This window comes from Oncorhynchus gorbuscha, linkage group LG01 (assembly GCF_021184085.1).
Source record: "Oncorhynchus gorbuscha isolate QuinsamMale2020 ecotype Even-year linkage group LG01, OgorEven_v1.0, whole genome shotgun sequence".
Taxonomy (NCBI): domain Eukaryota; kingdom Metazoa; phylum Chordata; class Actinopteri; order Salmoniformes; family Salmonidae; genus Oncorhynchus; species Oncorhynchus gorbuscha.
In genome coordinates, this window is record NC_060173.1 from 46,260,863 (window position 1) to 46,332,951 (window position 72,089).

Genomic DNA, 72,089 nt, shown 5'->3' on the forward strand with positions numbered 1-72,089 from the left:
GTTTTGCTTCACATTGGAAAGCAATGCTGGATAGAGGAGAAAACTGTAGAGATAGCAGAACCTTTCACGGGACAGCCTTTGGAATTTAGTAACGCAATATAAATGGGCCAAAACGGTCCATACAATTTAGTGTATTATATGTGCAACACAATGTTTGTGATTGGGTCAAATAGTGACTCTATCTACAAGTAAGAGGAAGTGGTCAAAAAGAATCATCAAAACCAAATAGGTCCAGGAGTTTTCCTGATTACGTAGTTGGGACCCAAGGTTTTGTGGTCAGGAAAAACTCCTGGCCCTACATATGATATGCACTGTAAATATGTAACTAACATCAATATCTAAATGTTCTTGACTGTCTGCAACTGTCATGACTGTCTTAATTAACTTTCACATGAACTACAGTCACACGAATATCACCACAGTTTCCCTTTTAAACCACTGGGTGCGTTGTGTTATGTGGCATATGACGTGGCTAGATTGATGAGTCCTCCCTGTCCCAAATGTTCTGTGTGTGTGTGTGTGTGTGTGTGTGTGTGTGTGTGTGTGTGTGTGTGTGTGTGTGTGTGTGTGTGTGTGTGTGTGTGTGTGTGTGTGTGTGTGTGTGTGTGTGTGTGTGTGTGTGTGTGTGTGTGTGTGTGTGTGCGTCTGCGTGTGCGTGCGTGCGTGCGTGCGTGCGTGCGTGCGTGCGTGCGTGCGTGCGTGCGTGTGTGTGTGTGTGTGTGTGTGTGTGTGTGTGTGTGTACGTGCGTGTGCGTGTGACATGTCTGCAATGACAGTCGCGGGTGACAAATTGTGTCCCTGCTGGTCTTTGATGATTGGGCTTAATAAAAATCGCTCCTTTGAACATTTTAATTAAACTAAACAGGACCATCCCCACCCAGCCTCTACCAAGAGTTACATTTGAAGAGAGAGAAATAAGTCCATCTTTTACAGGAATACATCAAATACGTGTCTTTTTTATGTCACCCTGGGTCTTTATGTTGACATTCATTATTTCAGAAATCCATCTGGAATTTGGATGGGCATGTTTTGAAGAAAATGGCCTGGAAACCACAAAGCAGGGATGTCTTGAAACAAAGGTTTCTGTGGTTCGTCTGTCTCTTGTGGTGAACAACAACTCTCAGAACCAAAGAGAAGGGTCTGATGTCTGTCATTTTAGTTTATGCTGTAATTATTATTCCAGTTTAGACGTTTTCATTGCGTATAGTTTTGTTCTAATATGGTATATGACTTATGGTTTATGTGTTGTTTTATCAAAGTGCGTTATATAATCAAAAATCATATATAGAATCTTGATTAAGGAATTATATTTATTTGCAAGACCATTCAAATGCAGCAATAAAACACAGAAATGAACAGGACCATATTTAAATACATTTGCATATAGCATATTTATGGTGATTTACACTTTCTAAAGATCACACAAGTGCACATCATGTTAAAATATAAGTGCAGGAACTTAGCCAAACTGTCTGCATACAAAAGCTCACTCACTCACATCATACAGGCCTCTATAGTCACACAGAAGACACCTCCCCCTACCAGTTCGACAGCAGTTGTCTACTGTAACCACCAGGGGGAGTATTGTACACCAAAAGGGCACCACAGAGCACAGACACTCAAGAAGCATCAAGATTGTGCGCATCCTGAAATGATGGTCCGTCCCCCTGTGCAAAGTCAACTGGCTATTTTTACATGTTGTTTTAAAACGCATTTGTCATAGTAGGCGATTCTGTCGCCTATTTGTTGAAAATGAGCCCCGTGATTTGATGTAATAAATAATAAGAAATGCATTTCCTTAATTTAATGATCTTTAAATATTGTCTATAGATTCATAACAGGTGGCAAACAAGTATAATTTATGATCGGTTAAGCTATACATATGAAATGCCACAGAATACTCTAGAATTCTACTCAAGGTTCATATTGTAAACTGGTGCATGGACTAGTCGCTAGAATTACTTGTCTACTTGATGAGAGTAGTCTAATATCTCCTGTTGTGCAATACCCAAGGTTGCAACCTCAAATAGCCTATATAAGGAAGTTTCGGTGAGTTTCGCTGTATGTTACTGTAGCTGTACAACAACTGCACGTGTTCAGCTCAACCCAGAAGCCCGTCCCAATCCTTGCATATCCATACCAGGTCAAAGGAGGAGGCGTGGATAGGGCTTTTGTTACCTGCATTAGAATACCTGCAGCTACATGGAAAGAATTTAAGATGTCGTCAAAGGAGAGGAACTGCAACCGATGTGTCACGGCCTCAATACAGACGAGGGGAGGAAAAGGAGGACATTGCACCGGGTGTAAATGTACCTGGCGCACGCAAGAACAAGTGAGAATACATAACTTGTCCTACTTTGATACAAAGGACGAAATATAAGAATGGTTCACCCGAGAACTCATCTTACTCCTCGACCCATCGCTCTCTCATAAGTGTTTTGTTGTCGAACTCTTTAACAACCACGTTTTGGATCACCATCACTCTCTTGTCTCACCTGTTACCCGTTGACTATGGATTTGAAACGGATAAAGATTTCAAAGGAGTTTAGATTTGATATTTTGGAAAAGAGAAGTTATATCTGCATCTGGAAAGGTTAGGATACTGTAGTGTTGCCAATGTGAACGCAATAATGACCACTTCATTCTAGTGAATGGCCCGTCCCAGAAGCGGTTATGATCATGCACAGACCCCTCCGAAGGTGGAATTTGTACTTCTTGTGCTTTGGCATCATCTACTTAAGGCTTGGGTAAGTGTAAATGTAATACTTATATCAACTGCTTATACGTTTATGTTACTTTCTTGTCAGTATTATTATTGTTGTTTGAAATATAACCTGCAACATGCTGAGCCCCATGGGTATTCTGAATGCCCAGCCACATGTATATTCTGAATGCCCATATAAATGCAGTGTTCTTCTGCGGGCTGCAGACGGAACTGCCCTTTTGACCTCACTAACTTTTACAAACAATTTCTGACTTTTACAAACAATCTGAAAAACTCAGTGTGATGGCAGCCTAATCCATCCATGTCTGTGTTGAAATGAACCTGACACCCATAGCCATCATGGGACAACGGCTGGATGTGCGTAAAAGCTATGCCCATGTTGTTGTTGTTGTTGTTGTTGCGCTTGGCCCAATATGAGATGAATTCAAATTCAGTCTCGGTTGTGGTTCATCTGATCAGAGTCTTGTTGGTTTTTGTCGCTCTATAGATCATTTGACCCCCTCAGCCGGGCTCGTGCTCGTGCTCACTGCGGCATACCTTCATTAATAGAGGCAGCCTGGCTGAGTTGTATTTCCACATTCCACAGCCCAGATGGAGTTTTTACTTGTTTTGCAATAGCTCATCTTGATGTATAAAAAACCCCAGAGGAATTATATATGCTGTGTGTGTGCAAAAAGAAAAACGGGTATTGTTGTTGCATATATAGAAATGATGTTTACACAAACGGCAAGACCATTTTGTTTACCTGTCTCTGTTGTAGGTCTGTGTTGTCTGCAAGGTAGTAGAGCCTGATGGTTTGGAGTGCATTGATAAGAGTACAAATATATACGAACAGTAAAAAAAATGTTTTATACACAAAGTATGTAACGTTAGGATATTTCAACAAGAGTCAACGCTTGGACAGCTCAAGGTCCTGTTTTCTTTACCCATACATTTTTTCTGGCTAGTGTTCCTCATCATCCATAGCCAGTCGTGGTTATCTAAACAAAAACAACAGGTGTCATCTCCCCGCGCGTTCCATTGGTGGGAGCTCACCTTTCCTTCTCCTACACAAGCCTTAAGTGAAATAGGCCTAACGGGTAACCTCCACAGGTATTCATATCTTAACAGTTCAAATAGGGAGAAAAAAAAACACTCCAAGTGAAGCGTGACGAGATATCTCAGGGTTTTATCAAGCCAAACCAGTTAGCTCATTCCCGCCGCGTTCTCCCCCCTTCTTTAGCCTGGGAAAATCTTTCATGATACCCTCTTCACACACAATGACTGGAGTCTACAGGTGACGAGTGACATCACTTTGTGCTGACGCGATGGTGCAGGCAGAGCCTTTCACTCACCGGGTCCAACACCGAGATCGCCCTGTAGATCCCGTGTTAAAACCGCAGGTTGATGTTTATTGTCATGAATCTTGTCCCAGAAGCAAGACTGAGCGATTTCTCCTTATATAGGCCAGCTGGAAAGTCAAAATTGTCGATATTGTAACTTAAATTAACCTTTTGGTCTTAATTTAATGATAGATTTAGACATTAGGTTTAGCAGTGTGGTTAAGGTTAGGGTTAGGTTTAAAAACGGATTGTAATGACTTTGTGGCTGTGCCAGCTAGTGACCACCCTGCAGTGCTGCCTCCAGGACAAGATGAAAAACGCGAACCTGCTTTAAAACCTGCAGTCGCCTGCTCATTTATTGACATGATAACATAATTAATAACACAACATACCAGGTGTTCATTTCTGTGTGGTTACGTATTAGGCTATCCACACCGTTTTTTATTTTTTAAGCATTGGATAAAATGTGTGCAAGACCAATTGCTTTATGCACCTTACGCACATACGTTTTTGTTGTTGTTGCCTGATGATGTGTTAGTGTGAAGCAGTAGGCCTGAAGATGAAACAGTCAGCGAGTGCGCCAGTGTTTGTTTACTTTTGGGCCTGATTTGATGAATGAAAGGCAGCCCTCTCCAGGGGAGCAGCGGATCACTGTCACCCCATTGTCCTGCTGTGGCGCAGAAGTGGGCGGATAGCAGTGTCTCTCTCTGCCCAATGGCAGCCACGACACTCATGAGTGTGGAGAAAAGCACTTTTCTGCCATCCAAAATCCCTAAAACCATCATCATTCCGTCTCGGGAACCACACTCTGTAACAGCCTCTACCGCTGAGAGATGACAGAGCCAATCTCCGCGCCCGCTGCACACTCACGGCCCTGGGACTGGGAGCTAGGAGCTGCATAGCACCGCCACTCAAGCGAGCACCGCAGACGCATCGCACCAACCCGGGTGTCAGCTCTTTGATTTTTGAGCAAAGGGGAACTAAAACGCGCGACATCAAGGATTTAAAGAGGACTCTATCCCACCATTTTTCTCACTCCACTAGAAAGCGGCCATTTGTTCAATGTCATCATGATCATCTTCTCCTCGCGCAGTGTACTACTGTCAGTCTACTATCCACAGATCTTCCTCATACTTACAAGTGGGAGCTACCTGTAAGTTGACTCAATCACCCGAACCCTTAGTTGCCTCACTGGTGTGATGTTGTGTTTGGAGACATACAAAGAATGAATTTCATTTTCGATTATATATACTCTGCTTTAGAATTGTTATTGTTGAATCTCTCTCCGAAATATTACCGCAGGTTGTTGGTTACGGTAGCCCATGTTTATGATGGATGTTTACTTCACACTGCACATAGTCTAATCCAAACTGTTTTAATATAAAATATAGCCCACAACATGCTTGACTAGAACTAGTCATTTAAGACAACTGGGCTTTAGCAAAATGGAGATATTAAACGATTTAGATCATTTATTTGTGTGCACTTGGGTGTGTATTTTAGGCACCGACTTTGATTTATTATTTTGTATTTCCCCACATTCGATGTTGTTCTAGACGTTACCGTTTAAAATGACTAAAGGATACTCGAAATACATTCATAATCAATGCGTATGCTTCAGGTAGGCAGGGCATCCCTCCGGTCCACGTGGGAAACAACGGATGAAGTCGATGTTAATTACCTGACGTCTTATTTTATAGGCCTGTAGTTCGATGTGACACACTACATTATTTTTTACATTTGAAGTTAGGATCCAAATCCTCTTTTACAACATTGTAATGACGGTTGGACACGGTTTCATTTGGCCACAGAGTGGCAGAGATGTTCAAGACAATTGAATGAAGAGTGAACGTTATTTCATTATTTCCCCTATATGAATAGCTTTTACGCATGCGGCGTATTACCTGTCACAATTTGTGAATAGGGATTATGCTTTATGCATTACATCACCATAGTATTATGCAGATTCACCAAGTTACAATTTAAAGCCACATCTGGAAAAGTAGCTGTAAAACACCGGTCTATGACACGCACACGATTGACAGTGGTCATAATTGTATCATTGAATTAAAATAAGGAGTTGCTCACGCAGGAGAACGTTTTATTTTTTCCTTAAAAATAATTACCGAACCATACGTTGTATCCATCCCGGTGCTGGAGACCCCAAACTTAATGTTAAAATAGATGTGGTTTATGGTTGCAGTTAAACGTGGCTATGATCTATGTTTAGTAGCCTATTCGTTTGCACATTATAAACTACATATATCATTTTGTTTTCATAATTTAAACATGCTTTCTTACATTACAGTACCGCAAATGAAATAGGTTTTTAGGGATGAGGATGATTTTAAAGTGGAATAAGAAACACGGAGGAATGTGATCCCCATTCTCCACAGTGTTCCTTCCTCTCTCATTACATGTGCAGCTAAATGCGTGTTAATCTAACAGTGAAATTCGGTTAACTACATGGGTGGCAAATGACTCATCCTCAGACAGAGGTATTAGTCAGAACACGCTGTCATTCCATGAAGAAATATGCAAATGTTAGGTGAATCGTGCCTTTAAAGTTGTGTTTAATGCACCACCTCACCAAATATGATCAGTATAAGGTTTTTAAAATGGGGAACTTTGGAAATACGTTTTCGATTTCCATATTAAACCCTAGTAACATCAAAGTGGAATAATACATTTCATATGAAAACAAGCTGCACTGTTAATTTGTTTAACTTGCCCACAGATTTGCTATAACCTACATATATCACACAAATACATACAAGGGTGTTAGACTGGACAGTCAAGATTTAAAATCTTTTCACTACAGAAAGATTTGTTTTGACTTAAAATAAATATTATGAATTGATATCATATCTTTAGTTTAGACAAATCTTGTAGATTTGATTCGTTTTCACAATTGCTATTTTGGCAAATTTGCCCAAGAAGCAATTCTGACAAATCTCACCAAATAAATCCACTTGAATTACCTGCATCGTGAGACAATTGTGGCTGAGATATTTCTCAGTGAAACATACCTGTGAGCTTCATTCTGTGTCACATCAAAGGCATTCGACTGATGGAATAGGTGTGTGTGTGTGTGTGTGTTTGTGTGTGTCGGTGTGTAGAACCATGCATCCCTCCCCTTTACAACAAACACCCTGTCATCGAATCCACCACCTTATAATGTAAGGTTTGGGGGAAGGTTATTTCGCTTTGGTGGCCCGCGTGCACTATAAAATACTGTGGGAATCCCTTGATTTGCTATTGTTAATGTCGCTACATACTATAGCCTATAGCATATGGATAATAATTGTTTGTAGCTATCATAGATGATATAGCTGTATTATATATATATGTGTATATAATGTGCATTATACTTGTATTAATATACAGCATGGTTACCAATTGACATATTGAGCTTGTTTTCTCCCTTTGTATCTGTCTATTGGAGTACTAGCTGTTTCTGGACTGACACTGTGCACACAGAGTCGCCACTAAGCAAACATAATCGCATTTGTGCACTTTGATGCTGCAGGGATTTAACAGCTTAACTGAGGAATGCTCTGTTTTTGCATTGTCTCATGCTTTTGCCAGCCCATGTTAGACAGTGATGCTGGGAATTGGCAGGTGAAAATGGCCAGGCTAGGATGATACAGGAGAGTAGTAGCAACATCATCGTGTCCTCATGACCATTTTAACAGACAGTGAGCTGCACAGTGACTTGTTGCTGACCGAGGAGATACCCGAGAGCCATTACGGTTGTTGCTGTTGTTGTGGGATATTTAGGATCTATGCACATGATGTGATCCAGAGCATCTGTGTACATTCCGAGAGCATCAGTTGCAGTGCACCTGACCTCGTGAATAGTAGCATCACACAGTATATGAACCACACACTTAAACCACAAGCTCCATGGGGGTTGTTATGCGATAGAGGAAGGTTGGTGGAGCATTTGGATTGTTTCGTTCGTCAGACATCAAGGAAACAGAAGGTTTAAAGAGTTACGTTTCGAGCTTTGTGCTTCACTAATTCTTTGCTTTATATCTCAATTTCAGGTTTGAACGGATATAAATGGAAAATATACTGTATTAATGACATTTGAGAGCGTTCTAATGGCATTTACATTTACATTTACCAGACATTTCACCTAATTTTCACCTAATTTTCAATGCCTGGTAATGGTGATTATGTTATCTTTGCAAAGGTCAAAGCATTGGTGAGCCTAATTCATCACATCATTTTGGATATGGAAAGGGGAGAGGTCTATGCTGCGTATGGTGTGGCAGATTGGAGGCAAGAAGGGATGTCTGAATCGTCTCCCTTGAACCATTGAAATCCTTTGCCGTTCCTTTTGAATTCACTGAACTCAAATGTTTGCATTTTTAAGCATCTTCACAACTTTTGCAAGGATGGAAAGAACTGACACTTGCTCACATGACATCCATGGTACATTCTCCTCTAGTGCAGATGAAGTAGCAAATAGTGTGAGTAAGAAAAAGCTCTGTTTTTGCCAAAGATACATGTCACGTTGCAGTTATAGTTTAATTTGAACATGTCATGTCGTTTTGCATTCAAGGTTCATTTTTTGGTCTGGAGACAGCTAATGGAGTAAGAGGCATAAGCTTTAACCAGCACGAAAAAGAAAAACGCATAGAAAATGTCTGCACTCACTACTGTAAGTGGCTCTGAATAAGAGTGTCTGCTAAATGACTCAGATGTCAATGTAAGCTGACGCACAACCCAAATTGTTTTAAGGAGGTGTTGACTAACGGAGAGTAAACTATTAAAAGAAAGAAAGACAGAAAGAAAGAAAGAAAGACAGCTAATCAACAGAAGAGGAACATGTTAGGTCAACATTCACCCTTTTTGTTCTTCGAGTCATAAGGGCAGTATGGTTTTGTTCCATAATCCTTTTGAAGGGTAATCCTCAAATGCAGTCGACCTCTTTCTCTCCCTCTCTTTTCTCTCTCCCCCTTTCTTTCCCTCTCCCCTCTCTTCTTCTCTTCCCTCTCTCTCTCTCTCTCTCTCCCTCTCTTCTTTCCCCCTCTCTCTGACCCCCCCCCCTTCTCCGCCCTCTCTCTCCCTCTCTGTCATTTTTTTTGCTGACACACAACTTGCCTGCATCAGCCTGCCCTGCTTGTGGTAAAGCCCTCGGAGGCCCTACGTCATACATCAAAGCTGGCATTCGCCTTTATGCTCTTTTTACTGCTCCTTGTCTACTGACATGTTTGAAAGGCATGTATCTGCAGGGTTTGGATGGCTATAAACACACTGATGGAGAAATAACCCCATTTGTTAAGCCGTCTGTTTTCAGCTACGTGACTCTTCCAAACCCATCCAACATGTGTCACCCCCAAAGTGACGATCAGTAGTAGAAGCTCCATGGTGTCTTGTCATGGGTTAAATGACTGCTTCATCTTTACGCTTGGAGGAACAACACTTCCTCGGGTGTGCCGGAGGGCTGGTCTCGGAAATCTTGCGTACTTGCCAGGCATACCGTGGCATTGCTCTGTGTGGATAAATGAACGAAGTCTCGCACAGGAAATATATTTATAGGCGGTGTGTTATGCCGCATGTGAGCTTTGAACTCATACATATCAAATGAAATAAGGATAGCATAGTTGTGTGACGTCTTGGTAGAGAAGTGAACCATGTCCAAATTTGAGAGGCCCAGTTACAAATGGAAGGCACGGTTGTGCCGGCGCGTGGCTTGCCCACGCTCGGAAACAATTCTAACCACGTTACCTAACAATGACCGCAAAACCCCAACTCATTTCTCCACGATCACGAGCGAAACCAACGCGGAGAGGCACATGGTCAGCAAGCAAATAAACACAATGTCACTTTCTGCTTTGGATGTGTTTTGCCATACGGTGTAGTTTTATTATTCAGCTTCACATTGGATAATATGGTTTCAGATGCTCTCTTTGTTTCACCTCTGATCCATGAAATTGTAATATTTTTAGCAAGACAGCACTGAGTGCCTAAGGAATGCTCATCAAGGCTTTGGTTGAATTTAATCCTGGTCTGGAGAGGCCTAAAGTCGATGTAATGTGACTCAAGTCTATGTGTCCTGCAGTACCGCTAACTGACTATGTGTGTGTGTGTGTGTATGTTTACCTCTCCATCCATAGGGCCCTGTCTTCCGTGGTGGCTTTGGGTGCCAACATCATCTGCAACAAGATCCCTGGGCTGGCCCCTCGCCAACGGGCCATCTGCCAGAGCCGCCCGGACGCCATCATCGTGGTGGGGGAGGGCGCTCAGCTGGGCATCAATGAGTGTCAGTACCAGTTTCGCTACGGCCGGTGGAATTGCTCCGCCCTGGGGGAGAGGACTGTCTTCGGACAGGAGCTGCGAGTAGGTTAGTCTGGGAACCTTGGGAGAATTCGTTGTCTTCTGTACCGTGGACTGACGCTGTAATGTCCACAACTCTGAAAGGCATGTTTGCGGACATAGACCTACTGTAAAGGTGTGGCGCAATACGTTTGCTACATTTGTGGGGAGGCATTTGTGAAGAGTTACTTCAAATCTTATTTGCAGGGAGGACTGGATTGCAATGGTAGTCATTGATCATTTGCTTTCGGGCAAAGTATTGAAGCTGTGATGTAAAACAGGTTACATTTTGGATTGAGGATGTCACCATCTCCTCCAAATGGTAGCCTGAGAGGAGAACTCAATCCACTACCAAGCCCCGACCACCCAAGCCTCTTCACAAGCCAAACCCAAGCTGCACACATCACAGAGTCAAACATTAACCAACTGCACACACGAGTCTTTGACTCTCTATTGTATAACAATACACGTTGGCAAACTCAAACTCAAGATGACTTCATATGTTACCGTTACGACAGATTGCAGTCCGATGTGTCCTCATTTCAATTCACACCGTTACATTTCTGCAGCGTGGCTTGATTTCTTTTGATTTGCGTTGAACTTCTGGTTAAAAGCTGGCTGCAGCAAAGTTATGGAAAGGTTACCAGAAGCACCAAAGTCTAATGGGGAAAAAGTATGGTTGAAAAATGATATAGCAAATGAGGAGACAACTAATGGTATTATTGTAGAGAACTTTGTTGAACAGAAATAGATGGACACATCTGTTGTTAATCTTAGGAAATTGGTTGTGTCCATTGCTTGGTTCACGTGTGTGTGTGTGTGTTGTGTGTGTGTGTGTGTGTGTGTGTGTGTGTGTGTGTGTGTGTGTGTGTGTGTGTGTGTGTGTGTGTGTGTGTGTGTGTGTGTGTGTGTGTGTGTGTGTGTGTGTGTGTGTGTGTGTGTGTGTGTGTGTGTGTGTGTGTGTGTGTGTGTGTGTGTGTGCGTGCGTGCGTGCGTGTACAGACAGTCAGAACAAGCTACAAGCAGACAAACATTTACAGGGCTTTTGTTTGAAACTGAATTCCGCAGACCTCTTTTTGTATGACTTTTTTTACAGGGACTTTTATACATTTGTTTCATTTAGAAATGTTTGTCGCTGTTAAAGTGCGGTTCGACTATGCATTTAATCCAATAGCTCTGTTAACAATCACTGCTATTTAGGAGCGGCTGACTTCGCTCCAACCCCTCTAAAAGCGTTTCTCTTTGTTGTAAATCTGGCACTTTTGTAATGGATCTCGTCTCATTTTCTTCTGCGTTCAGCATCTCTTATGCACTCCTTTTTTCACATTTTCTTTTTTGCTTAGTTTCAGGGAGACTTGAACTGAACAGTACCACATGTCACGCCTTGCTTTATCACTGAGAAATCGATCAGGTCACTGATACTGCATGTGAACTACGCTTATGTTTTTAGAACATTTGTATGAACTATTCAAACTACTTGACTCATGAACCAGCCACATCTCTGGTCAAAGCCTTTAGTTAGTCGTGCGTTTTAACTTTAGGCGGATGTTTTCCTCCATCCTACACCCCTGGAGAGAGAGAGAGGGAACCTCTTCTCTAGAGGAGGCAGAGATGAGGCATATTTATTTTTTCTCTCGTACTGTGCTACCATACTTTCCTCCATGATACTCACTGACAGCGAAGCCAGGGATGTTTCACTACACTCTCTCAGAGCTACAGCCAGACAGTGGGTACTGGTACTGTAGAGATTGACTCATACTGGTTAGTGATTGGTTGCTTCCATGGCCAATTACCCGTGAGCTGAACCGCTCCAGTACTGTAGGCAGAAAGGTCAGTGGATGGATGTGACCATTTATTGAGTATTTATCTCAGGGCTTTATTGTCAATACAGCATAGATTGTTTTTGATACTAATTTGATTTGTGCATGATGAGAGTAGCCGTGTCATGGAATACACCTCCTCAATAGACAAATGTTACAGTCCGTCTCCTCCTGAATCTGCAAAATCCCACATGATCATAATCAACTGCAAGGAGAAAAATGCATATTCCACTCCCATTGAAGTTTTTCATTCAAATCCCCCAAATTATGAACACTAAACCTTTCCTATTCTCAATGATCCAGTCTTAGTTTTGGATCGGGGGAGATGTCGTTGTTTTCTGAAGAGTTAAAGATCAGGGAACCACAAGCCTAATGCTTTCTCTCTGCGCTGCTTGCACTTGGATGGAGTCGGTCAGTTTGGCCGGGTTCCGTGGTATTACATTCGGTTTCCAAGAAAGTACACATTAATAGCTGGGTTATTGAGTAGGACAGAACCCCAAATATCTTGATTCAAGGAAAGATTCTGTTTAAAAAAAGGCCATTCATTTGATATTTATTTCTGTGTTATTATACTGTAAATATATATATATATAACCTTTATCTGCCGATGCTACCGCAGCCTTCCTTGACACTGGCATCTCTGTTAGTTCGATGGGACTTTAAAGGATGGATGGAAACATGGATGGAACCATACTCATTACGGTCACGTCCTTCAACAGTTCCTCTGTTGTGCAAAGAGTCGTTGGCTCTCCTGTTATGCTCTAACTGACACATTGGAGAACAAGGCCATAAACACTGGATGCTGGGTATTAAAATATGTTTGTGTTTCCTCCTCTGGACACAGAAGCTATAGTAATCTCACTCAGTCACGTTGTCATGTGCCTTAGCAGAATTATATTGGCACTGCTCTGTACCTTGAGCCCATAAAATGTGGAGTGAATTATCCCGTGCTAACAGAAGTGGGTGTTATTGAGTGGTATATTACCCTCTATTAACAGTAAATAATACAACTGAAGTCAGATCCATCATCAAGGCAGGGAGGGGCTATGGATAGGCAAAGCAGATTGTTGCACTAGGGCTGGTCGGAGACGTGGAAAAGGCCAGGATAAATGGCAAGAGAGTGATACTCAGTCAGTTTTTAATACAGCGCTGAATAAAAGTGATGCATGGTGGGGTTGACTACAAGCATAATTCCAACCCTAGTTTCTCATAACCTGTGGGAAGTCAACACCTTATCAGTTTTAACACTGCTGTCTACTTTGACCTGTTGCTTCCTGGTCAGTTAGGATGAAAAATGCCATCTTCAATTGGAAATAGTTGATGTAATCTCATGTGATATATACGGTAGATTGTGGAGAGCATCTACACCAGAGATATCCTGAGCCTCCGAGCCTGAGCACCTTCAACTTTAACAGCTTTCACAGCCTGAACAGAAGAGCAGAGCACTTGAGGTTAGCGATTATAGTATGAAAATAGACACCTTTCAACGGCTACACTCAGCATCAAAGGAAGACGTAGGCCCCGTCGTATAACTACCCTGCTCTGGTTACTTTCTGTTTAACTTTCCAACCAGTTTGTCACCATAGTGATTCATGCTTTTCATCTCAAAGAGGTTCTTGTTGTGCTCAGCGGTGAGATATTGCAAAAGTTCAATTACTCTGGCCCCTGGCTCATTGCACAAGAATGGAGAATGGATGCAGGACAGGGGCAGGTGAACCTCTCAGTGCACGACATAGGAATGCTGCTTTAATTTCATACCAACACTAAAAGCCCGGGCTGGGCTGGGGAATCCACTTGTTAGAATCTATTAGAGACTGGAGAACTCAATCTACATCCTACATTTAATGACAAAGCAATGCAGTAGTAGTCCCTTCGTTTTTTTTTGACCAGATTGCTTTTCACACAAAAACATCTCTTCAATCATCAGAGAGGAGAAGCTGTCAGACTAGCAGGCCGTTCTGCTCTATGGGCCACATTGCATTGCCTCCTGCTCTCGCTGCACCTTTTCTTAGAAGCAGCAGCCTGAAGGCAGCCGACAGACAGACAGGCAGGCAGTGAGTTGAGTTATAGCGCTGAGCCTGACTCCATGAGTACAACTCTGGAGAGAGGCACTCCAAGGCACGACCAGCTAGGAGGCAAACGGACGGCATGAAAAATGCCTAGCAGCTCCAACTGGCTGGTTAGCAAGCGAACGAGAGGTCTGGGGGCTTTTAAAAGAGGAAAAAACTTAACTGGGGTGGAATGTGAGAGCTGGTGGGGGGTATCAGGGAGGGGATGGGGGTGGTTCCGTCTCTATTTCCCACTCGCCTGGGTGCATACAATACAGTATCGCCTCCACAATGAAGCGCTCTCTCACTCCCCCACATCCCCCAGGGCAGTGGGGTGAGGGTTGTAAGAGGGGGAGTGCTACTGCTGCCCAGCGGCCGGGCGGCTGGGGTAGGGCCGAGCCAAACAGACGTCTATACAGATAAAAGATGTGGAAGTCAGCAGGTTCATTGGAAGCCACTTGAGAGGAAAGGGTCAGGACAGGCACATACTTGATCAGGACCTGAAGATGCAAACTACTACTCCCATAAACAGACCAGCTCCCCCGGATCAGACATCAGACAGGGAGGGGGAAGGGTCACAGTCAACAGATCGCCTCGCTCCATAAGTCAGACTGATTAGAGTGTTTTAAAAAAATCTCTGTTTAGAAGTGGGCTGAACAGAGGAAAGGTGAATAATGTTCAAGTTTAGACTTAAACAGGTGACTCACAAGCAAAATGGTGTACATTTTTGCCACTGGTCAGATGCAGAAGATTCTTCTCAATTTTCTGTGTTTATTTAAAGGAATGCTGTGCCTGTGCACAGAGCATGCATTTTCTGCAGTATCTTTGGCAAATGTTATGCTAATATCAGCCCGCAGCATAAATGTATAAAATCAGTGATGAGTTGGTTGGGTTTGTCTCTCGTTCCACAATGGAGGTTGTTTTCATGAAAATCGTGATTTTCTACAAGTTGCTCATGCATCTGTACATTGACAACTCTTGGAAGGAGTGCTTTCGGCTATCATCAGTTTAAAGGATTCCACTGTTATACTGTGATGTACTATATTGAGCTGTCATAGGCTAGCTAAACTCAAATAAATAATATCTTTATTGGCGATTCAGTCCAAATGAATTCATTGCCATGTAATGTCTCCCAATTATGTCACATTCTTTCCTGTGGTCCTTTTAATGAGATAAGATGCTATCATTGAAGTGGCAATACATTTCAGGTGTAGATTTGTTATTCTCTGTCATTTGCGGGTTTCAGTGCCAACAAAGAAAGTATAGCTTTGTCTCATGTACTGTAATATAGCTGAAGGTCACAATTGCAGGGCAACTAAATACTCCAATTATAAATGAATTGGTAAGATCTCCTTCCTTTTCTCAGAATCACTTCGTCATTTGTGGTGAAACTGTATCTTAAAAGAATGCAAACACAGACAGTATCTCCATAGAATCTGAGCATAATTATGAGTGACTATCCTCCCAAACCTAGCAATGTATTTAAATGCACTGCTATGATCAAAACATACACATATGGTTTAATTTATGCATGTGTTGCATGATTTCATCCAATTTTACGAAATGAAAGGAAAGGCATTTTGGGATATTCATTATGACCAGCTGCAGTTTTCTACAACCACTCATTTGTCCATTTAAATAGGAAAGTCAAATACAAAATTGGAAAAGAAACATATTCCCTTCAAATATAAACGTATGGGAACCCCCCCCCCCCCCCCAAGGCATTCTAAATGTAAAAGAGCATAGAGAGCCGGTCAGAAAATGTCAGCCTTTGCAAAGTAAACACTATAAATTAGTCATTGAATCCCAGGAAGGAGAGACTATACATTATCATATGATAGTGGTCATCTATTTTTTTTTCTACGTTCATTGGCTTGTCTTCCCTCCCCATATTTTACATCCAACATGACTGGTGGGGAGTGAAATGGAGTAATTAAATTCTTGCTAGAATAATGATTTGATGCCCCATCTGATTGCACAAGTCTCTGCTGACACACAGCTCGTAACTGAACACATTCCATTCCACAGCCAAGTGTTTAACCAACCCATCCTTGTTTAATGTAGAGAGGAAAAACACATTTTTTAAGACTGTAAGAGCAACGTAAGTGGCTGCTTTGACACCGATGAACTCTCCCAAAATATCATTCATCACTTCAGTAGTACACAACTACCGAGCCCATTCCTTTTAACTTCACTATTTATAATAATATATGCCATTTTGCAGACACTTTTATCCAAAGCAACTTACAGCAATGTGTGCATGCATTTTTACCTATTTGTGGCCCCGGGAATCGAACCCACAACCCTGTCAGTGAAAGCACTATGCTGCACTAACTGAGCAATACTGGACCACTCTCCTCTTCCTGTTGGCTATATTACTCTCAATCAAATGATTGTAATCAAAGCTGATATGCTATCAGACTTTCTACAGCGTTATCATGGAAAGATGAGAACGCTGTAGAACTTGATTTAATGTGCAACGTAAAGCCCGCACGGCGCTCAGTAAACAGAGACAACCATAGCCAAGTAACTCATATCATGTGGATAACCCTGTGCAGATGATGCGTGCATTGTGCTATGCGAGACTGGTGGCGAATAAAATACCTATGTTTGGAGCCATCATCATGTGGGTTGGCCTAATCCGCTGGCCACGGAGGCCAGGGGAAACAGAATGGGGCGAGGAACTTCTGATGGAAACATGTAGAATGTGTATCACCATCTGTAGGCTTTATCAGGGTCATTGGAGTTGATCATTGGAGTTGATCATTAGAGGTTATCACATTGGAGTTGATCATTGGAGTTGATCATTAGAGTTGATCATTAGAGTTGGTCACATTAGAGTTGATCATTGGAGCTGATCATTGGAGTTGATCATTGGAGTTGATCATTAGAATTTATCACATTAGAGTTGGTCATTGGAGTTGGTCATTGGAGTTAATCATTATAATTTTTCACTTTAGAGTTGATCATTGGAGTTGATCATTGCAGTTGATCATTGGAGTTGATCATTGGAGTTTGTCATTAATAGTTGATCATTGGAGTTGATCATTGGATTTGATCATTAGAGTTGATCATTGGAGTTGATCATTTGAGTTGATCATTGGATTTGATCATTTGAGTTGATGATTGGAGTTTGTCATTAATAGTTGATCATTGGAATTGATCATTGGATTTGATCATTAGAGTTGATCATTTGAGTTGATCAGGTACTGTGCTGTTATGTGGTGAGTCTGGCTGTGTTCCACTAAAGTGTGGGCTGTATCTGTAGCCTTTATCGGGTGCAGTAGTGTGGCTGTGGGTTGACCTTCAGAGAGTGGGTTGTTAGTCCCCAAGGCATGGCAAAGGATGATATGTGTATCACCATCTGTAGGCTTTATCAGGTTCATCAGGATCTCTTCCGCCTTTAATCACTGGGCAGTGTTTTCCATAATGCGTTTGTTGCCTAGGCAGGCCTCACCTCCTACGTCGGGGAACCAGTTGTGTCTGGTCCCCACGGCTGCTCTCTCTCTCCACCTACCCCTCTCCCCCTCTCTCTCAGGCAGCATGGGGGTCCCCTCTCACCTACAGAGTATACTGTTTGCTGACAGGAGCTGCGTGTCCCGGCCTGCCCTACCCCTCGGCCCCCTGGGGGCCTGATGCCGTGGGCCGGAGTCGGTGGATAACCCGCGTGGTTTTATCGTCCGCTGGGATCTGTGTCCGTCTGTGTCCGCCTGTGTCCGTCTGTGTCCGCCTGTGTCCGCCTGTGTCCGTCTGGCCGCCAGACGCGGGGGAACAGGATGTGAGAGGATCAACTGTAATCTCAAAGCGCGCTTTGTTCCACACAATCCCAGCACGGACTGTATCCACTACACGCAAGTCGGCAGAGCACATTTACATGTGCCAACAATCACAGCACTATTGAACATTAAAGAGAGTTGATTGAGAGACAGATACGGAGAGGTTTTGGAGGTGGAAAATGTTCAAGAGGCTTTAACCCCTTATCGAGGTGACAATATGAAAATGGGAGACTTTGCATGTTGTTAATGTCAGGATGATCAGATATCCTCTGAGACTCCAGTGAGTGGTTGAGTTACAGTTTAACTAGTACATTGGATATCTAGGCAGCGTACTACTTAACAGTTGACACACAAACAAGATGCCAATCATTCAAATGGACTAGAGCCTCTAACAATGACATCAAATGATTGACTTTCTGAGTTGCTCAATTAGATGAGGTCTTGAACTGTCCCGACTCATTACGGGATTTTCCGTTCAAGTCTTTTTAATGGATTTTGGCACGTTTTTTGGGGGGGGCAGAGTCATCATTGTGTCAAAATCTTTATCTTCACCTTGGGGAATAGATGGGAGAAGTGCGGGCACATGAGCAGTGTTCCAACTGTAGGTCTTAGAGAGGGAGATTGGTTGGCATCCCAGTATTTAAAACCATTACGCCCCCAAATGCACTCACATTGTTTGTCAGTTCTAACTAACACTTAACTCGCTCTCTCTTCGTCATCGTCCTATGGACCAGAACTTAAGACTTATTCCGCCTGCCTGAGTGTGTGACTCCCACAGCATTACAGTATATATACGCGCTTTGCAATGTGAGTGTATTCAGTATGTACTTCTGGTAAAACAATATTACTTTATTGTACAGGAACATGGCTGCACTAATTCCTCTAGCTGCAAACCTCACGGACCACAACTTTGTCTATAATTTGCTCAGAGCATATGTTCATAGCAACGGTACATAAAGCGGAACGAAAAACAGTAGTACAGAGTGCATTAGTCAGCTCGGGGAGAGAGAGATAGAGAAAGAGAGAGAGAGCAAAAGTGAGAGAGAAGGAAAGAAAGAAAGAAAGAAAGAAAGAAAGAAAGAGAGAAATTGGTTGGTATACAAAGCAAGGGTTTTCCTCTACTGAGGCCCTGGAGAGAGAGAGGAAGTAACAGCACCAGGGCACTGTAATCTCACTGGGTGCGGACTTCACTGTGTGTGTTGTTGTTTTGGGGTGTACAGTGTGGAGTACATACATGTATGGCATAAACTTCTTGGGTTATCATTGGAAACACTGATTTAGTATTAGTATTTAGTTGCCTTTCCTTTTTTCGGGATAATGCTCAACCCTTTTCCTAGTGGCACTCTGACTCTCTGAAACCGCAATGCCTTTTCATGCCTGTGTGGTTGCAGTTGAATTGCAAACACAAGCAAACACAAACCACACTGCCTAACTGCAGCACCTTGTGGCTACCAGCAGGTGCCACCTTTTTTCTTTGTTCCAAGTCAATGATTACATGTGTGCTGTACATTATGGGCTCTCAGTCTGTGCTTTAACAGATTACTTCAAACTAGAACTATATAGAACTGTCCTCCTCAACTGTAATGCTTCTCCATGCTGTAAGCAAGACACTCTTCATCTCTCCTCCTCCAACTCCTCCTCCTCTCTGAGTGCATTTAGAGACAGGGGCCTTCCTCTCTGGCAGCCAAGGCCTCCACCCCTCTTTTACAGGCGCTTGGCTTGTGTGTAGAGGCCACTGGTCTGCACTGCTGAGCTTAGTGTGTGTGTGTGTGTGTGTGTGTGTGTGTGTGTGTGTGTGTGTGTGTGTGTGTGTGTGTGTGTGTGTGTGTGTGTGTGTGTGTGTGTGTGTGCGTGTGCGTGTGCGCGTGCGTGTGTGCAAGGCTATATCGATGTATCTGTATCTGTCTGTGTGTATGTGTGTGCGTGAGTGTGTGTGTGTTCTGCCTCTGCTTTGCTTGGGTTCCCACCCTGATTCCGTCCGGGGCCCACTCCCCTCTCCCCAGCTCCTCCTCCTCTCTCATTATCCCTATGCCCCGCCCCAGAGCAGTGATTAAGTCATTCGTGTGCTCTGTGACTCACTGGGACAGCTCTCTGTCTGACCCACTGAGGTATAAAGAACTGGAGACCGTGTCCAAGATGTCCGACCGTTGTTGTCAACGTAATCTACTCACGTTCACGTATGCCGATTCATGGACCGTCTATGTCCAGGTTGCATCCGGTTTATGCAGCCCAACTTTACATGTGCATACAGGGGCTGCGGCCCAAACGTGAATTAGACAGCCCTCGGACCTCAACCCTCAGCCCTTGAATGACGTTTGCCATCGTCACGACCGAGTGTACCTTAAATGTCCCTTGCCCAAGCGAGGGAGAGTGATGATCGGTGGGAATCTTGTTGAGCCTAAAAACAACCAATCTGAAGCTATTGATGTACCTAGCAAGCTAACATAGCTAGCTAGCACTCCTGTCAGGTAGCTGGCTAGCTAGTTTTATGGTCTTTTATTCCAGTAAATTTCAGAATTCCAAAAATATGTTTATGAAGTCACTTTGAGCATCATATCCCCATTTGCCACCGCTAAAATAAATGTCATCTATAGATTTTTGTCTCACGTGCCGAAAATGCAGCGTGTTGATTCAATTTGACACTTTGCAGCCACTGGAGTTTGACATGTGACTACAGTTTGCTTTGAATTGTTGGTCTCATCAACCCCAGAAGTGATTAAAATTGTTCACTCTCGCCCTCAAGCTAATTTGAGGGCCGATTGAGAAACTTTTGTGAATTGGACCGCCACATAAGATGTCAATCAAACTGCATCCAGTTTAGACCGGGATTCTCCTGAGGGAAAGTGGCTAGGGCTGAGGGGGTCAAAATAACACGATTGGACCGCAACCAGGGAGGGGAGCGACGATGTCATCACGTCACCCGAAAACATGGCAGACATTGGATGAATATAAAATGTTAATGATGGGGGGGGATTCATCCTCAGCGACAATTATTTGAATAAATAAATGGATGTTTTGTGCACATAGGTAATGTCTAAAGTGTCTTATTAGGAATTTTCCGGTCTGACTTCTCTAGATGACCACCTATAGAAATTCTTTCTGAACCCAGGACTCAGTTAAACTGCAGTACAAGACTGAAGGAGCAGTCAAAACCATGCTTCTATAGACCAGAACCCTGGCCCCTTGGTCTGATCCCCTGTCCCCCATCACGTACACAGCTCCAAACAAACACAGGCTCTAAAGAGGAAGCACATTGTCAGTCCATAGCACAGCGATGGTTAGTTGTAGTGTTTCCAGGCAGCACGGTGTCCAGACCAGAAGCTCACCAGAGGGCCAGGGGTTGGCAGTAACCTCAGTACTTGTGAACCAACTGTGGTTTCTACGGCGACTGTCCCCAATGTGTAATTTCTGTGTCCCTTTGTGTCCTATTTTCCTCCCTTGTCAACAAAATCAACAAAGGCCAAATGCATAGCCCTTAACCAATAATGCAGTTTTAAAAAATACTGATAAGAATAAGCACTACAAGTAACAAGTAATTAAAGAGCAGCAGTAAAATAACAATAGCGGGACATTATTCAGGGGTTACTTGTACAGAGTCAATGTGTGGGGGCACCGGTTAGTTGAGGCAATATGTACATGTAGGTAGAGTTATTAAAGTGACTATGCATAGATGATAACAACAGAGAGTAGCAGCGGTGTGGGGGGAGGGGAGGGGGCGACACGGCAATTTAGGTGTTCAGGAGTCTTATGGCTTGGGGGTAGAAGCTGTTTAGAAGCCTCCTGGACCTAGACTTGGTGCTTCGATACCGCTTGCCATGCGGTAGCAGAGAGAACAGTCTATGACCAGGGTGGCAGGAGCCTTTGACAATTTTCAGGGCCTTCCTCTGACACCGCCTGGTATAGAGGTCCTGGATAGCAGGAAGCTTGACCCCAGTGATGTACTGGGCCATTCGCACTACCATCTGTAGTGCCTGGCGGGTTGAGGCCGAGCAGTTGCCATACCAGGCAGTGATGCAACAGTCAGGATGCTCTCGATGGCGCAGCTGTGGAACCTTTTGAGGATCTGAGGACCCATGGCAAATCTTTTCAGTCTCCCCAGGAGGAATAGATTTTGTCGTGCCCTCTTCACAACTGTCAAGGAACTTGAAGCTCTCAACCTGCTCCACTGCAGCCCCGTCGATGAGAATGGAGGCGTGCTCAGTTTTCCTGTAGTCCACAATCATCTCCTTTGTCACCAGGAGAGCTTTGCTAGTGTAGCCTAGCACTGTCTGCAGTGTCTGTACTCTCTCCGGCTGTATAACTCCATTGCTGTGTCATGTGAAATGTTTGTGGTGCACTCGCCTCCGGTTTAAACACAAATTGATGTAAAAGCGTCCTGCTACCACATACAGAAATGTTTGGGTTCATTTGATACGGCAAGACATGACAAACAAGCAGAGGCCAGGCAGGGTCCGCTTATGCGAAGGCCACACTCTCACACCCACTCCATACAAGGTGTATTCCTCCATACAGGGTGTAGCGAGCCATCCTGTATCGCCCTGGGATGTTGACTGGTACCTGCTCTCAGGGAAGAGCTTGTGCCTTCCTTCTCTTTATGGCCCCGAGATGTTGACTGGTACCTGCTCTCAGGGAAGAGCTTGTGCCTTCCTTCTCTTTATGGCCCTGGGATGTTGACTGGTACCTGCTCTCAGGGAAGAGCTTGTGCCTTCCTTCTCTTTATGGCCCTGGGATGTTGACTGGTACCTGCTCTCAGGGAAGAGCTTGTGCCTTCCTTCTCTTTATGGCCCTGGGATGTTGACTGGTACCTGCTCTCAGGGAAGAGCTTGTGCCTTCCTTCTCTTTATGGCCCCGGAATGTTGACTGGTATCTGCTCTCAGTGAAGAGCTTGTGCCTTCCTTCTCTTTATGGCCCTGGGATGTTGACTGGTACCTGCACTCAGGGAAAAGCTTGTGCCTTCCTTCTCTTTATGGCCCTGGGATGTTGACTGGTACCTGCACTCAGGGAAAAGCTTGTGCCTTCCTTCCCTTCCTTAGTTTCCATCTTGGACACTGTCACAGACACTTGCCACTAAACTCCATTAAACATCTGGTTTAATATTCCCCTATTCTTCTCCCCAGACTGTTCCAAGTTCATTGAGGTTTTTCTGGTCAGTCCAATTTTCCACTGGCAGCAGAGAAGGCTATCCCAGGGTGGTTCTTCCTGGAATCCTGTCAGGACTCTGGGGCCTGCTGCCTCTTTAGCCTTTTTCTCTTTCATAAACCACATTCCTATTCATCAAGCGGGGTCTCCGTGTACACAACTCCCATTCATACTGTACATCTATTTGAGCATCGCGCCCACATCACCCCAACACAGCGTTGAACGTCTGGCTTATCAATACAAAATAAATCACGTCACGGATCAATGATGAAACTTCATCACCAAGACTACTCCATCAAACCTTACACTCACTGATACTCTGAGACTCCAACACAGAAATGGAGCACCTGAAGGTTGCAGCATCAAACATCTCCTCCATGGAAGCAGTGCCAACACTTGTTGTTCTGCTAGCTAGTCCAAGCATCAAGCAGCTCCCTAGGGTCTTGGGTCTGCAAACATTCCTTGCACAGTTGTAAACAGTCTGATTCAAGACTACCAGTTGTGTGAATTCAAATGTGAATAAAGACATGCAAGCATGATGTTGACATCATTGTGTGATGGATAATGCTGATTCCCACAAACGGAGCTCCCGCATGTGCATAGGATTACTGCAGCAGAACAAAGTGGGTGCTGCTTTCCTACCGTTTTCTCTCGTTACTAGACTAAGCCCTCTTAGCGTTGGCTGGCAGTTACGTTCAGGGCCATAACTACATATGAGGACACCGAGGTTTGGACCTCAGTAAAAAAATAAATAGAAAATATAGAGAAAATATACATTTTTACACATCTAAATATTGCTCCCAGCGTCGATCAAAGCTCAGAACACTTATACTCATGATCTACTGACTTCTGATTGCGCCTGCCTCTTTGCGAATGAGTGAGACACGAAACAAAACTATCCCAACTACCTCAAATGTCTCCGGGCTCAAGTTGGCAACTAGAGACGCTGCTGACAGTGTGTTTGCGAGACGCTGGACAAAAGGCCGTTTTAAAACCGACCCACGACTTCTGTGTACAGACATCCACCAAACAAAACTGCCTCTCGGAGAACGAGTCCACAACTGGTAAATAGTCATTTATATGTCAGTCAGGTGGCTAGCTGCCGTAGAGACTTCTATGGTAGTAACATTTAAGGGCTCTAGCTAGTATTACTTAGCCAGCTAGAAGGAAGAACTAAGCAGCTAACATTAACCAGAGCCTACCTCAACAGGAGCAAAACAAATGGCTACTAAGTTCTCATAATAACTTTGTTTTACAGAGAGTAGATTACTGAGACAGACAGTGATGTGGCGCTCATTGGTGAGGCTGAGGCAGACTGCAATGCATGCAGGAGGAAGCAGAGGAAACAGAGAGAGAGGAAGCAAGCAGAGAGGGAGGTTTGTATAGTGGCTCCTAAACTGGGGGTCAGTCCCCATGTGGGGTCCCCTGAGAAAATCTGTACTAATCTTATCAAACAGGTTAGTAACTTAAAAAAAACAATATATATATATATATATGTTTCAATATGAACATCTCGACATGCAATCAAAATGCAAACAATACAGTTCAAAAGTTGTGATGACCTTTTCGTTTATATCGGTGGTTGCTCATCTTATCTCGATCACCCACTGCAGTTCATAGTTCATCCACCTTTTGTTTTTACCACCACATCACTGATATTAATACAGAATCGTAAGTAGTATTGTAATCATTCGTGTTAAAGTGATAAAACGATCATCTGTGTGCTCCTTTGACGTCTGTTTGTGCGGAGCTGGATCAGTGTTGCCTAGGGGATAGACACACGTGAACACCATGCACTTTGAGCAAAGAGATATCTATGCAAAGATTTGATGATTTTATGCAATTCATCATTACAACCGACTGAACAGTTGCTGATGCTATGTGTCAGTGTGAATCATTTCTCATATTTCCCCTCTTTCAGGGGTAAAGCATTACAATTGTATAGGTAATAGGTTATGTGTTTGTAGATCGACTGAGGTGAATGAACCAAGGTGATAATGGCGGGGGTAAATTTAACTTGTTTTTCCTGTTTTCCAAATAGCATTTTAAAGTTGTTTCATTGTATAGATATGCAGTAAATGAACTTCAACATTCAAAAACAAATCCTGGGACCTCACTAAAACTCAAACCCTGGTTCCGGCCCTGGTTCCAGAGCCAACAGGGGGTGTCAACCAATACCAGCCCACCCAATCATCATCATTTTCCCCATGAGCAGTTTTAGTGCAGGCAGAATGGCCCCAGAAACAGGCCTGCATCTATGGCACAGGGAACCACCCTTCCTACACTGGAAACTCCAGCATCCATTCTGTTTTTACCATTACACTGCCCCGCCGTGTGTGTGTTCAGTGTGTGTGTGTATTCTGAGTATGTGTGTCTTTGTGTGTGTCTGTGTACATGTGACGTTGTGTGTGCAATTCTGTGTGTGTTTCAGTGTGTGTGACTGTGTGCGTGAGGTGGGGATAGCTCAGCAACAAGATCTCACGGTTTGACCAGTTTTAATTCACATTCTGATGTTTAAACATGTTTCTCCAAGCGTCAAATTCCAAAGTGTTTTAAACATCCCAGATTGCTCCTCCTACTCCACATCATTCCAAATAGTTAGGTTAAGGGTTAACGTTTTTGGATTAAAACATTAAGTTTAGGCATTCATTCCCGAATGGTTAAGTTAAGGGTAAGGTTTGCGATATGGTTAATACCCCAAAATGCAAAACCAGTGTCTATCACTCTGATTGAACACACATATTCACAAATTGGGGGTGGGAACATTGTGGTGATTTTCAGGTGGACATGTAACAACACCCTGAGTGCATCGGACACAAACAAAAACATCAATACAAATGTAACAAAACAAAATAGACAAACAAGTTTGTGGAATCTATTTCCCCACAAGTTCATCTGACTCTGGGGAAATAGATAAAAGGTCCTCATTGCCAAAATCACAAAGTATCCCTTTAAACCCAAACCTACTTGATGGTAATAGTGCTCACCGTTGCCCCTAGTGGCCAGTTTTGAAGGCAATTCCCGACGTCCTCAGGACATGCACAGACATTCAATTTCGAAGTCAATCTGAGCTGTAAGTAACCACAAGCTGGCAGGTCACATCTCTGTTGATAACCAGGAAGGCTGGTGGTTGTGAGTCATTCCTCATACAGTACATACGGCAGGCCAGTGGGCAGGCAGTCCAGGTCATTAGCAGCAGTCATGGCCGGGGCTAGCTCCAGCACGGACTAGCAGCCTCCACTAGCTGTGACCACAGTGTTTGGGGCTGTAAAATAAGAACAATTAAGCAGTGATTTTACGTCTAGTAAGTTTCTAAACTGTAAAATATTTATTTGCTTAGGCAAATAACCTACCACTTTTCACGTTTTGAGGTATGTCGTGTTTTTTTTCTGTAATTTGGCTAAATACATTGCAATATGGAGTGGCCACACGTTGCTGAACGTCAAGATATTTTCCCCTTCCCTCATGCTGGTAGCCTGGTACAGTAGGCCATGTGGACCAGACAGCAGAAAGTATACCGGACCGATCATAAAATCTCCTTGATATCTGAAATACTTGATTAATAGTATTCACATGAAACAGAAGAAACGTTAGAGTAAGATGAAAACACAACCATGAGTTCTACAGTGTGCTTCCTGTGACGTTACAGGCAAAATATGTTACGTAAAAGAAACAGGAACAGCCATGTTTTTTTTTTAAAGAAGAAAAGATCCCCCCCCCACTCCCCCTCATAAATGCTTAGAGGCCCACTAAAACACACTGGTTAGTCACCAGTAGCGTTTGTTCTCCCTCCGCCCTCTCTCTTTGAAGAGCAGATCCTCTCTACTCTCGCTCACATTAAGGACGGCTCAGGGGACACCTGGGTCACTGGCAGTGACAGCACAGCGCCCACGGACCCTTTTAGAGCACAGCAGTCTTTTAAAGGCACTGCCTACTGACCATGGGACAGCACTAGGGGGTGCATACTTGAAAAGGGATGGTAGAACAAAACATCTGTGTTGACGGCCCTGAACAATAACTCTCATTGGAGGAAAGACTACATGTGTCACTTTTGCCTGTTGATTGTCCTCTGACCTTATGCGTACATGGCCTTAGCCTTTACCAGCAATACTGAAATCCTAACCACTGCAAACTGTACTGTCGACAGAGAGAACACCAGAGAGGGAAACCTTTGCTGCCAGGCTACTAGAGACAGAGAGAGAGAGAGAGAGAGAGAGAGAGAGAGAGAGAGAGAGAGAGAGAGAGAGAGAGAGAGAGAGAGAGAGAGAGATAGCCAAGAAAAGGAAAGTAAGTGCACTAAGCAGCCAGGCAGACCTGCAGACCACAGCTGTAGTAATGTGGGCAGCAGTACAAGGTGCTTGAGGAGAGGAATTCAGCACTTTGGACAGCACCTAGCTACAGTACTCTCCTCTCTCCACTCTGCCTGGAATCACAGCACCGCATACTTGGAGGCTGTGCTTAAGGACTTTGTGGTCTGCACTGTGACCACGTTACTAAGGTGCAGGAGGGGAAGGAGGGAGGGACGCAGGGGAGGTCTTGCCTGGAGGGTTATGCCGGATTTCCGTGTCTAGATCAAGTGGGAATAGAATACAAACGGGAGCAACGAGGTCACAGTTCACACCAGCTTCTATAGTGTTCAGTTGTCATCGTTGTAGTTCTACAACTATTTAACGACCTTACTCTCTCTCCTGTCTCCTCTTCTCAGGTAGCCGGGAGGCTGCATTCACGTACGCTATCACGGCCGCCGGCGTAGCCCACGCCATCACGGCGGCGTGTAGCCAGGGCAACCTAAGCCAGTGTGGCTGCGACCGGGAGAAGCAGGGTTACTATAATCAGGAGGAGGGCTGGAAGTGGGGAGGCTGCTCGGCGGACATCAAGTACGGCGTGGAGTTCTCCAGGAGGTTCGTAGATGCCCGCGAGATCAAGAAGACCACGCGCCGGCTGATGAACCTCCACAACAATGAGGCAGGGAGAAAGGTAAACACCCACATAGAAGAAATGCATCTTTGTCTTTTTAGTTTGGTGTCTGTGCGCATGCATCCATGTGTAAACACCCTAGGCCTGAGAAAGAGTGGAAATCTACAGACTGGTGGCGGGAACCCCTGATTGGGTGACGTGCTGATTGACAAGTCCCAGTTAGCCTCTCAGCAGCTTGTTTTGCTTTAGCTCAATTACTGTTTTTTTCCCCTACCATAATGGGGTGTATTTTTCTCTAGGAGTGATCTGGCACACTTGGGCCATGTTTGTTTGCTATTAGTCATCTCAGAACACAGAACAACATGAACCATAAGGGAGGGAGGGAGGGAGGGAGGGAGAGAGAGACAGAGAGGTGAAGTGAGAGAGAGATGTAGAAAGAAGGAGTGAGAGAGCGCACACATGACATAAAGATGAGAGAGAGAGTGAAAGAAAGAAATAAAGAGCGAGAGAGCCTGAATGCCTGCCTGTGCTTCTCTGGCATTCTGGTGACAAATGGATCTAATTAATAAGTTCAGGGTTTTATCGTGTGCTCGCTGCTTGCTAGGGAAGCGGAGTGCGGCCGGCCGCCAGCTGCCAGATGGAGTTCTGCCATGGCCCTCCATCCAGCCCTTTCATGGAATTATGAAGTGTAAAGTCAGGAACAGGATATTATTGCAGTTCTCTCAGCCGTACCAAAAACACAGCACTGCTTTTTCACTGCACCCATTCTGTTTCTGAAAGCACAGCGACAATGGTGGAGTTAACGCAGGCAGACTGATATGAGGGGATCGCGGTCAGGTGACCTGTCTGAGTCTGAGTTAGGCCTGGCAGAGGTTTGGTATGGATGATGGGATTCAATCAAACACACGCTGTGGAAACTGGAGTTGTGGGGGGAAAATGACTTTTTCTAGTGCAGTCTGTTGATTAACGAGACAAGAGGGGAACTCAACTAAACATATTTCCAGTTTGAATGGCTGCATTTTCACAGCACAGGAATAATGTCCTTTTCTTTAAGTGTTTGGGGTTTGATTGAAGCTGGCCCTAGACCATTTAACGAAATACTCTGGTGTCTAACAAGTTTGAGAGTCTACTACTCTACCACTACAAAGATCGCTTTGCATCTAGAACATTCCGACACAAACACTGTCGGCTCCAGTTCTGTAAATCCCAAATAAATACAGACAAACCAATGGAATTATTTAGTCTCTCTGGAAGTTTGACCAGATTCTTTTCGAGGAAATCTGGTCATATCTGACTAATTGGTAGCAGACAAGAGGTTTGACGGACACACTGTAAAGTAAATGTTTCCAACCATTCCGTCAGTCTGTTTCACATAGACAATCATTGTGGTTTGTGCCGCCAGTATGTTTTTGGAAATCCTCATTCTGAATCACCATGTGTGATGAGATTCTTGGTTGACCCTCGAATCTTTTACCTTCTCCCCTCTCTCTCAATCAAATATCTGCTAATGAGGGATTTCAAATCACACACCGTATCAAGAGTAAGAGTCTTAACGGCATGTATTAATCGATAACTCAGCATACAACGTGTCTGATAGAAGTGTCTGTGAGTGTCTGATAGAAACGATGACTACTGCTGGCAAGGCATCGTGCCTGGAAAAAAAACGGCTCTGGAAAAATGCCCTGCCAACAAAACGGAACATGTTATACAACAAATACATGCTTGGTTCTTACAAGTAGAAGCGCCCAATTAGGTTGAAAGAGTCATGTTAAGAGTACTACAGAAGTGTTTATGTATTCCATGTCTCATACAAGAGCCACTGTCTCTTATTTCCCCATGACTTTACCCTCTCTGTTCTCTACAAAATGCAGTTTGTACTGTAGTGGTGGAACGCAGTACTACAGTAGGTTACTGGAAGCCTGTTGTAGAACAAGGATTGTCTCATTCCTGACACTAAACTGCTGTGGACACCACACAATATTTCCCAGATGCCCTAGGATTAGGCATTTTAGTAGGAGTTCTCTACTACACTGTGTGCCACATGTTGGAGCTGAAGATGAGCTTGGTGAGGGTGTGGGGTAGGGGAAATTAACCAGTGCTGGTGCATTTCGAAAAGGATTCAGTTTCTAAGAGATATGTCTGCTATTTGAACATGTAAGGATGGATCTGTTTAATTGCATGGATCTGTTTAATTGCGACATCCAGTACTTCATGCATCGAGCTTGTTCATTTAAACACCATGCTTCTTTACTTCATATAAACCAAACCATGCTCCCAGTGTACACCGTGATCCAGATGCAAACAGTTAATGGTCATCTGTCGAGGATGTCTGCCCAACGTATCTGCAACAAATAAAATAGCCGAATGATCCACATTTAACTAAAGTGTAATGGTTGATGGTTATATGAGATTTAGATTTATTTTCCTCTGCTTTTGATGTGGTGTTCAGGAAGGTAGGGATAATTACATGGTAGAATATGACCAGAAATGACATTTTTCCTCGCTCTACGGCCCGTGAGGGGGTCTTATCTAGCCAAGGGGTGGTTTAAGTTAATAAAATATATTGAAAAAATACATATTGTTTTGAAAAAAAAATTGGTGGTGGAAAACAAACTCAATATATTTTAAAATAACTAAAACCAACTCAAAATTGTGTAGTAATGATAATGATAATGGACCTGCATTCATACAGTTTCTGGACTGTGTCCAGTTCACTAATAATCACCTAAATGAAAGCAAGACAGTCAGGGACAATAGAACATTTAAAAAACCTATAGATATAGAACAATTTCTTCAGATTTTGATGGCGAGGGAATATAACATATTTTCAGTTGTTTTGACACCCCTGTTCTACGCTTAGCCAGGATGCAAATGTTTGACCCTTAAGACGTAAGTGGATGTGGCACAACGCACAGAACAAACAACAAGTGTGAATTAAGATAAAACAAAACTCCCCATTCTATAACACAATATTAAGTCAAATACTTCCAAACAAATGTGTCTGGAGTTCCACAGATCTGTCATTGTGGACATCCGTTTCCACTTACAGGGACCCCCTCCAAACAAAGAGGGCATTTACCAACCATCTGCTGCCAACTCTTGGTTATTCATTAATGGACCCAATATTCAACTCAAATAAATATGTCCTCTTCACTCAGATTGTCTCTTGGTCTTTCTCTAAAATATGTATATGTAACACTGAAGAGAAAACAAACTAGGAAAGCACTGGTGTGAAGCTGACGTTATATCAGAGAAATACCAGCATCCATAGAAACATGCCATCCAAACAGTGCTGCAAATACAACATAGACAACAGTTGTCTTTTTTTGGCCATGCAAAAGTGTGGTATGTTCCCAGACTTTTATTTAAAGAATATTAAGTAAACTCTTATAAGGAGAGATGTTTAAACTTGATGGTTTCAAGTATTCAAGTATTATTACTATCTGAGTATGTCCTTTTAAAAATGTCAAGGAAGGCTGTAAAGCATTTTGTAAGTATCATTACATTTTCTCATACTGTTACCATTGTTGCCCAATGGAGGATTGTTGGACAGAATCCTGACACATTTCACCTTGCATTAGACGACTGTGTTTGGGAGGTCAGTACAGTGGCTTGCGAAAGTATTCACCCCCTTGGCATTTTTCCTATTTTGTTGCCTTACAACCTGGAATTAAAATAGATCTTTGCGGGATTTTTATCATTAGGATTTACATAATATGCCTACCACTTGCTTTAGCAGTATGCTTAGGGTCATTGTCCTGCTGGAAGGTGAACCTCCGTCCCAGTTTCAAATCTTTGGAAGACTGGAAAAGGTTTCCCTCAAGGATTTCCCTGTATTTAGCGCCATCCATCATTTCTTCAATTCTGACCAGTTTCCCAGTCCCTGACGATGAAAAACATCCCCACAACATTATGCTGCCACCACCATGCTTCACTGTGGGGATAGTGTTATCGAGGTGATGAGAGGTGTTGGGTTTGCGCCAGACATAGCGTTTTTCTTGATTGCCAAAAAGCTCAATTTTAGTCTCATCTGACCAGAGTACCACCTTCCATATATTTGGGGAGTCTCCCACATGCCTTTTGGCGAACACTGAACGTGTTTCCTTAATTGTTTTCTTTAATAAGCAATGTCTTTTTTCTGGACACTCTTCTATAAAGCCCAGCTCTGTGGAGTGTACGGCTTAAAGTGGTCCTAAGGACAGATATTAAAATCTCCACTGTGGAGCTTTGCAGCTCTTTCAGGGTTATCTTTGGTCTCTTTGTTGCCTCTCTGATTAATGCCTTCCTTTCCTGGTCCATGAGTTTTGGTGGGCGGCTCTCTCTTGGCAGGTTTGTTGTGGTGACATATTCATTCAAATGATTAATAATGGATTTAATGGTGCTCCGTGGGATGTTCAAAGTTCCTGATCTTTTTTTATAACCCAACCCTGATCTGTTCTTCTCCACAACTTTGTCCCTGAGCTCTTTGGAGAGCTCCTTGGTCTTTATGGTGCCGCTTGCTTGGTGGTTCCCTTTGCTTATTGGTGTTGCAGACTCTGGGGCCTTTCAGAATAGGTACATATATATAATGAGATCATGTGACAGATCACGTGACACTTAGATTGCACACAGGTGGACTTTATTTAACTAATTATGTGACTTCAGAAGGTAATTGGTTGCACCAGATCTTATTTAGGGCTTCATAGCAAAGGGGGTGAATACATATGCACGCACCATTTTTCAGTTTTTTATTTTGGGGGATTTAAAAAAAAAACAAGTTTCTTATTTTTTCTTACCAATTTTTACTATTTTTGTCCAGTTCATGAAATCCAGATAGAAATCCATTTAAATGACAGGTTGTAATGCAACACAATAGGAAAAATCCCAAGGGGGTGAATACTTTTGAAAGGCACTGTAGTTATTTCCAAACACACTAAAATAGTATCCATTTGTTGGCTCAAGAGGTAATTAATTAGGAGTTGTGGTGCGGATAAAGGTGCGGTGGTTCAACAACATTTGAGAATAGCTTGGTCTTTTATTACAGACTCTGATCTTAAAATGATATTATACCAAGGGCCATCTTTTCTCACTGACCTTCTGTTGACTGTTTTTCCATCATTCATTTAGCAGAAGAGCTAGGAACCTCTTCACCCTGGCCTTGGTTTCTGTTTCCACCCTAGTCAGGTCATTCCAGTATTTTAACGCTGGGCCTGCCACAGGAATGCAATGTAATGTCTTGTAACGCCATGTAACCTCTTACATCGCTCTGTTCCTGTGTGTCCATGCAGGTCCTGGAAGAGCGGATGAAGTTGGAGTGTAAGTGTCACGGCGTGTCGGGCTCCTGCACTACCAAGACCTGCTGGACGACCCTGCCCAAGTTCAGAGAGATCGGCTATATCCTGAAGGACAAGTACAACGAGGCGGTTCATGTGGAAGTGGTCCGGGCCAGCCGACTACGCCAGCCCACCTTCCTCAAGGTGAAGAAGACCCAGGGCTTCCGCAAGCCCATGGAGACCGACCTCGTCTACATTGAGAGGTCGCCCAACTACTGCGAGGAGGACGCGGCCACGGGGAGCGTGGGTACCCAGGGGAGGCTGTGTAACCGCACCTCGCCCCACACGGACGGCTGCGACCTCATGTGCTGCGGCCGGGGCTACAACACGCACCAGTACACCAAAGTGTGGCAGTGCAACTGTAAGTTCCAGTGGTGCTGCTTTGTCAAGTGCAACACGTGCAGCGAGAGGACGGAGGTGTTTACCTGCAAATAAAGGGGTTTGTCATAACGGACCTACAGTACGGTACTATGACGGGGAGGGGCATAGCAGGACTAGTTGGATGAGGAGGAAGAACCCCAGAGGAAAGATAAATGGACATGTCTTGGAACAGGAACAATGAAAGACTTTACAATAAAAAAGGAATGGAATTTTTCATGTCAGCTCTTCATGGCATCGTTTTGCACAGCAGAATCAAAATTTGCTTTTTAAGAAAGTAAAGGCTAAATATCAATAGGTAATAATACTACCCCAAATCTTTGACCGACTGAGACAAAATAATGTGTGCTCATGTAGTGATGTATTCAAAGTGACTCTAAAAGTTGGGACTACAGGAAACAAATAGTGCCTGGACGGGAACTGTGCATTGCACTCTGGGATTTGTAGTTCTTTATTTCCCGGAATGGCTTCTAAATGGACCAGAAAGAGACTGGAGATGTGGTAGAAATTGACAGTAACTGTTAAGGGATGAGACTCTGGGAAAGAGTCATCTAAAAGTCTTCTAGTAAGAACTCTTTGGAGTTTTCTTTTGTTTTTCCACAGAGGGAGAGAGCAGAGGTGAATATTTTAGCCCCCAAACAGGAGGTGTTTTCTTTTTGGAGTTGTGTAGACATGAAGAACGCTGTGTTAGCGTGGTGCCTTGGGGCGCACCGAAAGCTGAGTCTCTATAGTAAGCCCTCTGCTGCCAACTGGAACAGAGTATGTCCGTTTTCCAGTCACACTGTTTGAACACTGAAAATAAATGGTTTATTTATGTTATAGTATCTTAAAACAAAGCACTAACGGGTAGAAATGTCTTTTTTGTACTAAGTGTAAAAAATACTTTTTTTTGTTAGAAAACTCTGACTGAAGATTATGCGTGTCTTTTAGAAAATGGTACCCATCCCACTATCAATCCCCCTTTTTTCTAAAATGGTTCCATTGCTATTGGTGTGTTGACTACAACAACAACAAAAATCAACATTAAAGTGTGTTTTACAAGTAGAATCAATCACGTTGGTTCTATTCTGCTGTAGCATAGCTTTTGTTTGCAGTCATTTATGAACCAGATGGTAGGCCTACATCCTGCCTGGGTTATGTTGCAAAGACAGTAGAAAGAGCACTCCTTTCTTAACCGCAAAGATCCTTGCTCAATTAATTTAACGTGATATTGACATGTTGCCGCATGTGTTGTCGAGATATGCCTCAAATGAAAATCATATAAACTCCAATTTGACTGAGTTTTTGAAATGTATTGCAAAGAAAAACAAGAGTGAGAATCAAAGTGAGTGAAGTCTGCTGGTCTCGAGGGGAAATGCAAGGCGTCAGCCAATGGCTTCATTCATTCACTGCATACAGAGCTGTGATCTCATTCTCATCTGTGTTCATAGGTTGCGGTTATGCTATACAAAAGTGTCCGGTTACATCAGGTGTCAGTGACGTAAAACATCAGAACACATCATTTTGGCACTTTATCATAATCGATCATACAGCTCCTCCTCTATTTTCTCTGTGTTTAAGCTTCATATGTTGATATGAGACCATTTGTTTTTCTGCTGATTTGAGACCATGACGACGCAAGGTTTACTTCTCAGACAGGCCAGTTTCTTTCTTGTTTCATTTTCTTGGTTTTTCATGAGATAGACAGATCTGTCATTGTGTGCACAGTGAATAATAAACGTTACAATATAGGTGAAAGGTGCTGTTTTATTGTAGTGACGATGTAAAATTCAGTGCTTTCGTCGTTTTCAATGATGGTATCAATGTTGGTGCTACTCAAATACAATAGTAGTTTAATTAACCGGATAGTCTGCTGACTAAAGCAAACTATTTAATGTCGCCTAGACGTGAAAGTTTATGAAATGAGTATGTGTTCTAATATTGATTAAAACCACTGCAGCCTGTTACTATTTCAGGATACAGTATAAACTCACAAACAAGGGGATAAACGTGTGAAAATGATCCGATTTATCTCAGATAGATTCTCATCGCTGCACCCACATATTAGAACGACTAATCCTGGAGTTACTGATTAACATAACTGGAGTCAATTGTTTACTTTGCTATATTTAAGTTCTCTACAATATCCAGAGAGTTATCTCAAACTTTTATGGCAGAAGACCATATATTGTTTGGGCCAAGTGCAAGTTGATTCACATAATATTGCTTGTCAGTGCTCATCTCAGTTGCCCATGACAACTGTTCCACCAAATATCCAAAGGGCTTATTATTTGGGCTCTGACTCCCTGCAATGGAACACATTTTAATATGTCTGGCCATTGTATGCAGAGATTTTAAGCCGCCATTGTCTATAAAAAAATGTCCCATATTCAGAAGTTCCAACCACCGTGAATATGGCTATTGGCGTTGCAAAGAAAGCGTAAATCATTAAATATCATAAATAAATAAATCAACCAGCTTGCTAACTTTGACATTATTTTGTACACAGCACATGTTCATAATAATCTGTGGTTCGTCTGTCTTGATTATGGTGCGCACAAAACAAAAGTCAATTATCTCTCGCGGCCCATCGCTGAGTCAGTCGGTCACATGTGTGCAGTGAGTGGGAGAGCAAGTGGAAGAGAGAGTCTTTGGGGTTTCTAAAGCTTCATAGGGAGTTATTGTGTTGCCTTTTCTGGGTAATTGGGGTTGTCTGTCTTGGATTGTCAGAGCAGCATGTAAAGCCACATCTTCTCACTCTATCATTAAATAATCGGTCTAACTCAGTCACCATTTGTTGCACATGTTCTTGACTGCATGCCTGCTGTAGTCAATATATCACAATTTGATATGAGATACTATTAAATCAAAATCAAATCAAATGTTATTGGTCACATACACATATTTAGCAGATGTTATTGCGGGTGTAGCGAAATGCCTATAATTGATAGTGTTAGGGTAGCTACTCTAGAAATGTAGTTTACCAATCTACCAATTACTTCACACTGGAAGAAGTTAAGCTACCCGTAAAGAAACATATAGTTTACTTAACTAAAGTTACTTTGAAAAAGTAGTTCACGACATCCAAACGACTTTGTGAGAAATTATCATAACTAAATCTTGGAAGTGTCATAGAATACAAATTGCAAGAACGGTTCTCTCTGCCGTCAGATGTTAACAGTGTAATTTAAACTATTAAACACGAACTTTATTTTTCACGGGAGAATTAGGCAGATCTGATGCCGAAAAAGAAAGGAAATGTTTGCCTACTTCACACGTATTTTATTTCATTTTTGCAACAGAAAAAAGTAGTGTGTAGGAGTTCCAGTAGGTAGCGTGGCAAAATAAAGTAGTGTGTAGGAGTTCCAGTAGGTAGCGTGGCAAAAGAAAGTAGTGTGTAGGAGTTCCAGTAGGTAGCGTGGCAAAAGAAAGTAGTGTGTAGGAGTTCCAGTAGGTAGCGTGGCAAAAGAAAGTAGTGTGTAGGAGTTCCAGTAGGCAGCGTAGCAAAAGAAAGTAGTGTGTAGGAGTTCCAGTAGGTAGCGTGGCAAAAGAAAGTAGTGTGTAGGAGTTCCAGTAGGTAGCGTGGCAAAAGAAAGTAGAGTGTAGGAGTTCCAGTAGGTAGCGTGGCAAAAGAAAGTAGTGTGTAGGAGTTCCAGTAGGTAGCGTGGCCAAAGAAAGTAGTGTGTAGGAGTTCCAGTAGGTAGCGTGGCAAAATAAAGTAGTGTGTAGGAGTTCCAGTAGGTAGCGTGGCAAAAGAAAGTAGTGTGTAGGAGTTCCAGTAGGTAGCGTGGCAAAAGAAAGTAGTGTGTAGGAGTTCCAGTAGGTAGCGTGGCAAAAGAAAGTAGTGTGTAGGAGTTCCAGTAGGTAGCGTGGCAAAAGAAAGTAGTGTGTAGGAGTTCCAGTAGGTAGCGTGGCAAATAAAAGTAGTGTGTAGGAGTTCCAGTAGGTAGCGTAGCAAATAAAAGTAATGAACTGCTGAAAACACTATCTAGATTTAGATGAACTACCACAAAGCTACTCCAAAATGTAGGTTATTACTAGTTGAACTACATGTAACTCACCACTACCCAACACTGATTATTGATATCAATAAGTACATTTCTGACCAGTGATTACCTCAACTCTCTGAACCCTCGCCATACTCTCTGTGTTGGCAGCATTGGCCCCTAGAGTCACTAAATACTATAGGCCATTTAAGCAGACACTTTTATCAAAAGCTACTTTACAGTCATGCGTGCAGACATATGGGTGCCCTGGAAATCGAACCCACAACCCTGGCGGTGCAAGCGCCACTCTCTACCAAGTGAGCCACACAGGACCACAAATGGGAAATTGGAGCTCCATGCAAATGACCTGTGCTGAATAAGAAGTGCCTCATTTTCCCTTGCTTTTTGGACACAAACGAGTGTCATTCTTTTGTGAGTGTGTTTTTCTAGATGGATGGAACATGGATGTGCATGTGCATTCGGAAACAGCAAGTGAGAGAGAGTGTGGGGATACTGTTAAGGAAGTACAACATTGGGTCAAGGGTAGCAGCTCTGTGGAGGAGAGAAATTGGTGTGAATCACATTTGTATTGTCTTTTCATAAACTGAAATTCTTGTGTCCTCTAATAGTTAATAGTCAAATCCACTTAAGATCAGATCAAAAAGTAAGATAAAAAAATTAATAGCCCACTCGTCTTTGAACCAATTCATTTGTTGGTACTTGTGAGTTCCCTTGTTGGTAATTGTTAGTTCCCTTGTTGGTTGTTGATGGTTAATTTGAATGTTGATTGGATTCTAATATGGACTCTGAAAGTCAGTCACCCAGACTTGGGTTTGTCTACTTAGCCCAGCTTGAAATTAGCATTTGAGGAACTGAAAATGGTTATGTCATTTTCTAAATATCCATTTACAGATTGATGGAGTAATTTGGATGAATGTTGCATTTAAAATTGAGAACTTGATATAACAAATTAGTTATCAAATCAAATAGTTTTTGTCACATGCTTTGTAAGCAACAGGTGTAAACTAGGGGCCCTTCCCAACAATACAGAGTAAAATAATAGAAAAATATCACAAGGAATGAATAGAAAATGAGTAATGATAACTTGGCTCTATACACAGGATACCAGTACAGAGTCAATGTGCAAGGGTACGAGGTAAATGAGGTAGATATGTACATATAGGTAGGGATAAAGTGACTAGGCAACAGGATATATAATAAACAGTAGCAGCAGCATATGTGATGAGTACAATGAGTTAGTGCAAAAAGGGTTCAATGCAGATAGTCCGGGAAGCTTATTGGTTAACTATTTAACCAACTATTTAGCAGTCTTATGGCTTGTGGGTAGAAGTTGTTTTGGGTCCTGTTGGTTCCAGACGGTACTACTTGTTGTGCGGTTGCAGAGGGAACAGTCTATGATTTGGGTAGCTGGAAAATCAACAATTTCTTAGGGCCTTCCTCTGACACTTCCTGGTATAGAGGTCCTGGATGGCAGGGAGTTCAGCCTCTGTGGTGTACTAAGCCCTACCTCTGTAGCGCCTTGCGATCGGATGCCAAGCAGTTTCCATACCAAGCGGTGATGCAGCCACTCAAGATGCTCTCGATGGTGCAGGTGCAGAACTTTTTGAGGAATCTTTTCAGCCTCCTGAGAGGGAAGAGGCGTTGTCGTGCTTTCTTCACGACTGTGTTGATGTGTGTGTACCATGTTCATTCCTTACTGATGTGGACACCGAGGAACTTGAAGCTCTCGACCCGCTCCACTACAGCCACGTCGATGTGGATGGAGGCATGTTCGACCCTTTGCTTCCTGTAGCCCACGATCAGCTCCTTCATCTTGCGTTGAGGGAGAGGTTGTTGTCGTGGCACCACACTGACAGGTCACTGACCTCCTCCCTTTAGGCTTTCATCGTATTCGGTTATCAGGCTTACCACCGCTGTGTAGTCAGCAAACCTACTGATGGTGTTGGAGTCGTGCACGACCACGCAGTCGTGGGTGAACAGAGTACAGGAGGGGACTAAGCACACAACCCCGAGGTGACATTTGCTGACGGTCAGCATGACGGATGTGTTGCTGCCTACCCTCACCATCTGGGAGCGGACCGTCAGTTATCCCAGACATAACAAAAATAAACATGACATTTACTTGGGCCAAATTGAGATAAAAAAAACGAACTTACCAGAAAATTCCAATACATAAAAATGGTGTCAACATGACTATTTTTATACATGATTGTGAGTCATAATCAATATTTCCATGGTTGTTGTTGAGTTTTATGGTATATTTTACATGTGCTATATTTATATCTACTGCTTTAGAACAGACAAGTGTCTACCTTTATTTGTACATATTATGGATAAATTGATATAAAGACAATATTTATGAATAAGTCTATTACAGAACAGTGGAATATTTTGACCTTTGTACAAAATATACTCCAGAACGATCAGTTGTTTTTCAAAAGTACATTTTATTGAAAACAAATCTCATATATATATATATATTTTTTTTTCATGATGTGAAAAGTATAAATGGTTGCTGTGTGTTAAACGTCATTTTGATTCAGATCTTTTTATAAAAGGGCGCTACATACTGTGAAAAGAGCCATGCTACTTTATTCATTTGGTGGGCGCTCCCACTCGTTCTCCTGTATGTGAAAAGCATAACAGCCGAGCAGCAGAGCAGAAGTAAGATGTGTTTTGTTAGTTGTCTGAAACCCTGGGGACCGGAACCACATACGCTCCCCATACTATACCCTTGATGGAGAAAAATAAATCCATTTGTTTCTGAAAAACATTAAAAAATATGAGATAAATAAACAGACTGCTGTGTGCGTGCCTTCTTGTAAAGTAGCCATTGTTTAGTTGACAGAATCATTAGTTCATTGGGTTATATTCTGCAAGCTAATGCATCTGGTCTAATTCACACTGGGAGAGCGCGACGTGTCTGCTTTTCCAAAACAGGGACCGGCCGGGGGAGAGAGAGTTGCAAAGTAACACAGCCATTGAAACAAGTGAGAATGGACACTGGTTGTATCTGCTCCCATGTATCTGTAACCAGCCCACATCTATGGTCATGATTAAGCGTTTAGAGAGGGGACAAACAAGAGGGGGAGGTCTGATCCGATGTACACCATTTTGGCAAGAGAAGCGGATCCTTTAACTCAAAGATGGCGGAAGATGTGTCCCAAATGGCACCCTATTCCCCATGGGGCCTGGTCGAAAGTAGTGCATTTTATAGGGAATAGGGTGCCATTTGGGATGCACACTGTGTCTAAAGAGCATAAGAGCCCAAAAGGCTGCCAAGTCTCATTTGAACCCAGTCAGATGCCACAGAGCAAAGAGAGGATGAAGAGAGGACAGGAAGCTGGACGCCCACCCTCGTGAGGTCCTGATCAAAACGAGGGAATGTTTTCGCTCCTTTTCTCTGAAAGTCTTTGCTGCTCAATGCCAAATGAAGTGCCTCCGCAGATTGACACTGCAGTGTTATCCTCCTTCAGCTGACAAACATCCTGATTCACTGCTGCTGGAAATGGGGCACCGTTACCACCTATGGTCTAATGGGCCTGAGCCAGAGGCACATGAACCAACTGTCAGCTTCAAGTATCAGACCAGCTCAGGCCTCAGGGAGGCCCTATGTAGAATAGATATGGGGTGGCCACTAAAGAGGTAACAAAGACACACTAGGCGGTCCTGCCTCACACAGAACTCCCGGAAAAACACCAGTCTAGATGCCAGGGTGTCCTGTCTTCCTTTAACATTTTTGAATTCACAAAAGCACTATAGATTCCTCTAGCTTGGCTCAGGGGATCTGACTCCACCCAGTCATTTGTAACTTCAGTGAAACAGAAGAGAACCTTTGGATCAGAGACCCGGCCCTTATAGATAAGACACAGCTGCAGCGAGGGAGAGAGGAGAGGGTGGCGAAAAATAAATTACCTCAAAACCAGGAGGAGGGGGGGGTTTAAAATCAAGGAGTCGTTGGAGTTGACGTTTGAGATTATCCAGGGATCCAGGGAGAAGAAAGGAAGGACTGTTGTCTTCCAGACACTGCACATCAATTACAGTGTGCCTGGGAGACACATAGAGGACATATGTAAAATTCCCTAGAGTGATGTATCATTCTAAGGCATTCTTCCCTGTCTTGTTTGTTATTCGAGGAACATGTTGGCTGTGGATGAGCTCATAAGAGTCTTTGAAGGCACTACCGTGCTGCTAAACCCCTCCGTCCTGGTATGATAGCACACTGTAACAATGATTTGGGAAGTTTTACAGCATGCCATGCAATTTGATTGTGAGCTTAGTTTGACTTCAGTGTTTCTGTAAGAAAGGTAAATCAGCTGAAGTCCAAGGATCACCATTAGCTCAAAAAAAAAATTCAGCTCTAAAATGCACGCTGTCCTATTATGTGATCTAAGAACACCCCAAAGCTCACGAAGTCTACTTGCGATAACTGGAATCAACAGGAAAAAAGGTACCTATTTGAGTGCAACAAAGATTGCAACAGTTCTAAAATCAACGTGGTCTTTCATCTGCTGTTCGGTTAGAACGGTGTTTCTCATCAGTTCTTTTACATTGTTATGACTGCTCGTCGTATTGAAAGACCGTCATTTTGAGGTTTCACATCATCTGTTTGATATTAGTGGCGAGGAACACATGGCTATTCAAAGGCAGAGGCCTAAGTGACATCATAGACCGCATGGCGAAGCCAGGATCATATCGTCAGACCCCAGTCAGAGACTTCTCAAACATACCTGACAACCAACCCCCCTACCCTGCGTCTTACTACATTGATCTATTGGTGTAGTCTTCATCTATGGGTATTATCTTGGATTCTCCCTCAAAGAGATTTTCAATAATCTGCATTTACTCAACAGTACCACGTACTACAGTATATGTAGCCTTCTTGAGTACAAACTTCACCACACAATACAAAACACGAGGTGGGGCTTTGTGATTGAATAACAGTCTGAACAAAACTGTAGAATGTTAACATGAATGTGTAAGTCATTGATATATTGCATACAAATGCAACAGGATTTACTCATATGTTTCAGGGGGAATATGTTAAATAATGGATTTTTAATAACTATATGTAACTGGAACTGTAAATAATTTCAGATTGGTAGATATTGTGAAAGTGAAAGTTATATGTACTGTATTTGTGGAGACGAGACATTAGCCTAGGGAGTAATGACGCCCAATTTGGCCAGCACACCTGTTTATGTTGGACAAGGGCAGTAAGCGGTGCTTGTAAAATACGAGCGAGGTTAATACTTATGCTGTGACGCCCTCAGTCAGGCTCAGCTACAGTAAGGACAACATCAGCGCTCTTACACGACAGGATGGGTCGAACCCCAGGCTGAGCAGAGGGTGTGTGTGTGTGTGTGTGTGTGTGTGTGTGTGTGTGTGTGTGTGTGTGTGTGTGTGTGTGTGTGTGTGTGTGTGTGTGTGTGTGTGTGTGTGTGTGTGTGTGTGTGTGTGTGTGTGTGTGTGTGTGTGTGTGTGTGTGTGTGTGTGTGTGTGTGTGTGTGTGTGAGAGAGAGAGAGAGAGAGAAAGCGAGAGATAGAAAATTGAAAGAGAGAGAAGAGGAGCAGTACATTCTAAACTTCAGAAGAGGGAATAAGAAAGCGAGAGGAGGGATGAAATAGAGAGGGGAATGTGTGACTGTATCTACAGTTAGTCTGTATCTCTTAGTGTCGATATGCATGAGTGTCGGTATATGTGTGTTAGTGTGTGTGTCTGTGCAGAACAGACAGACAGATCCCTTAGGGAAGTGGGTTTCTACATGGAGACATTGGTGGGGAGAGTTCGAGGACAGCCCACACGCGCTTTGTGCAGCGCGGCTCGGTGTCCAGTGGTTGGCTAGGCCACGGCTTCTCCTTGAGGATATTTCCTTCCTCGCGTTTTGTTTTCATGAAGTGAGGTCGGGGTTCTAAAAGCAGACTCCACCTAGGGAAAACTCAGAGAGACCCTTCACAACCCTTTTCATAGCACATCCATTTAAACTGCCCCCCTCCTCTAAACCCCAAGCCCACCCTCCTCAAAAGAAACAGAGGACGAAATGCTTTGGAACTCACCAGTGACTGTTTGACCAGTAACAGGCATGTAAAACACCAGAAAACAAAACACCATTTTGTCAAAGGTAATAATGCTAGAATAAAACGGAACCAGAAAGAGAGACAGAAGGAAGGAAGGAAGGAAGGAAGGAAGGAAGGAAGGAAGGAAGGAAGGAAGGAAGGAAGGAAGGAAGGAAGGAAGGAAAGAAGCAATGCTGTGTTTTCTAGCATTTACAAACCAAGTCCAAACCAGAAAATGGCCCAGAACACCATGCTCTGAGTGATCTGTTCTGAATTGATAAAACAACATCAATGTGCTACACAGCTGAGACCACAGAACTTGATACCCCACAGCCCAAATCCCTGGACATTTGGAAAATATTTAAATTTTCAACATTTTGGTTAGCTCTCACAGCACGCGAGATGTTGTCAACAAGCAAAAAAATGATCTGCCGACATTGAAAAGACATCTGACTTTACATTAATTTCAATGAGGCACTTTTGGCAATGTTGAAACTAGAACTCAGATACAGTTTAAGTGTATTGTATTAAACACTGATTAAGGAATTGATTTACAAAACATTGCATATGACAGCGCTACATGCCGTTGCCTCGTGCTGCTGCTGGGTTGGAGTAACTGGGAGCTTGTGTAGCGAGATGGGTAAACTCCAGTACTGAGCATCCTCCTTCTTTATGGGTCTGACTGGCCTGTCTGTGGAAAGAATAATGGCGGAGGTGGGGATTACAGCCGAAGCTACTGATCTGGGTCACTAACTTGGAAATAACTGTTTAACCCCCTGCACAGTTCAGCATGAGGTTACCACGGCATATAGGCCCACAGTATACAATGGAGGTTGTGTCATTTCACCATTCAACTCAACTGACTCCCTATACTACATGATTCCCTTGCCGTCAGTACTATTTTGGATAACAGAGACATCGTTCGGATTCAAACCGTTGTCTGCTTTCAGCCAGTTGGCGGTGTTCCGTATGAAAGTAAAATACGAGTGGACTTGTCTATCTCTATCTTCAGAAGATTGATGGCGAACTCTTTCTGTCAGCAGAGCACACCACACCGATGGAAACATCAGAGAGACCGGTCGCCGCCCGGCGCTTGTATATTTCGGTCTCCATCTGTGTCACAGGGTTGGAGCGGGCTGGAGTACATGCCTTTGAATATGTAGGGCATTGGACATGAGCGTCATGTGGTTTTGGAGAAGTAAAAGGATGGTTGGGTTGTAATCCAGTCCCCCCCACTCCTCCTCCACCCAGTTTTCCCCTCTTGTCTATGCTGGTCCTATTAACCCCCTAAATCCCTCCGCCCCTCCCCCCCAAGCCCAACCTCACCAACCCGTCCGCTTCTAGCCGCAATCCAGAACCCTAATGCCTGACGGATGCACAGAGGTCGTACTGATGATCTAACAGAGCCCTTTGGTCCATCGCTGGGCCTTTGATCACAGCGTTGAACCCCAACTCCCTCCCCCAGCCGCCTCCCCCTCTCTGCCCTCCGTGGATGAGTGTGTGTGGGGGATCGAGTTACACACTGCTGAGGAACAGGCTGCTGACATCTTCTGGCAACACGTGTCTTTGTTTAAGGCTCTCCTCTCCGCAGGCGGACAGCTCTCGTTCGCTCTGGCACAGTAGACACTGCTTTGCCAAGCTCTGCTGTGCCCTGCCCTGCCTGGTTGCTACAGAGGTGGGATTCTGTACTTGCCTGTACAGCCTGGGGAGGACAAACCTTAATGCTCAAGAAAGGCCTAATACCTATGTGTTAACTTGTTAAAATTGTGTCTGAAAATGTAACTTCACTGATCAGTGAAACCTGACCAAACAGACTACTTGAATGAAATTCTGGTGCACAGATAACATGAACTGGACACAAATCAGATCCTGCGATACAGTATGTGATTTGATGCCCCCCCCCCTGCACACATCCCTCACCCACTCAAGACTCACACAAGAAGGGAATAAGCCGCTACTTGTTTCTGGATTGCTCTGGCAAGTCACCCGCTGATGGGTGAACTCACAATGAACTATTTCACATCCTCCATAATACATATTTCCTTCAATCTTGTGCCACAAAACATCCAGTACACATGGCTTTCTGCCACTGTTTGAAGTCAAATGAAGATGCACACTCTCCAGCGGTCTCCACTTGTGGTGCTCCGACAGCTTAGCAATAGATGCTGTTTGGTCAAAGAGATACACAAGGTTGAGTCGGGGAGGCAAATTCATTTGACTGTCTAATTTGACTGTTTGTTTAGACTTGAAAAAAATCATTTTGTATTTATTGGTTTTAGAATCACAACCAATAATAAAATAAAATAGCGTTAGCCTAAACGGGCCAACAATCAGCATTTCATAAGACACTCTGAATTGATACTATGGTACAAGTCATTGTTGACCGTAAGAAATGTTTGGCGTTGGCTTGGACATTGCCCATGTATCTGAAGTGTTCTTTTATTCATTTATGTATTTATTTTTTGGTTAAATCTCCTGGTGTTGTGTTGGCGTCCTTGCATCCCTATCTACATGACGTTTTCACCATCCTGTGGCACATCATCACACACATGCACACACACGTGCACACACACACACTGTAACACATTCAAGAATATGCCACCATGTGTGATGGAAATGTAAACCAAGGTAATGCATTATTATGGAGTGTTAGTCAACTCCTTTGTTTACGAGTCCTCCTGACGCGACACGGCAAATACAATGTGGGGCTTTAAGCCATTTGTGAAAATAAATATCATAAACTCTTTGAGTTGACAGACTAATTGACTTTCAAAGTCGTGCCGATGCTTTCGACTGCAGATGTGTCGTCTTTCAATGCATGTGTTCATTTTAAAATCACCTTACCAGTTGTCGGATGTGTTTGTTCAATTAGCGGCTTGAGGCTGAAAAGCAAGGGAAAACTAATGTGTTTCTAATTTTAATATCTTCTGGTTTTTACATGTATGTATCATCTTTCCAAAGAAAACTTCTGCCCTTACGTTTCTCTGTTTTATTGAGCCGAATTGCAATAAAACCGAATCCACGAATACATAAACGCATTAGACCTCATTGGGAAGTGCCATTAGGTCTCTGCAGCAGCAGTAAAATCCATTTTTAACTCCCAGCCAGTTAGTTCACTGCTCCCTGCCTAGCTGGGCTGCCCTGCGACCCACAGCTTTACCTCTCATCACCCCGGCCATAAAAGCCTGCTCCCTGGGCCATGTGGATAACTATGTGGACAGGATGATGGGGCTCAGAGGCAGGCCCAGTCAGACACAACCAGCCAGGCAACCCAGGCCCTGTCTGTCCTGTCCCCTGCCCAGCATCTGCCTGGTTGGCTCTAGCCAGGCTTTTCCGATGAGTCCAGGTTGGTTTGAGAGGGGAGCTGTCAGACAGTGGTTGTAGGCAGGGCGTGGTGCCTGACCAGAGGGCCGACTGGTCGACCATACAACGCGTGCTAGCTGAGACGTGACCTGGGAAGCCTGTCTACCGGGCGGTGGGGGAGGCGGCAGTGTGGTTCTCATCTCCAGATGGATGACAGCATGGATAGAACTCCTCAGCCTGGACGGACAGAGGTCTGTCTGTCTGTGGCCAGGTTTCCATGTGTGCTGCCTTCATCAGAGAAGGCTAGGAAAGAGGTGAGGAGTCTTCTGAACATAGTTCAAACTATTTCAGAAAGTACTGGTAGTTCCAAAGACATTTACAGTGTTGATCAAATGGTTCTGTAGAATATTCTGTCTTGACTCTTCAAACACATATTTGTGCTGCGATTGACTCAAACATCAATAGACTGAATGAAATCTAAGCCTCCTACTTTTTAATCATATTCCTACTACTCACTTTTATGAATGATATACATTAGACTTCCCTTTTGGCTTCCTCCAAGAAACGTGCCCTGATTTGGCCAGAATACAAAAACCCTGCCGTGAAATGGAGGTGGTTAGAGTAGTGTGTGAGTGATGACTCTCACTATGGCAACCTCCTTGTGTTTTCAGTTTGAAGCTGCCATCTCAATAGCTCCTGTTGTGCTGACATGTGGGACAGTTAAACGTTCTGTATGCCGGTCATTCCACGAAAAGAGTGCCTTTTCACCCCTTTGATATTTTAAATATAAATTGTGCACCAATATTGCATTTAAAAAAAGCCTCTTATATTAAATGAAGTGCCCTTTTATATAGACCACACGGAGAATTCAATAAATAATTATTTTTTTGTATGAATAAAGACTGGCAAACAATTAGCATTTTGACATTCCCCTCCGTGCACCCTCTGTGATTTTACCCCACTTAACACCAACATTTCACCAAGTTCTCACCATCATTGTAAAGCCCTAGTTATTTTGTTGCTTTCCAAAGTCATTCCTGAAGATCATTTTGTGATTAGTGGTTAATTTATGTCTGTCCCTCATTTTAAGGTCAACACCGTTATAAATATTTTGGTGAAGCTTGCATTCAATTGTCGCTCCCTGTTGCACACAACAAGTTTCCATTCCTCCTGTCACAACGGGATTTATGGCCGATTTAAGATGAAGTTGTCAACCCTATTACTATATTTGCACTTAATCGGCACTTACACTTTTAAAAAATGTATTAGATGGGAAACATGATTTTTATTAAGTTGAACATATGCCATTTATGACAGAATGTTAAAATTAGGTGAAATCAAAAGTTTTGTTTGACCACGTTACACTTCTCAAAAGACACCAAATTGGTGGAATGACCCACGTACAGTATAGTATGAGGTGAAGTATTAGGAAGCCTGTTAATTACAGGGGTAGAAAAGGGTATAAATTACTCCGATTACAGGCTGGATGCAGAAGCAAAACAAACCGTGAGCCCAGACACTTCTTACATTCAGACCAAGCTTTGGCAGATGGATCTAGCCTCAATATCAAGGTTGGAATGGAGAACTTAACCCCTCATTTCACAACTGAATACAGAATTAGCTAGACTGCAAACCCCAATCTACAGGGTAGTGATGGCCATACAGTCTTAGAAAAAAAGGACGCTAAGTAGAACCATATAGGGTTCTTCGGTTTGTTGTCATAGGGGACCCCTTTTTGGTGCTAGGTAGAACTCTTTGTAGAACCCTTTGAATATAAAATAGTTTGTTCTATAGCTTGGAAAATAAATAAATGTTACTCTGGATGACAAAATAATGATGTTTTCATTCCTTAACATGATACTAACGTGTGTCGCAATACTGGTATCGTCCCGAACCCTACTAAGAACCTTAATATCTTTGAAGGGTTCTTTCTAGAACCCTCTATGAATGGTTCGACCAGCCTTATTAGCCTAAAATGTAACTAATTACAGAATACATTACATATATCATATCATAAGGCCTTTCTTTGAGGGCCTAGTTATACCCTAACACAGTGGTTTTAGTAAACTCCTGGTTTACAGGCCACATCAGGCCATCAAGTCACATGAAGCGGCTTGCAAAGTGCTATGTAATTCTATTCTGCTGTGTAATTCTATTTTATTTGTTTTTTCCAAAATTCGTTACAGTTTAAAATGTTCAACAAGTTCAAATTCAATCCATCATTAAGTTTAAATTCCGAATAATAAACAATTCAATCAATAAGTAATCAATTCAAATTAGTTAAAACAAATGGTTATCCAATCAAACAAAAGCAAAGTAAAGGCAATCAACTAATCAAAAAAGAATCCGAACAATCTGTCAGTCCATTCTGTCCATTCCATCAGTCAATCAGTCAGTTAGTTAGTTAGTCCACAATGTTCATTTGTGTTGGGGTAGGGGTGGGGTCTGGGCTGGGCTGGCAGTGGCTGAAAGGAAAAGGAATTTGGTGCTGTGTTCAGGATTGGTGCGGGTGTTGTGGCTTGGACCGGGAAAACCTGGGTTGGTACTTCTGTTGGGACCTGGACTGTAAATTGTGCTGGGACTGGAGGCCAAGTGTTGGATCCAGCACCAGTCCACCAACCTGAGAAAAAGTATACAAATGTTATTCAAAACAAATAACAGGAACCGGGAACTGGGGCTGCTGCAGGTGCTAAGTTGGGATATGAGTCTGTAGAGGGTAGGAAAGACAACCTGAGGAGCAAGCAGACATACAAGGGAGTCTTAGACCCAGAGGTCAATTGTGGTACTTCTCTGTGACCTGCTCGCTCCGGGTGAAGATGTGATTTTTGGTCCCTCTTTCACACCTCGTCTGGTGGTCTGGTGGTGGACTGGCGGTGGATCTACAGAAGGGAGGAAGACGTGGAGGTCAAATGTTGCACTCCCCTGTGGTCCGCTTGCTCCGGGTGAAGGTCTGGTGTTGGACCCTCCTCTGTGCCTCTTCCGGTGTTCTGGTGCTGTGACTGGGTCTGATACTGGAACTGGGTCTGATGCTGGGGACAGGACTAGAGTTGGATCTGCAGATGGAAGGACAACCTGAGGATCGAGCAGACACCTGGAAGCACAAGACCCGGAGGTCAGTGATGGTACTCCCCAGTAGCCTGCTCGCTCCGAGCATAGGTCTAGAGATTTGGTCCTTCCTCATTGCCTCATCTGATGTGGTGATGAAAGGTTCCTGGATCTGTGAGAAGGATAAGTGTAGAGGGAGGAAGGCAGAAAGGGATGGAGAGGGAGCATGAGTGGTGAAAGGTTTTGTTGGAACAGGAGCAATTTGACATTAAGGCTAGAAGACAGAGGAAGCAAACAGGGCACAGACCAACCTGGACACAGAGCACTCACAAACAGTCGGTAGGTGTGTTCAATGCAAGTGCCTCCATGGGGGGCTTATTAATCACCCACAACCTGGATTCAGAAAGACTGCCAAGGCAGAGCAGATAGTCTCATTTATCAATCTAAACCATCTGGAACAATCGTCTCAGTAACGGGTTGAATAAGTCCAACTACTAACAAATTTGATTAGTTGAGAAAAATGTATGTTGTTTATCTTTGTGTAGCATAAGATCAATCAATCAATCAATCAATCAATCAATCAATCAATCAATCAATCAATGTATATGCAAAAACGTGATATGATAATATTGGTTTTGAGTGTTTTACTCTACACCGAGTCAAAATGACACAATCACGCTCAGGGCCATTATGCACACCAAAAATCTGAGGGGCGCAGAGTACGTGAGGATGGCTGGGGGGGGCTAGGGGGCTAGGCCCCCCGACAATAAGTTGGAGAATTGTTTTGAATTTTTTAAACACCTGAAACAATAGTTCTGCATAGCTAAGCATACCTCTTGAGCTGTCTGTGTCCTGACTGTTTTAAAAAAAAGAAACTAAATATGCTTCTGTGCATCTCTGCTCAAATCTGGGTAAAAGATTGAAAGGAATGTGAGTCTTATTCAGTTCATTTAGTTATTGCTTACTTTTTTAAAAGTCTACCAACCTTGCCAGCAGGCATGCCAGCTAAGACAGACAAGCGAGTTACTCGATCTTGATTGACACATGACAAATCTGATGGGGCACATGCCCCTGTACCCCCTATGGGCATGACACTTCTGATCACACTCACCTTTGGTTAACACCAACACTTGGGTTCTTTTACACAGCTGAGTGTAAATTTACCTCTTTACGGAGTTAATTTAACTCCTGAATCAACTCTACAAATATTTCACTGAAAAGCCAACTAGGTATAAAACTGGCCAATTTGCTATGTACAAATATTCCCGTGTAGGTACAGTTGAAATAATCTCACACCTGTCCTTTTAAACTCTAGAGGGTTAAAGTTTAAACACTGGGGTAAACAGTAATACTCAGGCACTATTTCAAATAAAGGAAAAAATACAATACAAAAGCTTATTCCGATTCGGAAGTGTCCTATGTAGAACCCTGCTCACCTTCCAAAGAATCTTTCTTGCCATCCAAAGAATCATCAAAGAACCCTTTCTTCCAAAAACAGTTCTTAGGATGAGAAAGGTTCTAGGTTGAATCCTTTGCCTTACAAAAGTACCCATGTCTTCCAGAAAGGGTTCTTCAGATGAACATGGATCTTGGTAGAAGCCTATCCTTCTCTAAAGAACCCCTTTGGAACCCTTTTGGTTTTCTAGGAGTGTAGTTATGAAGGATGAGAAAAAAAAGACAAATCTACACGTCTGGAATTTAAGCTCAGAAAGTAAACTTAAAGTTTAGAGATGTGTGTAGACAAATGAGGTCAATGGACAGCAAAAGGGGTTCAATCTGACACAATGACCAATGAGTCCAGATGACATTATTCATTGGGGAGGCACAACTGCATACCGTTTATTGCCCTTTATGAACAATATCACATAAAAGACAGCAGTGGCATATTGAGCAACACAGGCCATTGTGGTATGCATACTTATTCCTTCAAACTGAAGAGTTTGTGCAGGGGGGGGTGAGGGGAGACAGAGAGATAGACAGGTCTAAGAGCTGCAGCATTCACACACAATGTGCACTGAGAGGCTCCTTTCTCCCAGTGGCAGGCCCTTTCACAGGTCCCTCCTCGCCCCTGACTGGCCCCTGAAAGGGAGTCGAAGGCCACACCGCCCAGGCGGGAAGGGAAAGAAGAAGCAGTGACAAGTTAGTCTACGTATTTTCCTTTCCCATCATTCTCTCCCTAGTGCACCAGCTGTTACATGACCGTGGCGTCTTGTCTTTATTTGGATGCTTTTACAGTATAGGCCGAGTCTGCTCCAGTCAAAGGGCTAGTTGAGAGACAAACATTATACAGTTGTTTAAATGTAAGGAATACATTCACATCTGTAACAAAATGATTGTTAAAAAAAACACCACAAGTGCAAGGCATGAGCTCAGCAACCAATTATGTTAAATCTAGGACAGCAATGTGATACATGAACCCACTGCACCCTCAATCTCTCTGAAGAAGACATGCCATCATCAGCCACAGTGTTTTGGCCATTTCTGGGTTTGGTCTAAACAGGTGCACCACCATCACCACCGCCGCCACCACCCTGATGGATTGGAACGAGCATTATGTCTCTTACTAACCCCATATCACTCAGAATCCACATAAAGACCTTGTGGATTTTTCAGAAGGGTAGTGATGACATTCCATGAAAAAGTGAAAAAATTCTTATAGCATACTGTTAGTGTTAGTGGGCCTGTGCCAGAAGATAAATGCCAAAGAATCCCCATGTGTGGAGGTGGTGAGCTAGGAAACCTTCAGAATGTTGGCAGAGAAGTTCCGCATCCTGACTGCACATGTGCAGTAATCCAGAGGATTATGTTTCCACTCGCTTGATTTTACGCCACCTACACTTTACTGTCTATCTCGTATACAACTCCAAAGAATTGACATTTGTGCACATTTCATTTTCACCCGGTTTACACAAAGTTCTACATCGTCATAAAACAGTAACAAGATTTCACTTTGTCAAAGTTATTATTCACGCGTAGAAAGTGTACAGATGTAGGATCTTAATTTGAGACAGTTTGCTACAGCAGGAAAATAATCCTGCAGCAACAGGACATTTGAAATATTATGTGGATTATAAATAATGGACATTTTTGTAGGGGTTGATACATTTTTTGTTCGGGCAAATCAAGTCAGATTTTTTAAAGTGGAATTTACAAACTTCAGAAGCCTTTTTAAACCTCAGATAAACTACAAGTTAGAAATGTCCTCTGCAGGAAAATTCTCAGCGACAAAAGAGTGATCAAATGAAGGTGCCACTGGGAGAAGAGAGCCTCTCAGGGCCCGTTGTGTGTGAATGGTGCAGCTCTTAGACCTGTCTGTCTCCCCATCTCCTCTCCAGGGCCGAGGCTACCAGCCTCCTCCTGAACCCCACACCCCTCTCTCTCTCTCTCTCTCTCTCTCTCTCTCTCTCTCTCTCTCTCTCTCTCTCTCTCTCTCTCTCTCTCTCTCTCTCTCTCTCTCTCTCTCTCTCTCTCTCTCTCTCTCTCTCTCTCTCTCTCTCTCTCTCTCTCTCTCTCTCTCTCTCTCATTACCCCAGCCCCACACCTTCTCCATCTCTCACTCTCTCACTCTCACTCTCTCTCCCTCTCACTCTCACTCTCACTCTCACTCTCACTCTCACTCTCACTCTCACTCTCACTCTCACTCTCTCTCTCTCTCACTCTGTCTCGCTCTCTCTCTCTCTCTCTCTCTCTCTCTCTCTCTCTCTCTCTCTCTCTCTCTCTCTCTCTCTCTCTCTCTCTCTCTCTCTCTCTCTCTCTCTCTCTCTCTCTCTCTCACTCTCTCTCACTCTCACTCTCTCTCACACTCTCTCTCTCACTCACTCACTCACTCTCTCACTCTCACTCTCTCTCTCTCTCACACTCGCTCACTCACTCTCTCTCTCTCTCTCTCTCTCTCTCTCTCTCTCTCTCTCTCTCTCTCTCTCTCTCTCTCTCTCTCTCTCTCTCTCTCTCTCTCTCTCTCTCTCTCACACTCTCTCTCTCACACTCTCTCTCTCACTCTCTCTCTCTCCCCCAGCAGTAATGTTTGTGTTGCTGCTGTTGCTGTTGCTGTTGAAGATCATACATCTGTACGTCTCGTTCTTGCTTCCCAGGTTCCTTTAGATTATCATCTGTGGCCTAAAGTATTTTAGAGTTGGCACTGTGAGTAAATAGGATTAAGTGACATAGTCGTTGTTCCCTGCCAAGGTATTCATCTGAAGGCTATCCTACCTGTGACACTTGGACACTCAATTTGTTGCCTGCAGAATGCATTCCGTCTGTCAGTGGCCAAGGCAATTAGACAGTTGATTAGCACTTGTACTTGTGGGTAACTTTCATGATCAAAGCAGCATACCAAGAATGTCGTCACATTTGGCCTAAATGGGTTGTTCTGTTGTTGTTGATTTTGTTGCTAGCTCTGTTTTGCATTGCGAGACTTGAGAGACTCTACATCATGTGATTACAAACTCCTGCATGTCCTCATGTGATGTTCTGTGTGCATGTTTATGTCTGACACTGAGATGAAGCTGGGATGTGCTTCGTTGCCACAGGAAATGAGACGTGGCAATGCGTACAAAAAATTATTGATTCGATTGTGACATAAAAGGTGGCGAAATTGACACATCTCACATCACACTTGCTAGGTTGGCACCGAACTCATGTTTACAGGACTGAAGGGTGATAATGCCGTCACTGGTGGTGAGTGGTGGTGAATCAAAAGAGGACAAAAATAACAGAAGAGGGTAGACAGGGTAAGTGTAAAGTAGATGCTATTGGAGGAATTTGGGCACCAGTTTATGCAACCATATAATCTGCTCAAATATATAAGGGTTCTAACCTGAATTGACATCCCAAGCTAGCAGTATGGGTGAGGTCATTCCATGCCTGATGCCTACTCAACAGTTGACACCCGTTTTGTGACGGTTGACAACAGAAAGAGCGCATCCCCACTCCAAACTAGAGCATTTTTTCCCCCTCCAAAACTACAACTCCCATACCACAGATATTTTGTGTCCCTTTCTATTCTCGTCATTTTAATAACTTATCAATACTCAAGCGGACAAAAGTTATTGAGGTAAACCCTCACATTGCTATTCTTTCTCACAACTTGGTCCCACCCTGGCTAATGCATGGGATTTCCTGACCACTCGCCCGTTCCCATAAGTAGCTGTGCTGGTCCTAAGGCCCAGGCAGGTCAAGACATCCATTCTGCGGCGCTGCGGTCACCATGGTCCAATTGATAATCATTGAGTATGTGCCTTGTGCCGACACTAAGTGGTGAGTCAGGTCAGCGGCCATTCACTGGAATTCCATCCTGAGCATTCCGATGGGCATTCCAATGGTAACATTCCCCCAGGTTCAGGCCAGGAGGGAGGGGAGGGAGGGGAAGGGGACAGGTTATAGGTGGTTCACGGCTCTCTCCTAGCTGCCTGAGATATGAGTTAAACATGTGGAATGTTAAGCTGTCAATGTGTGGTCATGGTCCTATTTTAACCGGTTGTGAATTGAATCACGAGGCCCTGCCTGTTGTGTTTCTCTCCCTGCCTCAGCCATCCGTCCTTCGGTCCCCACCCATCAGCTGTGATTAAAGGTAACACACTCTGACACACTGATGGCCGTGAGAGGCATCCTTGGTTGGGCCAACAAAGCCACATGTCACACACTGACAGGAGGCCATCTTGTTTTCTATCCACCAGGCCTGTGGAATGTAGTTCATCCCCTCGCCCTCCTCAATAAGCCATTCTAGAACATTCAGGTTGAGAGGCCATTGTTTATCCAACTCTTAAGGGGATGCAAAATACCCCTCGCCATGAGAAACTATGTAGAATGAATGCATTTCAGTGCCTGCATTATCCACCGTTGAATAGACTGTCTTCTCACTTAAACCAGAGTGATCCGAGACCACATCTTAGTAAACGTCTTGTCCGAAACAAAACAGTGAACCAGTGTTGAAGACAAATGCATGGACCAATAAACTTCCCAAAGGAGAAGTGTTCACCCCCCCCCCTTTCCTTGAAAATCAATATCAGAGTTTTGACATTTTACAAACATTGCCAACATTACTCAAGAGTAATGAGTCTTTGGCCCCAAACACAAACACAAGAGTCACAACCTCTTTCGTTTCTTGTTTTAAGGAAGTGAAGAATAAATGGTTTTTACTCCCAATACGCTCGGATAAATCTATACCATGTTGGAAAAACATTTGTACCACAGCTCTGGTTTGTGGCGGGCTATTGTACCCAGAGTGGTATTTCACTTATGAAGTGATTCCGTTACAGCTGTCCCCCCCAAAAACCCCTGCACGCACTCACTTACTCACATACAACCACACACACACACAACCACACACACACACACACACACACACACACACACACACACACACACACACACACGCACGCACGCACGCACGCACGCACGCACGCACGCACGCACGCACGCACGCACGCACGCACGCACGCACGCACGCACACACACACACACACACACACACACACACACACACACACACACACACACACACACACACTACTTAAAAACAGGTTATTTTAGAAATTACTCAATATGCCAAGTTGCACATCTGCAGAGCGGAACTGCCAGGCCTGGCCATGTGAAAGAGGATCTAATGTCGGCTTGCTTGGTTTCCAATGAATGACATCCTCACGCTTTTATCTGATGAATATTGCGTTTCAATTGCCCTTATATAGCTGGGCTCTCTATCAGGGGAAACAAATCTTGGAAGTATTATTGCATTGACTTTCTTTGGTTGGGCCTAGAATTGATATGGGGGGGTAGTTGTGGCTTTTGTGGTCTTGTGTTGATTGTTTATGCTTTGTTTTTATTATTCATTAATGCTGTGTTGACGACCACTATCACAGACACTACCGAACAATGATTGAGTCTCATGCAATGTGCGGGCGATTTCCCTTTCCATCTCAAGGCCAGGCCGCGGTGTGGCGCAGAACGGTTCCTCCTGCCCAGCGTGTCTCTCTCTCTCTGAGCTCGACTCGCAGAAGAAGACAGATGCGATAGAAAAACACACACCAAACCAAAGAATGTCAATCTGCGTCCTCTTCAAATGTACTTTGCTCTTGGACTCGTTCCCCATGTTTTCAGCATGTTGTTCTTCAGAGACGAGAATGTTCAATAACTGTTGTATATTTAAGCAATAAGGCCCGAGGGGGTGTGGTATATGGTCAATATATCATGGCTAAGGGCTGTTCTTAAGCACGACACAACACGGAGTGCCTGGATACAGCCATTAGCTGTGGTATATTGTCCATATACCACAAACCCCAGAGGTGCCTTATTGCTATTATAAACTGGTTACCAACGTAATTAGACCAGTCAAAAGAAATGTTTGTTATATCAGTGGTATATGGCTTGATATACCACGGTTGTCAGCCAATCAGCATTCAAGCCTCGAACCACCCAGTTTATAATATAATACTTTAACACACTTATCCAACTGCCTGGGGGCAAAGCACATGCTAGGTCCACCCAGGAGGTTAAATTCAGGTCTCAATGACCCCCTATTATGAAAGTCTCTGTCTCCACAAGTATTGTCATCAGATAATGTGTTCACTGACAGATGATATGATCGATGGGAAGTGATGATGTGTGATGGTTGCCGAAATAGTTATTGAATTCTGAAAGGACAGATGTGACTTGTTTCAGGAAAGTATATATATCGCAGGCATTTGAACGTAAACATTATTATTTTTGTCAAAATGCATTTTTTTTGTCAGAAATGCCATCTGGAACATGTGCACTTTCATAACAAACGGGTATGACATCTGTAAATATGAATACATTTTTTAAATTACAAGCTTAGTTGGTTTTGTTATGCAGGTGAATGAGGACCCAAAAGCGACTTAACAGAAACAGAGTTTATTCCAGTCCAAACAGAAAACGACTAATCCTGAATTCTTAACAGGAAATGTCCAAACGGGGAATAACAGAAATCCTCTAGTCTGTAGAGGGGAATAACAGGAGAAGCGGCCACAGACTGCAGGTCGCTTCGGGTAGGCGCAGGCCGTAGCTGATAGAGACACCTGCTCACTCGCAGCATCTGAAGAAGGCAAAAACACGACGGAACAAGAACACAGAACAGCAAACATCAAACAAGGATCCGACAAGGACAGAAGCGGAAACAGAGGGAGAAATAGGGGACAGGTGTGAAAGAGTAAACGAGGTAGTTAGGAGAATGAGGAACAGCTGGGAGCAGGAACGGAACGATAGAGAGAGAGAGAGAGAGAGAGAGAGAGAGAGAGAGAGAGAGAGAGAGAGAGAGAGAGGGAAAGAACCTAATAAGACCAGCAGGGGGAAACGAATAGAAGAGAAAGCACAGGGACAAGACATGACAATCTATGACAAAACATGACAGGTTTAGCCACAGAAAAAGACAAGAACTTTCCCGCTAGCCATGATTGGCTGAGATAATGGATGGGCTGGACATAACGAGAGATGTGTTCGGATTGGTCTGCCATGAAGCATGCTTTTGTCTATAACATGAGCTGCTCAGTATGTGTAGGTAATCCTTTCTAACATTGCTTATTTAAAGATATCTCAAAAAACTGCAAAAGTGTTGCTAATGCTCTCCACTTTCTGGAGGACGATCGTGCCATGCTGACTGTTTCTGACTCTGAAAATGAATCAGACTATGAGGAACTCCCTGGTTTAGGTAAAAATCTTTTAATTGAACCAGACATTGTAGTCTTCCAAAATATAAACCAACAGTGTTGTTGCCACGGAAGAAGTTGACTGAGTTTTGAAATCTGTAGAATGCCCAGTGGAAGCAGAGTATGATAGTTAAGGAGATGGAGAAAATTCCAGCATTTGATCACCACTGATAAATCCACTATAATTGCAAATTTCAATAAGCATTTTTCTACAGCTGGCCATGCTTTCCACCTGGCTACCCCTACCCCGGTCAACAGCACTGCACCCCCCACAGCAACTCGTCCAAGCCTTCCCCATTTCTCCTTCTCCCAAATCCAGTCAGCTGATGTGGATGTGATGTGAAATCTGGACCGCTACAAATCAGACCGGGCTAGACAATCTGGACCCTTTCTTTCAAAAATTATCTGCCAAAATTGTTGCCATCCCTATTACTAGCTTCAATGCCATACAACTCTCCTTCCGTGGCCTCCAATTGCTCTCAAATACAAGTAAAACTAAATGCATGCTCTTCAACCGATCGCTGCCTGCACCTGCCCGCCTGTCCAACATCACTACTCTGGACGGCTCTGACTTAGAATACGTGGACAACTACAAATATGTCTGGTTTGACTGTAAACTCTCCTTCCAGACCCACATCAAACATCTCCAATCCAAAGTTAAATCTTGAATTGGCTTCCTATTTCGCAACAAAGCATCCTTCACTCATGCTGCCAAACATACCCTTGTAAAAATGACCATCATACCAATCCTCGACTTCGTCATTTACAAAATAACCTCCAATACCCTAATCAACAAATTGGATGCAGTCTATCACAGTGCCATCCTTTTTGTCACCAAAGCCCCATATACTACCCACCATTGCGACCTGTACGCTCTCGTTGGCTGACCCTTGCTTCATACTCGTCACCAAACACACTGGCTCCATGTCATCTACAAGACCCTGCTAGGTAAAGTCCCCCCTTATCTCAGCTCGCTGGTCACCATAGCATCACCCACCTGTAGCACACGCTCCAGCAGTTATATCTCTCTGGTCACCCCCAAAACCAATTCTTTCTTTGGCTGCCTCTCCTTCCAGTTCTCTGCTGCCAAAGACTGGAACGAACTACAAAAATCTCTGAAACTGGAAACACTTATCTCCCTCACTAGCTTTAAGCACCAGCTATCAGAGCAGCCACAGATTACTGCACCTGTACATAGCCCATCTATAATTTAGCCCAAACAACTACCTCTTTCCCTACTGTGTCCCCATTGCAGGTGCATAGCCCGGTGCGGTACATTCCAGCTCCGTGTATCGGCCGGGCTAGAGTGGGCATCGAGCCAAGTGCCATGAAGCCGGCTCTACGCATCTGGTCTCCAGTGCGTCTCCTTGGGCCGGCTTACATGGTACCAGCCTTGCGCACGGTGTCCCCGGTTCGCCTGCATAGCCCAGTGCAGGCTATTCCACCTCGCCGCACTGGCAGGGCAACCGGGAGCATTCAACCGGGTAGGGTTGGTCAGGCTCGGTGCTCAAGAGCTCCAGTGTGCCTGCACGGTCCGGTCTATCCGTCACAACCTCCACGCACCAGCCCTCCGGTGGCAGCCCCCCGCACCAGGCTGTCTCTTCGGCTCATCCGTACAGGTGCTCCCATCTGTCCAGAGCTTCCGGAGCCTCCCGCCTGTCCGGCGCTGCTGCCGGAGTCTCCCGCCTGTCCGGCACTGCTGCCGGAGTCTCCTGCCTGTCCGGCACTGCTGCTGGAGTCTGAGGCGCCAGAGCCCCTCAGCCCAGAGGCGCCAGAGCCCCTGCCCCTCTGTCAAGAGCTTCTGCCCCTCTGTCCAGAGCTTCTGCCCCTCTGTCCAGAGCTTCTGCCCCCCTGTCCAGAGCTTCCGCCCCTCTGTCCAGTGGGGTCATTGAGAGGGGTGGCCATGGTTAGAAAGCCACGGAGGCGGACAATAAAGCGGACTAAGACAATGGTGAAGTGGGGTCCGCGTCCCGCGCCAGAGCCGCCACCGCGGACAGACGCCCACCCAGACCCTCCCCTATAGGTTAAGGTTTTGCGGCCCGGAGTCCGCACCTTTTTTTGGGGGGGGGGGGGGTACTGTCACGTTCTGACCTTTATTTCCTTTGTTTTGTCATTATTTAATATGGTCAGGGCGTGAGTTGGGTGGGAAGTCTATGTTTGTTTTTCTATGTTTTGGGGTATTTCTATGTTTCAGCCTAGTATGGTTCTCAATCAGAGGCAGGTGTCATTAGTTGTCTCTGATTGAGAATCATACTTAGGTAGCCTGGGTTTCACTGTGTGTTTGTGGGTGATTGTTCCTGTCTCTGTGTTTGCACCAGATAGGACTGTTTAGGTTTTCACTTTTCTTGTTTTGTATAGTCTGTTCATGTATAGTCGTCTTTATTAAAAACATGAATAACCACCCCGCTGCATTTTGGTCCGCCTCTCTTTCACCAGAAGAAAACCCTTACAGTATGTTTGTTTTACTCCATGTGTAACTCTGTGTTGTTGTATGTCGAAAAGCTTTGCTTTATCTTGGCCAGGTCGCAATTGTAAACGAGAACTTGTTCTCAACTTGCCTACCTGGTTAAATAAAGGTGAAATAAAAAACATTTAAAAAAATTGCAAATATGCGGAGGGAGTCGAAAAAAGAACACACAGAAGAAGGCTATTGTATAAAACACCTGTATCCGGATTACATCTTCAAACTAAGGGCAACCATGGCATCCGTGACAGAGGGGGAAGCGTTCATCCCTGTATACGGGAAGAAAGTCTAGCTAGCTATATATTCAGTTATTATACATTTCTAACTTTGGCAGAAAGTATTTTTCATTGCAAGTTAAAGCGTACCGTTAGCTAGCTAGCTATATGTTATATGTATGATCTGTGTAGTAATATTATTTGTATCTCAGAAAGCCTTTTTTTGCATTGCTAGTTATAGCCTAATGTTAGTTAGTTAGCTAGCTAACATTGAACCTAGTTGGTTAGCTTTAGCTGCCTGCAGATTCATGCATGGCAGTAATGTTATGAGTTGGGATTCTGGTTCATTGTTTAGCTGGCCAGCTACATGTCTAAACAAAAGACTCCATTATGCAAGCAACCATTTCACTGTACAGTTTGCACCTTCTGCATCCTGTGCATGTGACAAATAAACTTGGATTTCATTTGATATAGTGTATGTTACCCAGAGACGGTAATGTGAAAACAACATGACCTACACCAAAGTCAAATTAGGATAGAACGTTAGGCCAACGAGACAGTGTCCAAGTTCTAAAATTCTCTTGTAGAATGCCCTGCTTCTATTTCACCACACTCACAACCGTAAGCTATTTTCTGTAATTAGCTCGCCATTAACTTGTGAATAATGATCTTGTTGTGAGTTTATTTTCCTGTAATAATTAATAAAAAATGAGCTAAAGTTAAGACGTTGTCAGCTATGATATGGTCATTATTTGAACTGGCTAACCAGCTAACTTAACGTTTGCTAACAAGCTACAAATGAACCACAACTTTGGTCAGAAAGTTGCTTTTAGTTGCCTGGTTTGCTAGAGTGACATACAGTGTACACTAATTTAATTTTGAAACTGATGGGTTTGTTGGTGTTAAAACACACCCGTTATGCTATTTTGGGACCACCAGGCTGCTGATGTCATGTAGCCTGTCGTTTCTGTGTTTATACTTTTTCATAAAGACAACGGCAATTTTGATGTTGGACGACAATAGAATTTTCATGATGTCACTGCGACAACTGTCTGCAGACATGTCGATAAACGTAGTGTAAACCAGACTTTAGTCATGAAATCTTTGGTTGTTCACTACACTACTCTACTCACTCTGTTTAGCACATGGCCTTGCATGTGATTGAGGGTGTGAGCAATGCTGAATGGGTAAAGACAAAGAAGAGCGCTCCAAAAGGTGTACCAAAACATTCAAGGGACATTTTTTCAATAGTTCCTCAACTGTAGTGTATGATATACCATGTTCTAGCTCTGAGTCTCTACTTCTATCCAATGTGAAAATTTCAAATTGTGCTACATGACCGTATTAAGACGGTCACATATGGCTGTCAAATGGGGAGTCCAATGCTACACTGCTAAAGCATCAAAGGTGATCGACAGTGAAGTTTCTACAAACTGACAATGGCATGATGGTGGTTGCTTGTGTCAAGGCAATTTCTAGCACATCTCCTGACCTTCCTTAGTAAATATGACCCTTGGTTACTTTCAATGTGGCGTAGTAGTTGCAATGTTTTCTGTGTTGAATGTTCTGGAATGAAATATTCTTCTTACTCAATAAAGAAGTTAAAAACCCTTGTGACTTTTCCAGTCAAGCATGGTGGGCTGACTTTGTTGGAGATATATTCCCTCTATTTTAGCAGTTGAAGGGCTTTGCATGTCAAGCCTCCATATTACCCTAGAGAGGAAAACAGAACACTGCTATGGTTGGTTTCTATCCAGGGTCAGAGTCTCCCTGAGGGAGAGCAAGGGTTTTTGCTCTACCCGCTGAATGAAGTCAGGGGCCACTCCAGAATGTATCATCTGTGATGCACAGCTGCCCTTTACTACATACTACTGTCACAGCCGTCTCCCAGCATCCCGGCAGCCCTGTGGTTTGGGTGGTGTAGGCCCTGGAAGTTTGTTTTTGTCTCGCAGGCCCTAAAATCAGATCTCATCACCCAAGGACAGGAGCATTTACTATTTTGATTCACTAGCGTGTGGAGTTGTTCCACTCAAAAAATAGTGATTTCAACACCCACCATCTCAGATTGTTCTGAAACTTTTTTTTCTGAGTAGGGGAAATAGTACATCACCAAATTGACTGAGAATACGTTACATAGTATGAATAAACAATACTCCAAGCCGCAGCTTCATACTACTTGTCAAACTTAAAGAACTGATACTGTATACTAGCGTTTGGGGTGGGCTTGGTATGTGGTCTGGGGGGGGCTCCGTGGGTATCTTTTGACCATTTATTTAGATTCCTCAAGTCTTAGTCATTATGAAGAAATAGTTTGGTCAAAATTGGATATTGGGTATTATATTTAATGAATATTATATGAATCCTATGAATTGAAATGAGTGCAATCAATTAGCTTAATTTCTCAGAGTTCATATTGTCTTTCAACAAAATAATGTTGCAGGAATGCTTATCTTATCTGTTTCTAACTAAAGATATAATTTCAGAACAATTTGAGATGGTGGGTGTCATTGTTATGCAGGTGAATGAGGACCCAAAAGCGACTTGGCGAAAACAGAGTCTTTAATCCAGTAAAGTAAAAATACAATCATAGACATAATTCCACTCGTAATGACGAGAACAGACTGGAGACTCGATCTTGAACTGCAGGTTGCCTCGGGAAGGCACTTGAACGTAGCAGACTCAGACACCTGCTCACCACGCAGCATCTGAGGGAAACACGACACGACAGGGCGATACACAGACACAGCACGGTGAACAATAGACAAGGATCCGACAGGGCAGAAACGGAAAACAAGGGGAGAAATAGGGACTCTAATCAGGGGGAAAGATAGGGAACAGGTGTGGGAAGACTAAATGATTGATTAGGGGAATAGGAACAGCTGGGAGCAGGAACAGAGCGATAGAGAGAAGAGAGAGAGGGAGGAAGAGAGAAAGAGGGGAACGAACCTAAAAAGACCAGCAGGGGGAAAACGAACAGAGGGAAAAGCAAAATGACAAGACAAAATAAGACAAAACATGACAGTACCCCCCCACTCACCGAGCGCCTCCTGGCGCTCTCGAGGAGGAACACTGGCGGCAACGGAGGAAATCATAGATCACAAACGGTCCAGCACGTCCCGAGAAAGAACCCAACTCCTCTCCTCAGGACCGTAACGAAAAACGATAAAAAGGGAAACTAGGGTACTACTCTAAAAAAAAAATGAGACACGGGTAGAGAACTGAAAGCTTTAGAGCAAACAGGACCAAACAGGCCAGGAGAGTAACAACTAGGGACAGACTGAGACACAGCAAGGGCAGGAACAAGAACAGGAGAGATGCGATGGCAGGGAACAGACTGAGACCCAGCAAGACCAGGAGCAGAAGCAGAAAAAAATTACCAGACTTATTCAGCGCGCAGTCCGAACACGCAGCCACGAAACGGCGCGTGTCACGCTCCTGAGTAGGCCACCAAAACCGCTGGCGAATAGAAGCAAGAGTACCTCGAACGCCGGGATGGCCAGCTAACTTGGCAGAGTGAGCCCACTGAAGAACAGCCAGACGAGTAGAAACAGGAACGAAAAGAAGGTTACTAGGACAAGCGCGCGGCGACGCAGTGTGCGTGAGTGCTTGCTTAACCTGTCTTTCAATTCCCCAGACTGTCAACCCGACAACATGCCCAACAGGAAGGATCCCCTCGGGATCGGTAGAAGCCACAGCAGAACTAAAGAGACGGGATAAAGCATGAGGCTTGGTGTTCTTAGTACCCGGGCAATAAGAAATAACGAACTCGAAACGAGCGAAAAACAACGCCCAACGAGCATGACGCGCATTCAGTCGTTTGGCAGAACGGATGTACTCAAGGTCCCTTTGGTCAGTCCAAACGACAAAAGGAACGGTCGCCCCCTCCAACCACTGTCGCCATTTGCCTAGGGCTAAACGGATGGCGAGCAGTTCGCGGTTAGCCACATCATAGTTACGTTCCGACGGTGACAGGCGATGAGAAAAATACGCACAAGGGTGGACCCCATCGTCAGTATCGGAGCGCTGGGACAGAATGGCTCCCACGCCCACCCCCGACGCGTCAACCTCAACAATAAACTGTTTAGTGACGTCAGGTGCAACAAGGATAGGAGCGGATGCAAAACGCTTCTTAAAGAGATCAGAACAACAATCATACGACCGGTGAGGAGGAAGGGAGTTGGTTCTGGACCGACTGAAGACCGTGCGCAGACCATGATATTCCTCCGGCACTCCTGTCAAATCACCAGGTTCCTCCTGAGAAGAGGGGACAGAACAAACAGGAGAAATAGCAGACATTAAACACTTCACATGACAAGAAACGTTCCAGGAAAGGATAGAATTACTAGACCAATCAAAAGAAGGATTATGACACACTAGCCAGGGATGACCCAAAACAACAGGTGTAAAAGGTGAACAAAAAATCAAAAAAGAAATGGTCTCACTATGGTTACCAGATACAGTGAGGGTTAAAGGTAGTGTTTCATATAATATACTGGGGAGAGGACTACCATCCAAGGCAAACATGACCGTGGGCTCCCTAACTGTCTGAGAGGAATGTCATGTTCCCGCGCCCAGGCTTCGTCCATAAAACAGCCCTCTGCCCCAGAGTCTATTAATGCACTGCAGGAAGCTGCCGATCCGGTCCAGCGTAGATGGACCGGTAAGGTAGTACATGTACTTGACGGAGAGGACCGTCTAGTAGCGCTTATCAGTCGCCCTCCGCTTACTGATGAGCTCTGGCCTTTAACTGGACATGAAATGACAAAATGACCAGCGGAACCGCAATAGAGACAGAGGCGGTTGGTGATTCTCCGTTCCCTCTCCTTAGTCGAGATGCGAATACCCCCCAGCTGCATGGGCTCAACACCTGAGTCAGTGGGGAAAGACGGCAGTGTCGGAGAGAGGGGAGACACAGTTAACGCGAGCTCTCTTCTATGAGCTCGGTGACGAAGATCTACCCGTCGTTCAATGCGAATAGCGAGTTCAATCAAAGAATCCACGCTGGATGGAACCTCCCGAGAGAGAATCTCATCCTTAACCTTAGCGTGGAGTCCCTCCAGAAAACGAGCGAGCAACGCCTGCTCGTTCCAGTTACTGGAGGCAGCAAGAGTGCGAAACTCTATAGAGTAATCCGTTATGGATCGATTACCTTGACATAGGGAAGACAGGGACCAGGAAGCTTCTTTCCCAAAAACTGAACGATCAAAAACTCTTATCATCTCCTCTTTAAAGTTCAGATAATTGTTAGTACACTCAGCGCTTGCCTCCCAGATAGCTGTGTCCCACTGCCGAGCCCGACCAGTAAGGAGTGATATGACGTAGGCAATCCGAGCTCTCTCTCTTGAGTATGTGTTGGGTTGGAGAGAGAACACTATATCACACTGGGTGAGAAAGGAGCGGCACTCAGTGGGCTGCCCAGAATAACATGGTGGGTTATTAACCCTAGGTTCCGGAGGCTCGGAAGACCCGGAAGTAGCTGGTGGCACGAGACGAAGACTCTGATACTGTCCTGAGAGGTCGGAGACCTGAGCGGCCAGGGTCTCAACGGCATGCCGAGCAGCAGACAATTCCTGCTCGTGTCTGCCGAGCATCGCTCCCTGGAACTCGAGAGTAGAGTAGAGAGAATCCATAGTCGCTGGGTCCATTCTTGGTCGGATCCTTCTGTTATGCAGGTGAATGAGGACCCAAAAGCGACTTGGCGAAAACAGAGTCTTTAATCCAGTAAAGTAAAAATACAATCATAAGACATAATTCCACTCGTAATGACGAGAACAGACTGGAGACTCGATCTTGAACTGCAGGTTGCCTCGGGAAGGCACTTGAACGTAGCAGACTCAGACACCTGCTCACCACGCAGCATCTGAGGGAAACACGACACGACAGGGCGATACACAGACACAGCACGGTGAACAATAGACAAGGATCCGACAGGGCAGAAACGGAAAACAAGGGGAGAAATAGGGACTCTAATCAGGGGGAAAGATAGGGAACAGGTGTGGGAAGACTAAATGATTGATTAGGGGAATAGGAACAGCTGGGAGCAGGAACGGAGCGATAGAGAGAAGAGAGAGAGGGAGGAAGAGAGAAAGAGGGGAACGAACCTAAAAAGACCAGCAGGGGGAAAACGAACAGAGGGAAAAGCAAAATGACAAGACAAAATAAGACAAAACATGACAGTCATGGCTTGCTGAAATGAAATGACCCTGTGGTGAGAAACATGACATGATAAAAAAACTGTAACTGTAATCAAGTACAGTACATTACCAGCAAAAATATTGTAACCAGATACTTTGAAAAAATACAAATTCGTCTTGGATTATCTTTTAAATTCAGAAAAGAAAATATTATGACAGCTTTGTTTTCTCAATGACATTCAATTCAGCATTTAAAAAAGGTGACATTTTAAGTTTGTTCCACCTGAGTGAGTCTGACGACAAGTCAGAGACCACTATGATGACGCACCAAATACATTTCATAGATATTTTTTTTGTATTTTTTGTGTATTTTTTCTTCTTCTAATGCCTTTTGGACAGGTATCTAGTAACTCTAACGGGTTACACTCACCCCCTAAGGTCGATGTCCTCGCTCCCGTGGAAATCTAATTATCATAACAAAATAATTCCCGATCAAAATCAGTTTAAGCTAGAAATATCTGTTTTTTGCATTGAATGCGTCTCAATCCATCACATTCGCCTCTGTTGCACTTTGCTGTGAAAGGTGACAGTGCTAGAGCAGTGTTTGTCAGACCATGAGACATACGGAAATCGGTCTTCTCACAAAATCGTCTGTCGGGTCCGAATGGTTTGGCCGACAAACTTAAAAAACGATGAGACTCTCAGGAACACAATGGTGTTCTCCGTTTTGCTCTACGACCCCCACAGGTGTCTTGGGACTCGTAGGAAGTTGGTACAGTCGATCTGCCAACTTCTATCTGTAGCAGCCGAACCGTTTGGGCTACACACTAATATGTGCAAAGGTATGTAAATGTGAGACTCTCAAGAACACGTACACTACCGGTCAAAGGTTAAAGGACACCTAGTCATTCAAGGGTTTTTCTTTATTATTGCTATTTTCTACATTGTATAGTAATAGTGAAGACATCAAAACTATGAAATAACACATGTGGAATCATGTAGTAACCAAAAAAGTGTTAAACAAATCAAAATATATTTTATATTTGGGATTATTCAAGTAGCCAAATAACGCCCTCCCCCAACCCTCTCCACTCTTCTCCTAACTTAGACAGGGTTTATACTCTTTTAAGAAAGTAACCTAACACTGGATACTGTATTTACATTTTTAGGTACGTTTGACATACACTACATGACCAAAAGTATGTGGACACGTGCTTGTTGAAGATCTCATTCCAAAATCATGGGCATTAATATGGAGAGGGTCCCCCCTCCACTCTTCTGGGAAGGCATTCCGCTAGATGTTGGAACATTGCTGCAGGGACATGCTTCCATTCAGTCACAAGAGCATTAGAACTGATGTTGAGAACTGATGTTGGACGATTAGGCCTTGCTCACAGTCGGCGTTCCAATTCATCCCAAAGGTGTTCGATGGGGTTCTGGTCAGGGCTCTGTGCAGGCCAGTCAAATTCTTCCACACCAATTTTGAAGGCTCAGAAATGCTCAGCAATGCTCAGAAATGTCTAGAATGTCATTGTATGCTATAGCATTACGCTTTCCCTTCACTGGAACTAAGGGGCCTAGCCCAAACCATGAAAACCAGCCCAGGACCATTATTCCTCCTCCACCAAACTTTACAGTTGGCACTATGCATTGGGGCAGGTAGCGTTTTCCTGGCATCCGCCAAGCCCAGATTCGTCCGTCAAACTGCCAGATGGTGAATCATGATTCATCACTCCAGAGAATGCGCTCCCACTGCTCCAGAGTCCAATGGCGGCGAGCTTTACACCACTTCAGCCAACACTTGGCATTGCACATGGTGACCGTAGGCTTGTGTGCGGCTGCTCGGCCATGGAAACCCATTTCATGAAGCTCCCGATGAACAGTTCTTGTGCTGACGTTGTTTCCAGAGGCAGTTTGGAACTCGGTAGTCAGTGTTGCAACCGAGGACAGATGGTCCCATTGTGTGAGCTTGCTTTGCGGCTGAGCCGTTGTTGCCCCTGTATGTTTCCACTTCATAATAACAGCACTTACAGTTTACTGGGGCAACTCTAGCAGGGCAGACATTTGACGATCCTGTGAAGCTGCCACGTTGAAAGTCACTGAGCTCTTCAGTAACGCCATTCTACTGCCAATATTTGTCTATGGAGATTGCATGGCTGTGTGCTCGATTTTATACACCTGCCAGCAACGGGTGTGGCTGAAATAGCCGAATCCACCAATTTGTCCACATACCTTTGTATATAAGGAGGGATTTAAAAGTTGGCAATTTGATCAAATGTCATTTATCCTACATGAGTCTATACCTAGTGTCATAACACATTACGACATGGTCATAACCATGTCATAGTATGTCATAACAGCTGATTTAACCTGTCATAACCTGTTATATTATGGTCATAACACTGTCATGCGACATTACATTTAACATTACATTTAAGTCATTTAGCAGACGCTCTTATCCAGAGCGACTTACAAATTGGTGCATTCACCTAATGACATCCTGTGGAACAGCCACTTTACAATAGTGCATCTAAATATTTTAAGGGGGGGTGAGAAGGATTACTTTATCCTATCCTAGGTATTCCTTAAAGAGGTGGGGTTTCAGGTGTCTCCGGAAGGTGGTGATTGACTCCGCTGTCCTGGCGTCGTGAGGGAGTTTGTTCCACCATTGGGGAGCCAGAGCAGCGAACAGTTTTGACTGGGCTGAGCGGGAACTGTACTTCCTCAGTGGTAGGGAGGCGAGCAGGCCAGAGGTGGATGAACGCAGTGCCCGACATCTATTTAGACCTGTTGTGGCACACATTTGGCTATTGCTGTTATGACACTGATGAAATGACCACACAAGGCAAAACATTACATTACACCATACCCTGCTTGTATGTTTATGTAAATTTTAAATGTTTTATTAATCATATTAAATTATCATTGTAATTGCACACACATTGATATCAGACATGCATCTACCCCAAAGCTATGTTGCTGGTGACTAGGATGAATGCAGGAGCAGATTTCAGGAGCAGGACAAGACACACTCTTTTTGACTGATGACTGACATAAGGGCATGTAGGTGACAGGCCTATCTGGTTTATATGATTATGACGGTCATAATGCTTCATGACAGTGTCATAAAGTGGATTTTCTTCAAGTAATTAAAAATATGCTGAAGAAAAAAAAATGACAGCAAAGTATTCATTACAATAACAACAAAGGATTAAAGAGAGAAACTTAAAAACAAAAGGAAATTCTTGGCATGGAAAAACTAAATTGAACAAATGTGGGTCTTGACACTCTTATCTAGGTGTGAACCAGCCATAAAATAACACAGTATTTGTCACAACAGGTGTAAATATATTGGTCATGACAGTGTTATGACCATATAATCACAGGTTATGACAAGTTATGTCAGCAATGACACATTTTGACATGGTTATGACCGTGTCATAACGTTTTATGACACTTGGTGTGAAGTAAAGCGTTACCAAATAATCATATATTACTAGATTGGATTACATCACACAGACTTAATGCCCTCTTCACCTATAGGACATCTATGGACCCATGGCGGTAATCCTGAGAGGCACCCTGTACCCTCTGTCTTGTGGCCAGCCCAGTTGATATGTGGGGATGGGAGCAGCCTGGTTGGTCAGGGAGAGGCTGGAGGGAAAACAGCAGGGCCCAGGCTGGTGGCTGGGCATAGAGAGAGAGACAGCCTAGCCCCATTCCCAGTCCCCATCTCTGTCCAAGCAGCTGCTCGCTGACTGAGCTTCCTTCACAGTGCCCACTGCAGCCCAACACCCGCTGCTCCCTCTCCCGCCGCGGTGTGGCCAATACCCAGCCACAGGAAGTGTCTCCCACCGCTCCCTCTCTTTTCCTCCTCTTCTTCTCCCTCCCGGCGTGGAAACTATTAGCAGGGCAGGGTTCCATGGAGCTGTAAGGGGAGGTTATCTCTCTCTCTCTCACTCTCACACTCACACTCTCACTCTCACTCTCTCCATAAAATACCATCACAGGAAGTGTCTCACTCTCACTCACACTCACTCACTCACTCACTCACTCACTCACTCACTCACTCACTCACTCACTCACTCACTCACTCACTCACTCACTCACTCACTCACCACTCACTCACTCACCACTCACTCACCACTCACTCACTCACTCACTCACTCACCACTCACTCTCTCTCTCTCTCTCTCTCTCTCTCTCTCTCTCTCTCTCTCTCTCTCTCTCTCTCTCTCTCTCTCTCTCTCTCTCACTCACTCACTCTGACTCTGACTATGACTCTCTCTCTCAAAGTAAGCCCCACCACACAGCCCAATATAGAGGGGAGACTCACTTCACTTTGGCTTTGCCCTCTTTTTTTCTCTTTTTTTTCTCAACCGCCACACCACAGGGTAAGAATTTTTCCTGATACGCACGTGGTGAAAATGCGTAAGACCTGACCTTTTTTTCTACTCCCTT

The 72,089-nt window shown here is 43.9% G+C and overlaps 1 protein-coding gene across 2 annotated transcripts; it reads left to right on the forward strand.

The window, feature by feature from the left end:
* Positions 1-2,100: 2,100 nt before the first annotated feature.
* On the forward strand, positions 2,101-35,501 carry LOC124038508 (protein Wnt-7b-like). 2 transcript variants are annotated; one of them, XM_046354498.1, is made up of 4 exons: positions 2,101-2,747; positions 10,176-10,402; positions 27,863-28,134; positions 33,342-35,501. In XM_046354498.1, the coding sequence occupies exons 1-4, from the start codon at positions 2,674-2,676 to the stop codon at positions 33,819-33,821; spliced, it is 1,053 nt and encodes a 350-aa protein (XP_046210454.1). In that variant the 5' UTR covers positions 2,101-2,673; the 3' UTR covers positions 33,822-35,501. The 2 variants fall into 2 exon arrangements, with proteins under 2 accessions (XP_046210454.1, XP_046210445.1); XM_046354489.1 differs by lacking the exon at positions 2,101-2,747 and adding an exon at positions 4,805-5,200.
* Positions 35,502-72,089: the final 36,588 nt, after the last annotated feature.

Bases quoted from the DNA above. Each gene is read 5' to 3' on its own strand.
- LOC124038508 (XM_046354489.1), top strand. From the start codon at position 5,118: ATGATCATCTTCTCCTCGCGCAGTGTACTACTGTCAGTCTACTATCCA. The intron at 10,403-27,862 runs GTTAGTCTGGGA...TCCTCTTCTCAG, and splicing joins CGGACAGGAGCTGCGAGTAG to GTAGCCGGGAGGCTGCATTC. The intron at 28,135-33,341 runs GTAAACACCCAC...GTGTCCATGCAG, and splicing joins ACAATGAGGCAGGGAGAAAG to GTCCTGGAAGAGCGGATGAA.